The 55,755-nt window shown below is 46.3% G+C and overlaps 1 protein-coding gene, 1 long non-coding RNA gene and 3 pseudogenes across 2 annotated transcripts in view; 1 reads left to right on the top strand and 4 right to left on the bottom strand.

Moving 5' to 3' along the window:
* Positions 1-2,220, bottom strand: part of LOC123148361 (disease resistance protein RGA4) — a 3,365-nt gene extending 1,145 nt beyond the window's left edge. Inside the window, exons 1-2 of the mRNA XM_044567751.1 lie at positions 1,311-2,220; positions 1-1,205 (exon numbers count right to left, since the gene is read on the bottom strand). The exon at positions 1-1,205 is cut by the window's left edge and continues 771 nt beyond it. Coding sequence (XP_044423686.1) covers positions 1-1,205; positions 1,311-2,161 — 2,056 coding nt within the window. The 5' untranslated portion in view covers positions 2,162-2,220. The remainder of the gene's footprint in view (positions 1,206-1,310) is intronic.
* A 9,676-nt stretch (positions 2,221-11,896) lies between these two features.
* LOC123148369 (uncharacterized) lies at positions 11,897-13,152 on the bottom strand. The gene is made up of 2 exons (XR_006473775.1): positions 12,858-13,152; positions 11,897-12,287 (listed from the first exon to the last, which is right to left on the bottom strand). It is a non-coding gene; the product is annotated as an uncharacterized lncRNA (long non-coding RNA).
* A 3,474-nt stretch (positions 13,153-16,626) lies between these two features.
* On the bottom strand, positions 16,627-22,246 carry LOC123150053 (disease resistance protein RGA5-like; annotated as a pseudogene).
* A 948-nt stretch (positions 22,247-23,194) lies between these two features.
* LOC123150051 (disease resistance protein PIK6-NP-like) lies at positions 23,195-30,365 on the top strand (annotated as a pseudogene).
* A 5,708-nt stretch (positions 30,366-36,073) lies between these two features.
* On the bottom strand, positions 36,074-36,212 carry LOC123155165 (uncharacterized; annotated as a pseudogene).
* Positions 36,213-55,755: the final 19,543 nt, after the last annotated feature.

Below are 55,755 nucleotides of genomic sequence, written 5' to 3'. Positions count from 1 at the left end.
TGCTCTTCATTGACAACCAAGTCTGTAGCTTACTCATTCTCCGGCCTCCTACATCTTGTTTCAGCTTGAACTTCCCAAAGAGATGAAGTAAATGTGGCAGCTCCAGGACTTGTGTTGGCAGAATCTCTATCGGTGTATTTCTCACATCCAGTGTATCCAATAATTGAAGCTTGCTGATCTCCTTGGGAAGCACCGTAGCAATAACAGCTTTCCCGAGGCATAGGTACCTCAGTAGCAACAGTTTTCTGCATATGAACTTGAGATGGCCATCCTCCAAGGGTACAACGCACTCTTCCAGATCCAAAACTCGCAGCAGTTCATACTTGGAGAAGTCCAGGACAGATGGGTGCGCCTCGCCCAAGATTGTCAGTGAGCGGACAAGAGTTAAACCTTGCACTTCTCTTGGCCTTGCGTGATGCAGAGCAAGCCGTCGGATGTTACTGGGTAGGCGAGGGGTAGACTGCCCATCATACAACACGGTAACGAAGTTGTCGGACGTGGACTTGTGCAGGATGAACTCCAGCATCATGCCATGGGTATGGCATGTCTTCACCTCTGTGTTACCGGTGGCATCCATTGGCTGGATGATGCTCCGGTCGACAAGTTTTTTGAAATTGCTAATGGGGGCATCAACATCACTACATCTATTGTCTCCTGGGGACAACCCTTCTGCTAACCATCTCCTTAACAAGCTCGATTTCTTGATAGGACGACCACTTGGGTAGGTACTCAAATAGAGCAAGAATGTCCTGGCAACCTGGCTATCAAGGCTGGTGTAGCTCTGGACAAGCACACGCCTCATTCTTGCAAATAGATCATCACTCTTCAGATGTGTACCCAGGTCGGCGCATAATTTTGCCCATATCATGGGTGTTGGATTACCTGCGCTTTGCAAGAACCTGGCGGTGGTAACAAGAGCAAGGGGAAGACCGTCACATTTCTTGAGCGCTGCAGAGCCGAGGTCATCCACATGCTGCAGTGGTTCATCGTCTTGGAAAGCTTCCTTGAAGAACAATATTCTTGAGTCTTGGTCGGTAAGAGTTGCCATTGTGTATACATGATCACTAACAGATGAGCTTCGGCATATATTTGCTATGGGCTGAATGACCGTCGTCACTAGAAATCTGCCAGTTAAACCGACAAAGGCTGCTTTTATGTTGTGCCAATATGCTGTTGTCCGCAGGTCATCAATTACAATAAAGAACCTAGGTACCAAATTAAACATTGCAAACTAATCAGGCAAGGATTACATCGATAGATAAAGCTAGCAGATGGAGAAAAAGAGATGGGAAACTGAATGAATGAGTTACCTCTTGTTGCCAATGCACTCTCTGATGCTCGCATGAAGCAAGGTGAGAGTGAGACTGCCATTGGTTGGCAGGGGAAGGTGGCCAAGCTGCTGGAGTATCTCCTTGAGAACATTCGCTGCTGTCCTCCTCCCCCCTAGAACCCAAGCCCGTACTTCATATTGGCTCTCAATTGCCTTGGAGTTGTACACATGATTGGCAAGGAGAGTCTTGCCCATACCATGGAATCCCACAATGGTAATCACCTTAAGCTGCTGCTCCTGCTGGATCAGATCCATAAGCTCGCCACGGGGACCGTCGATACCCACAGGAACGCCGATGGAAGCTGATGAATGGGTGTCATCGTCATCATCCTGAACCGCCGTCGGCGCGTCTGTCTGCTCAGATGACAACGACCACCTTGGTGAGGAATTGCTGCTGTTGTTGTTGCTGTATTTTTCTCTCAGCTTGGAAGCATCTTCTGATCTATTCTTCAGCGTCCGGATTTCCGCAGCAAACTTGCTGCGGGCCTTCACCGTCTTCACCCGGTGGACAGCCTGGCTGAGCCTCCCTTTTTCCGAGTCAGCCATGGTCACACTGTGCATGAAGCGGTCGATGCAGTCCTCTATGGCGTGCGCCAGGTCACGCACAATATTGATCCACACCGTATGCGCTTCTTCACTGCTGCTGCGGCAGCCACCACGGCTATCATCATCCTTGATGACGGCAGAAATCATAGCAAACTCATGCTTGATGTAGATGATGTCATTCTTCAGGTTCTTCCGAAGCTCATGATTTGCATGTAAGAAATCAAAGAGCTTCGGCACCATCCACTCCACGAATGAGGTGGCCGCGGCCGCGGCCACAGCCTCCATCTCTCTCTCTCTCTCTCTCTCTCTCTGTGTGTTGGGGGGGGGGGGTGGGGGTGGGTTGCAAGATCACATCATGGGGTTTTTACCGACCGGTGAGGAAGACAACAGCCATGGCCGGCTGGATGAAGTAGAGCTCAGCTACCTCGACCCGTTCGGAGGCTAATAATACGAACACGTCACGTGCACGAACCTGCGAACAAAATATCTTGTTCACATGGTTGCTCCAAAGTAGTGTACTACTCACTCCGATACAACTTTGCGTCAATTAATATGGATCGGAGGGAGTACCAAAATACTAAGTTAATCAAAGTAAAAAGAGAAGTGATATGAAATGATCGTACGTGCCATTATTTCTTGATATATTAAATGTGCATGTAGCAAGAAAAAAAATAAAAAATGCTAGAAAATCACACAGAATAGAAAAAAACATCTAACCATGTTAATAAATATAAGATAAATATTACTTTAACTCAACCTCAGAGGAAAGCATCAAAAGCACAGTAGTAAACCGCAGAATGCTAGAAAATCACTGCATAATGCTTTTCCTTCTCCTTGATGCCGGAGTAAACCGCCAGTAGACATCCAATTAGCCATAGCTCAGATGCAACCTTAGGAGGTGAGGAAAATATATATAGTCGAAGGCGTCTTAGAGGTAACTAATCTACTACTAAAGCACTGCAAGCATCCTCAATCTCGATCCAAAGCTGCCGCACATGTTCATAGGTTTTTAAACTTATCTCCCGTTTCTCCACCTCATTGATCCAAGCAGTACCTGTATTAGTTTAACGTAGCAGTTTGGCTTGCTTCGATGGACTGCGTTCCTGCCAATTTGAAATAGAAAATGTTACATTGGATGCACTAATCAACTCTGGACCTTTGACACCTTGTCTCTGGGTTATTAGCCTTATCGATCCAATCGCTGGCCGTGCATTATTGGTTTGCTTCAACTTGGCAGTCTAGCACGCAATGAGGATCAACTTTGGATTTGCATTGACTCGAAACAGGTGATGCTATCGTTCAGTAGACTAATGGACTCATAAGCCTTTGACGCCAGATCTACCAAAATAGTTGCATTTTGAGAAATTTCTACATTTGCAAGATGAAAATCACGCGCCGTCAGATCTAAGAGGCATCCCCGGGGCTTCACTGGGCCATGCCAATGCAGATTTAGAGTGATGCCTCCTCGGGATGATATCGGGGCCGGCAGGAGGAACAAAATGTGAACGATGTGGTGTGAGCAATCTACGTTATCAACTTTGTTTTTAAAAGATGTTTTTTATAATTTTGACAATCTTCAACAGGAAAAAAAATACCGGAACATATGCTCGAAAGTGAAACTCGAGTGATTGTCGATCAACAGATCATGGAGAAAATTATGGGAAGTTAATGTACTCCAACTACAACAATATATAAATATTTGAGTTGGCCGCTATCCCTTGATACACCGAAGTTCCCTCTTAAGTTGCCAAGAATTATTTTACCCAAACTATCATATAACTAACCTACAACTAAGCACTGCAATGTAGACACAAGCCAAAACACGAATGTACACATAAAATGTGTTCCGATTTAGTAGCCACAGTGGCTACCTTGTGGGCCTTTTGGGTGTCAGCAGTTTGTACCTGGTAATTACAGCATGCCTCGATCTTGGTGTGGCATGCCAAGCCTCAGATGCAACCTTGGGAGGGGAGAAATTTATGAAATCCATGCGTGGATCTCACGCTCAGCCAGTGTGCAGAGTACACAAGATAGTGGTTGCCCTTCCCTAGTGGCTAGCTCCAGCATGCATTTGCATCGATACTGGCGACCTTAGAGGACTACGCGTTTGGGGTTTAGTTAAAAAAAATCTTTTAAGCAAGCAGGCATCAGGAAACACACCATCTTGTCGTGCCTGGCAACAAAGCAGGGGCGGTGCATTGTTTTACTACAGCCAGCAGTCAGACACGTGATGCGGGTCGGCTTCCCATTTGATTCGAAACGGGTGGTGTTACCGTTGAATCCAGTTGATGCTCTACCCGATCCAATCGGAAGGAGGTGTTGTGGAGGAGGAGGAGAAACAATGCAGAGCAGAAACACAGAAGAATGAGAAGGAAAAATGAGGGAGTGAGCCTAGCTCAACTGGTTGGGGGAGTGGATGTACAAACCCAACACCTGGGTTCGAATCCTCAAGGAGGCGAATTTAGGTTCCTATGTATTCCCCCATTTATTGAGGATCAAGTTTGGTGTGTGGTGAAACCACTCATCAAAAAATATCTTGATACTCATTTAAAAAAAATTCTCCCCCATTTAAAAAAAAAGCAACCAGCCAGCCACCACGGAGGGCTTACCGATGCTAAACAGACTGAAACAGCGATACCAATAAATTATCAAAACTTAATATACATAAGTTACAACAAAATATCAATATTTGAGTTGCTGAATGTCCCTTCACTCTCGAGTCAGACGTTATCTGTTAAGTTGTCAGGAAATTAATTAACACAACTATCGTACATTTTTACCCCAGGAAAAAGTACATTATATGTAGTGTCTAGAGGGATGCATCAAGATCTTGTGATTAGATGAGTCGATTGATACTTATTTTGAGAAAACTAATATTTGCACAAAATTAGTGACTATGATGAGAAAAGCGGTTTAAGCAACCCATGTCATTAGGAAAAACTTCTCTCGCACTGCATGAGCATTCAACTTCTATAGCGGCGCACAGATATTTGGCTAGTTTCAACTAAATAAATCCTAGAAACTGAGAATGTGTTGGATGTTTCTTCATGCACCTTTTTGAAGAGTTTTTCCTATGTCCAACAGGAGATCTGTTGGTATTCATTGATAGAGGATAAAACACACAGTACAGAGCAGGTTAAGGGGTAGAAAAAGTGGAGGCCAATAATGTGCTTCTGATAAGTTTCTCCTGAATGCACATGAGGTCACCTTCATGATATGCAAGTGATTACAGATATGGAAACTGCTAGAGATAAAAATGTATTTATAGCTAGAAAGGAGAAATGTGACAGTGTGCACACTATATGGGAAGCAAGAAATGTTGTTGCCTTCAATAATATAAGTTTCCTACTACTGCTTTGTTTCTCAATTGCCGTATTGGTTATGGTCTGGACTTGTGTAAAGAAACAAGGACTTCAGAAGAAACACTGCAAGATTGTCGTCGCTGGTGGCCATCGGTGTCGTTCGCCAAAGAAGTTGACATCGGCAGTTTGTGCCTTGGCCAGGTTAATCTTGCTCGGCACAGAGATGAGGTGTACGTGTACCTTCTGTTACTTCGGCAGTTGGTCTGTCTTGTGGAGCCTTTGGACACTGCGCTGTCAGTTTCATGTGGGATTATATATGTGAAGTTAGTCTCCAATCCTTTGTTTGGTTCTATATAATGGGGGATTATACATGTGAATTTGGGATGGTGGTTTCTTTCCCCAAATATGTAGAAAGGATTGTTTCAGATAGAGGTGAAACACAAAGTTACCCCCATCTCATCCCGTTGTCCCCAAATCTCCTCCCGTTAATTTGGTTTGCTCCTCAACACGGCTGCTGCCCAAGTTTTTTGCGCTCCCCTTCATCCACGGTGGCCCAATTAATTTTTGAACGGTGGCCCAATTAATAAAGCGCCAGAAACCCTAACGAGGTACAGAACAAAGCACTTACAAATCAAGCCGCCATGACTCGACCTCTCCCGCCTGAGACAGGATGCCGCCGCCGGGGCGGGCGGGCAACCTCATGCCGCAGCCGGCAGGACCATCCATCCTCCTCTATCGCGTCGTTTTCTGGTCCCTACTCTCTCCTCTATTCATGGAGACAAACTAAGACCAAGACCGAAGCAGAGTATACTAAAATAATATATCTCTGTTTTCCTTTTCTCTTGTAGGAGTATAAACTTGGTCTGTTTTGGAAACTTTGGCTTCAAAGCTCGGATATTTTATTTAGCTGTACTTTTTTCATCAGAGATATTACTCATTTCATTATTCCTTTTTTTGGACAAATGTTTTTTTTACAACTTATATGAAAACATCAATGGGATACAAAACAAAATAAGTACATACCCGACCTCCGTAAGACTAAGCACCCAAACACACACATGAATTACACTTGCAAGTAACAAAGTCATATGAGACCGAAGTAATGCCTAGGTGGCATGAATAACAAAGGGAAAGAAAATAAAAAAGTACCCCGCCACCGAAACGATTTGAAGCCGCAAATACAACCATCACCTTTGGCAACACACCCATAATGTAAAAAGGTTTATCTAAGAACGACACCCACAGGAAGGGAACAGATCATGGGTTTTTTGCCCAGAGATAATTTTGAGCAAACAGATCATGGTTTTTTTGCCCACATCATGGGAACAGATCTGGTTTTTTCGCCCGGATGGCCCGTCGGTAGCTTTTATCCAGAATTTATGGCTTCAACTTCAACTAGTGATAATGCGGATGTTTCATGAATTCTACATTGGGACTCTTGACATGCCCACTTGAACTTTGGCGTCATTACCCTGATCCTCAAACTAGTTGGGGCGACGGATATCACACAATTTAGGCCTATCACGGTGATTAATGTGCTTGAGTGGATCTTTGCGATGGTCTGCGTGATGCATATCACCCCTATCGCGGAGCGCCTCACACGATATCTCCAATTTGTGTTCTTGAAGGGCCGCATCATCCATGATGGGATCGTGGCCCTTCATGAAATTGTAGGCAATGCCATAAGGGTGTTTTCCTTAAGCTAGACTTTGAGAAGGCCTACGATCGCTTCAATTGGCCCTTCTTGCGCTTGGTGCTCGAGCGCAGGGGGTTTGATTATCGGTGGTTTTCTTGGATCATGCAGCTAGTCCGGACCGGGAGCACGACCATTAACATTAATGGGGAGGTCGGCTCCTTCTTCCATTCCTCGAGGAGGGTGGTGCAAGGGGATCCGATCTCTCCCCTCCTCTTCAAGTTCTAGTGGACACCCTTGTGACCATCCTGGATTAAGCTAGGATGGCGGGCCATCTCACGGGGGTGGTAGGTCATCTTATCCGTGGAGTGGGGCACTCACCTGCAGTATACAGATGATACCATGATTATGGTGGAGGGTTTATACCTGGATATTGTCAACCTTAAGTTGATCCTCCTCTGCTTCGAAGCTATGTCAGGACTGAAGATAAACTTCGACAAGATCGAGGTAGTAGTTGTAGGCTATTCTGGAGTTGAGCAACATCGGATTGCGGACAACGTGAATTGCAGGTTGGCTGCCTTCCCCATTGAGTATTTGGGGTTGTCGCTCTCTGACTCGAGGGTTCTGCTGAGCGGGTTCGACCCTCTTATGGGGAGGCGCCGCACGGGCAGAACCGTGGTGTGGGTGGTTTACTTCCAAGGGAATTAAGACGGACCTGATTGACTCCAATCTCTCTAGCTCCCTATGTATATGATGGGGTTGTATATCTTACCAGAGGGAGTATGTATCTCATTCGATAAAGACCTCTCATGTTTCTTTTGGCAAGCGATTAACGGCCGACAGAAATACCACATGGTTAAGTAGGCCAACATTTGCTTGCCGAAGGACCTGGGGAGATGTTGCAGTGGGCTACTTTGTGGGAGGCCCTTCCACCGGTGCTTGCGGACTATCCAGACACCGCTTCTTGGAGCTTCACTCCCTTGGGAGATTTCTTCGTCGCCACGGCCTACCACGTGCTGTGTCATAGGCCGATGATTGCTTGGTTAGCGTCCGCGTGTAAGGCGCCCTTGCCCCTGAAGATCAAGATTTTGTGGGGCAATTGTTTAGGGACCGCCTCTCATCGGGGACAGAGGTTCCCAAGCAGAATGGCCCGTGTAATGGGCTATGTACCCTTTGTGGCGTTCCTGAGATGGGAACCCACGTCCTCTCCTCTTGGACGGCAGCTCGCGCGCTTTGGAGTTTTGTCCAGGAGGCACTCGGGCCCGATTGGGAGGCTCCGGATCTTGCCGGATTCTTTCAGCCCAGAGCAGTACAAACCAGTACAAACCGGGAGGAAGAGACGGCTCTTCAGGCTAGTTTTTGCGGCGCTAGCTTGGATGGTTTGGACGACGTGTAATAAGATGTTGATCGAGCGTGTCTTCCTTAGACAGGCCGCTGACTCCTTCATGTGTTCTTGCTGCACTGGCACCCACTGGCTAGGCAGTGGGACCGCGACCGTCTAGGGAAAATGTTGGATGTGCTTCATATTACCGCTCGGCGCCTCTCTTCGACACGTAGCCCCTCATGGTGTGGCCACTTGGTGGTCCTTTTTCTCCCTTTCTTTTGTGCTTTCTTTGGGCGAGCTGCTGCTGATGCCCCAACGGACTTGGTTATCTCGGTGATCCCGTACTTGATGTATGAATTTGGGGGTTGCTTTATTTATAAAGCGGGGCGAAAGCCTATTTCGTTTTTCATAAGGTCTACATTTCTCTGGAGAAAGCAGATACAAAACATACGTTATTAAGAATTTAACAGTTCACATGATAATGCCGTTCAGCTCTTCATTCTCTCAATTAGCGGTAGACTGAGACCTTGTATGCTCCTTTGCATTAACACAAACACTGAAATATGTTAGTGTATCAAGTCACAACGCACAGTATGTCCTCAAAACAAGCTTCCGCCCCGCTTTATAGATAAAAAAGTACATGGTAAAGCACCGAACAATGCACAGTATGTCTACTGTAATAACATCAAGAAAAAACTTTCTTCTCGAGATACAGTTCTGAATTACAAGAATGCCGATGCTGACGGGTTGACGACAATATGCCTTACAAGAAGATATTTTCCCCACTAGTGATCTTCACAAACTCTATGCATGGTGTAGAATTGTATTGAATAATTGTTGATGCAATATTGTGCCGGTACAAGAAGTATATATAAGAGTCAAGCCGCACCTGACCTAGCCTTATTATAAACCGAGTAGGAGTCTAAATCCTAATACAAGTTGTATTCTAACATCCCCCGCAGTGTCAACGGTAGGCTCGACGACGTTGAGACTGAAACGATTGTCTTGAAACGGACTAGTCGCCAGGCCTTTAGTAAAGATATCGACAAACTGAGCAAAAGTACGCACGTGGAGAACGCGAACTTGACCGAGAGCCACCTTCTCTCGAACAAAATGAATGTCGATCTCAATATGCTTGGTGCGACGGTGTTGAACCGGATTCCCTGACATGTAGACAGCTGAAATATTATCATAGTAAACAATGGTAGCTTGCTCAATAGGACGGTGCAGCTCCGACAGCAACTGGCGCAACCAAACCGTATCAGCAACCGCATGAGCCACAGCACGGTACTCAGCTTCAGCAGACGAGCCGGAGACCGTAACCTGCCTTTTTGAAGGCCAAGAAACCAAATTGTTACCAAGAAAAACACAAAATCCGGATGTGAACCTACGAGTATCTGGACAACCAGCCCAGTCTGCATCAGAGTAAGCTGTCAAGGAGGTGGGAGAGGATTTGTTGATATGAAGACCAAAGTCTATGGTGCCTTTGAGATACCGAAGAATACGTTTGACATGATTGTAGTGTGGAATACGAGGATCATGCATGTATAAACAAGCTTGTTGGACAGCAAAAGAAATTTCAGGACGACTGAGAGTAAGATACTGAAGTGCACCGGTAAGACTATGATATAGAGAAGGATCACCGTCGGCAGAGAGTTTGGAACCTGTATCAACAGGGGTACGGGAAGTTTGACAATCAAGCATACCAGCACGAGAACGAAGATCCAGAGTGTACTGGCATTGAGACAGGAAAAGACCAGAGGAGTCACGGATAACAACAATACCTAAGAAGTGGTGAAGAAGACCTAAATCTGTCATAGAGAATTCGTGGCGAAGAAGAGAGATAATATGATCTAAAAATTGTTGTGAGGAAGCGGTGAGGATGATATCACCAACATATAAAAGAAGGTAAGCAGTGTTGTTGTTGTGATGAAAGGTGAAGAGTGAAGTGTCAGAACGGGAAGGGGTAAAACCGATGGTTTGAGCATAAGTAGAAAAGCATTGGAACCAGGCACGTGGTGCTTGTTTAAGACCATAAAGAGATTTTTGAAGAAGACATACATGATTAGGATAGGAGGAATGTTTGAAGCCAAGAGGTTGTTGACAATAGACAGTTTCTTGAATAGAGCCATGAAGAAAAGCATTTTTGACATCTAGTTGATGAATTGGCTAGGAAGAAGAGACGGCGATGCTAAGGACAGCGCGAATAGTGCTGGGTTTGACAATAGAAGAAAAAGTCTCATCATAATCGATGCCGTGTTGCTGAGAGTAACCACGGCATACCCATCGAGCCTTATAACGTGTAAGACTCCCATCAGAATTAAATTTATGGCGAAAAATCCATTTGCCCGAAACGATATTTGTATTGGAAGGACGAGGAACTAACTGCCATGTGTTATTTTGCAGAAGGGCATCATATTCATCTTTCATAGCTGCGGCCCAATTAGGATCTAGGAGAGCTGATTTGTGAGATTTGGGTAGAGAGGAAGGAGATAGAGATGCATGAAGATTGAGACGATCTTTTGCAGGTAAACGAAACCCGGACTTGGCACGTGTGCGCATGGTATGATCGTTAGTAGGAGCTGGAACGGGAATAGCATGAGCAGGAGGGGTGGGGAGAGATGTGGTGGACGCGTCCGGCGCAGCGGAGGAAGCGGACGCGGGAGACGGCGGTGAAGACTGCGGCGGCAGGAGGTCGGCCGCGACAGAGTGTAATGGGTTTTCCTTTACCGGAACAGAGGTGAGGACAGAAGTGGTCGCGACAGGATCCGCTACTGTGGTCGAGGATTCGGCTGGTTTCGTTGGATAGGTTGGCGGGTGAAAGAAGGGAAGATGATTGCGATGAGAGGGACTAGTGGACGACGTGGGTGAGTTGGGATCTAATTGTGAACTCTCGGAAAAGGGAAAAAATATTTTCAGCGAATGTGACATGACGAGACACGTGAACACGACCACTAACAAGATCTAGACAACGATAACCCTTGTGCTCGTCAGAAAATCCTAGATGGACACACGAGGTAGAGCGCCGGGAAAGTTTGTTAGGAGAAGTGGAGTAGGAATTTGGGAAACAAAGACAACCGAAGACGCGAATGTCGGAGTAATTTGAATGAGAGAGAAATAAAGAGAAGTAAGGAGTAGTTTGTGGGTTAACTTTGGATGGACGAATATTGAGTAAACTAGATGATACCCCGCGCGTTGCTGCGGGAATTTGTTGCATTGCATAGGAGAAGGATTTATTAAGTGAGTAAATAGTAAACCGTGAAAAAATCATTAAAAAAGTTATGACAGGCTTCAAAAATTTCATTGATAAAGAAGGTTAGCTTGTCTGTTTCATAAAGTTTTCATAGTACTGAAGTAGTGAACTTTTTGTCAGATTATCAGCGAAGATTGAACCAATGAATCATAATGCATATGAAAAAATTTAGTTGAACATGCTGGAACAGAGAGACCTATATGAAGATAAAGAAAAAGTCAATTAGCTATTTTCAGTTGAACACGCTGGAAGAGATAGCCTTACATGGAGAACAAAAGGGTTATTTAAGGTGGCTGAGTGAAATTCTGAAGACGTACATTTGACCGAACTGAAAAGAGGTCGCATCGACTAACCTTGTCCATTCTTATCTGACGAATACAATGGTTCTTTTCAGGGGAATACATAATAGTTTCTCGAATTGGGACTACTAAATATTGAATTGGTTTGAACCACCATAACTAAGAAAAACACATGTTAAATATTGCAGATCTTCACAAACTGAGGGAACAAAATTGACTGAAAAATACCAGTTCTTGGATCGTAAACCATATATACTACATCCTAAGATCAATTTAGGCTGACTTAATATTTCCTGGGCATAAAGGCCAATCATGATATAGCAATATGTTGATTCTAAGTACATAATAAGACATCCATCTTTGCGCTAGCCCCATCGGGCATAATCCATTAAAAAATATAGTAGCACATACGTTTTCATTCAACTATGTTTGTTAGTGATTCCTGTCTATAAAGAGTCCAATCTCATCATAAGAATTCATATGGCCGAACAAAGGAAATCAATGATATGCTCCAGCGCCTTATGACATAAGAGCATCAGTAGGAAATCAGGAAAACATGCCAGGTAAATTTATTTGGATCCATCTGTAGCAATGGCCTTCCTGCAAATGACACATGACGAAGAGTAAAATTTCACGAAAATCTAGTTATGTAGATCTACATCCAACCTGACTGAGAAAATCGAGATGGCAGATCAAGATGAGCGACATGACTGGCTCATGCATCATTCATCGTCTAGTTTGAGGAAGATGGACATATGCGTGCGGCAGCCTATAATTTGTTGCAGCAACAAAAAATCAAGTGTTCTTCATTGTTGTATCCAATTGATTGCAGATTGAAAGACACATATCACTTCTTCCAATTAAATCCAAACACCATGAATCGTCAATAAATTGAACGGGTAGGTGCGGTGGTGGCGGCCAGGTCTCCAATTTATCCCATCTAGCACATGTGCTACTGGGCGGAGATGAGCATCGACGAAGGAGGCTTCAACTCGTTTTGACTTCACAGAGAAACAAATTACTATCAAATCTGGATAAGGACTTCGGACACCCAGCTATGGTAGTACTGAACTACTGATGCAAATAGAGAATATTGGGAGGGAGAAGAAAATCCACCAGATTCGTCAAGAAAATAGTATGGAAGACGATGGATGAATTAAACTTGTGTACCGCGGATGGGATTGCTTGCCGCCGCTGTTGGCTTTTGAACACCGCTAGATCAAATTACCCAGAGACGCTCACGCCTACGTGCAAAGCTAGCTTCAAAGCTAGCAAGCAGGCAGCCTGATTGATCTTCAGGAACAGTGCACGTACACACGTCTAGGAACATACGTACACGAACTTGGTTTGACTAGCTATGACAGGATCGATCTCACGTTTCGGCTGAGCGAACGGAAACACTGAACGGCGATGTATTTTTGATTGCCGCAGGGGCGTGTCGCTCCTGGACTTTCTCTTTATTGCTTTTAACTCTCTTCATTGTTACAAGGGCTGGGGGTAGACGCATATATATATGATAAGCATAGCCTATTGCTAATCCTATTCGGTGTAGTACTGCTAATCCTACTCGGTTTGCAATACTAACCAAACTAGGACACACATGCACGTGCCGTGCAATCTTGGATTCGTGCTTAACTCTAATAGCCGCTGCCCGTTTCTTTTGCGGTTTTGCCCCAGATTATTCGTGGCTGTCTGTGCGAGAGGAGGGGCCGTAGCAGGGCACGCCTGCGCACATGCTTCCTCAGTTGTGCAGGATGGCCACATCAGGCGCGTCTGGAGCCTCCGGCGTGAGAGGCCCGGAGCAGAGCATCCGACTGGAATCGGGGCCGTGATGGCGATGGCTGCGTCTCGCGAGATAGGACCGGAACTGAGCTGCGCGTCCGAGGCCGCCGGCGGAAGGAGGGCCCGGAGCAGAACAACGGCGTGTGCACAGACTGATTTGGCTGCACGGGGATGGCGGAATTGATCACTCCATCCATGGAAAGGTTGATGGGGATCCAATGCGAGCGCCATAGCTAAGAGCTCGAACGTGCTTACAATCAGGAAGGGCCTTGGTGCGGGAGGAAGTGCCTTGGTGGAAAGGTATTGGAGGGACGGGGGGATTCGAAAACGGAGGGGTGGATGATTGCTCGCATCCCGCATCCTTTTCATATGCGTTTGTTGTGGGAAGACCGAAAGTGGCAGAAGAATAGGAGAAGATGAGCAGTCCGGGAAATTAATGCCTGGAGACATGTGCAGTTGGCGAGTGGCTGGGAAAAACTGACAGCTGACGTGGCACTGCGGTAGAGGGATAGGCTTCACTTAATGATGATGTGGCATAAAGATGACGTGGATAGTGTGCATGGTGAGAGAATTGGTAGTAGTGGGGAGCAACTTCTTAAGAATGTAAGATATGTAGCCGTGTGGAGGGCCTCAGCCCAGAACGTCGGAGGCATAGAAGATTGAACAAGCAGAGTGCGAATGATGTCATTAAGAGTACGAAGAGAATGCTCGGCTTTGCCGTTTTGAGGGGAGGTATAAGGACAGGAAAAACGCAAGAGAATTCCATATTGTAGAAAGAATTTCGATTTTTAAAGTTGTCAAATTCACGACCATTATCACATTGTATGAATCTTATAGGGAGGAAAAAGTGGACCGAGACATAACGCTGAAAGTTAAGGAATATATTATGAATGTCGGATTTGTTGCGTAAAGGAAAAGTCCGAATGCAATGAGTAAAATCATCAAGAATCATGAGATAATACTTAAAACCAGATACACTTTCTATTGGTGATGTCCAGAGATCATAATAAAGTAATTCAAAAGGAAAAATACTAGAGGACTGAGAGGAACTAAAGGGAAGGCAACATGTTTGCCCAATTGACATGACTGACACATAGAAGAATTATGAAAATCTCAATTACAAGGTATTCAAAATTCACTAAGAAGTGTGGATAACACATTTTTATTGGGATGGCCGAGACGTTGGTGCCACAGATCAACAGAGGCCACCATAGATGTTGGAGGAGCAGCGATCGGAGCACCATGGAGAAAATATAAATCACCGAAGCTATTGAATCGAGCGATCTCGGCCTTGGTCGGGTAGTCCTTCACAGACAAACCAAAGGGATCAAACTCAACGGAAACATGATTATCAGTGGTGATTTGGTGAACAGAAATCAGATTTTTAATAAAAGCAGAAGCTACAAGAACATCTCGAAGAAGCAAAGGCTTGGTTGGGGATTGAATTTGAGCCTGACCGGCACAGTAAATAGGAATAGAAGAGCCATCACCGAGAGTAATAGAGGGAAAAGACGAAGGTGTGCAAGAAGAAAGCAAATTACCCGATGCAGACATATGACGAGAAGTACCAGAATCGAAAATCCAATCCGTACCTAAGTTCCCTCGTGCAACAAAGTTGTTCATGGCTTGTAGAAAAGCAGCTTGGTCCCAGCTGGGAGTCGAAGTAGAGGCCGGTGTAGTCATGGGAGCTTGCAGGTGTGGTGGCGTTGGCAGTAGGGCCGACATCGGCGTAAAGAGAGAGACACCATCATTGTACTGCTGCAGGTAGGGGGACGATGGAGCGCCTTAGGATGCATAAGGACTGGTGTTGTAGATCGATGGCGCGTAGGAGGGAGCAGCGTGGTACGCGGTCGTCAGCTGTCGAGGCGCGAGGACGGGCGCACCGGTGTGAGGGCGGGCACCGGGCTGCCAGCCACCGGTATAGGCAGGCGGGGCACCATATGGCGTAGGGGCGGACCAGGGCATAGGCCATGCCTGGACTAGACCTGTCCATGGATCAGGAGATGAGCGCCATCCGGGCGGTGGTGGTGGTGCAGTTGGTGGAGCCGGGGGCGGAGCAGGAGCGGGCGCCGTGCTGAACTGCGGCGGCCTAGGGTTTTTGCCCCGGTAGTTGGGACTTGGACGCCAGCCGGATGGTTGAGGAGGTGCTGTTGGTGGAGGTGGCGGTGGCGGCGTCGACGCAGGCGGGCGAGGAGAAGCAGTGAAGACCCGAGGACGGGAGTCCTTCGTAGTTAGGGCACGATCGGCCCATTGGAGCATCGAGCGAACCTCGGCGAAGGAGGGACGCAGACGCATCATAGGGATGAAGGACGTTGGTGAGCTGGCGATCGTCGATCGGATCACCAAGTTTGCGGAGTTCATCCGCGGTCGCCTTTAGGCGTTGGCAGTAGACGCCGACTGGTGAATCACCTTGCACCGTATTCCGAAGCTCGGTGTGGAGATTGTTGGCGCGAGCGTCGTTGTTGTCCTGGAAGAGCTGACGAAGGGCCACCCATAAATCGGCGGCGGAGGCACCGTCACAGTGGACGAGATTGAAGATCTCTGTGGAGACTCGCATGTAGATCCATTGAATAATGGCGAGATCATCCTTGACCCATTGCGGATCATGAAGTTGAGGAAGAGAGTCGCCGACAACGTGAGAGCGGAGATTGCATCGCCCAAGGTGAACGTCGAAGAGGTGACGCCAATGGTAATAGTTTTGAGCAGCGAGGTCTAGGGTTACGGGGATGTAGGAGCTAATATCGGAGATAGTGTCGATGAAGGAGATGGAAGGGGGTATTGGTGGGGGTAGATCTAGAGTAGAGGTAGAGGAGGCCGTGGCCGCACGACCTTGGCAGTGACGACGGCGGCGCGCCGCTCGAAGTAGCCGGGCGGCGGCGGCGGTGGCGGGATTGGCGGGTTAGCCATACCCTAGAATCGAAAGGCTGATACCATGTAGAATTGTATTGAATAATTGTTGATGCAATAATATGCCGGTACAAGAAGTATATATAAGAGCCAAGCCACACCTGACCTAGCCTTATTACAAACCGAGTAGGAGTCTAAATCCTAATACAAGTTGTATTCTAACACATGGGTTTTACCATTTCCTCTATGCAAGCGAAAGCTAGGACACCAATTTATTTATAGCAATTAGCGCCTAAATACAAAGACTTAATCAACGACCTTGACTAGTATTCTTAGAACCAGATTTAATTATCTCATCTGGTCTTTCCTCCAGATTATCTGTGCTTGTTATTTCGGTTTCGGTGCTTTCATCGACATAGGAACCAGAATCCGCTAATTGCACATCAATTATAGGATTGGTCGGATGATTACTAACTACACCAATCCTCGAGACATACTCCAGATCAGCAGCTGCACCCCCAAATTTTGTGAAGATCTCTCTAAGGCCTGGCATATAATCGATGCTGATTAATGCCGTACCATGTCCAAATGTTTTCCACTGGGGATGGTTCGAACAGAGAATAAGTTGTTGGTCCATTGGGGGGATGGCATTGAAAACTAGCTTGAGCTTCCAGAGATTAGGCATTGCACCCGCCTCAAATTTTACCCAAGCTATACCCCGCATGAACGTAAACTTGAAGTACTTGAGAACTGAGAACCCGGCCTTATCAAAGATGATATTGTCATCAGGCGGCGTCTCCACATACAGCGACAGAGCAGTCAGGGCAGGCAATCCTCTGAGAATATCGACAGAGTTCATCATCAGTTCCCTCACAGCAATCTTCAAAATGCATAGGTTGCCAAGTTAACCAACCCATGAAGGCACCAGTGAGAATATACAGCTTCAGTGCGGCGATAATTCAAATCTGCAGAGAAGGGGGAGAGGTTCCATGGAATCCCACAAAATGTCTGTTTTTAAAGCCATGGTATTTTTAACTGATGAGGCATGAGCTACTGCTATGGTTTTCAGGTTGCCATGACCCCCGAGTAAATAACCCAGAGATTCCATGTTCTTCGCCACATGCTGGAGAGTAGACAGTGAAGAAATGGTAAGATGAAGCTCCTTCAGGTAACTTAGCTTGCCAAGGCTCATTAGACTGGGGGACCTTGTTCCATCTATCCAACCGAACAGATCTCTCTCGACAGGAAGACTAAAGTGTAAGTGCAGCAAGCGTGGGAAATTGACATCCCATGGAACAGGAGCAAATCTTGCATCCGTAATATCCAGTGTTCCCAAGTACTGTAGAACATGGCTCGGCAGTTTGATGCAGACATCACATGCAATCTTCAAATATCTCAGTTGAAACATTTCTGAAATCCCAGTGAGGTCTGCTATATCATCATCATGGCGGCCATGACCAGATAGTTGAAGATTTAGGACACGAACAAGTTTGAACTCTGTAAAACAAGGCATAGACTCAAGTAATCCAGAAAATCTAACTGACCGAACTTGTGATTTTCTGATGTTTGCTGGTGTCTTGGCATACCTTGCGTCGCCAAAGACGAGCGAGAGTCGACGGGCCTTGTGAGAAAGTGACACATTCTTTTGACAGCTGTAGTCTATTGCCACGATGAAATTCTCTTCTGCAGACTTGTGTGTAATAAGATCATGTACCATGCCATGCACTTGACAGGACACCACCTCATTGTTGTAGTTGACACATATCGGCTGGATGAAGCTTCTGCCAATAAGTTGATAGAGATAGCTTTCTGCAACTTTCTCACTGTCTTGCCCTTCTGTTGTATAGATCAGACCTTCTGCCACCCATTGCTTCACCAAATCATCTTTTAAGAATGTGTAGCCCTCTGGATACATAATAAGGTAGAGCAGGCATGTCTTCAAATAACGAGGAAGATTATTATAGCTCAGATTGAGTGCTTGTCTTGTTCTTTCATAAGTAGGCACCGCAGAGAAACAAGTGATTAACGACTGATGGATGTATGTGAAGAGATCATTTGACATGACAGGCTGGCTTAGTAGAAGACTAGCTATGCTGATTGTGGCTAGCGGCAAACCATCACAAATTTCTGCAATTTCATCACAAACTTGTTTCAATTCTTCAGGACAATCACTTTCAGAGCCAAAGAGTCTGTTAAAAAATAGCTTTTTCGAGTGATCGTCATCCAGAGGTTTCATTTCAAAGACATGCTCTGACTGATAACAACAACATGCTACTGCAACGTCTTCGATCTGTGTAGTTTACTATTCTGCTGCCTTGACTACCCTTGGGAAAAGCTTGATTAATTATATCCCATACTGATGTTTCCCACAAATCGTCAATAATAATCAGATACCTGCAACATGCCAAAATTGAGGGGGCATATTAACTAGGGTTTTATGGCGACATTTTCTAGTAGGAAAAACAGTAGTACCTTTTGTTTCGTAGATATTTCTTGATATTATCAATGGGGTCAGTCTCCTTAAAATCCTGTGGGGGGTCCGGAAGCTGGAGTTGTGAGAGAATGTCACAGAAAATCCTCTTCATATTTCTTGGACACCCGGATGAAAGCACGACAATGATATTGCTTCCCAATCCTGCTGTACAACACTTTGGCAAGTGTAGTTTTACCCAGACATGAAGGTCCAAGAATAGAGACCACCTTGAGCTGCTGCTCCTGCTGCTGTTTATCCTCCCCAACGTCAGCCACCAATGAGTTGATAAACTTATTCATCCAACCATCAATCATGATGTGCGATGCTTCTTCATCATATTGTGTTGGACGTGGAAGCGTAGGGCCAACGGGCACAAGCCTAAGCTTCAATGCGCTACAAGAATGAAGACTGTATCTCTGGTGCCGTTCAATTGCCTCCTGGATATAAATCCTGAATTCTGATAGCGTTTCCGCAATACTAACAACCTCAGTCTTGGGGGTCTTGGCATGACCGAGGAATTTGAGGCAGAGTCTGAATTTGAGGCTGGACCAGGTGGTCTTGATGTTGTTGGGAACAAGGGAGGGATGCTCAGGCCGCACAAATATTAAGCTGTTAATGTAATCCTCCAAGTAGTAGGACAGACTACGCGCCTCATTCATCCAGCAATTGGCCGCCAGGGGAGGGTCCTCCATCTCTGACAGCTGATCAAGGTAGGAGCCCATCTTTTCAACGTCATCTTTGAGCAGGCGTATCGCGTCCTCGACCCTCTTGACCCTCTTGGAGTTGGAGCATCCTTGTAAAAGAGGAGCTTGCAGCAGCATATCCGGCTTACCAACAAGGGGTCTCATGGCCCCCAGTGAAACACTAATTGGTGCCCCAATCTCTCTGCCTCGGATCGACACATCTAAACACACATAAACAAAGGTATAATTAATTAACAAATAATGAATGTTACAGACATCAGCCTTGGCCGAGAGACAGCATTGACCATCCTTAAAGTAAAGGCTCCATACAACAAGGGGGGAGATTAGAAGATGTATCCTCAGATTTCATGAAAATGGTTGCCGAAATCGCGTTAGAAAGGGACACATGGTTTTCAGGGGAAAGTTATATGCAATTTATAATAGTACATCCTTCCTAGCTATAAGCAGTCATTAGGATGTGTGTCATGATGTTGAAAAAAGATGGTGGGAACATGAACTCAAAACTGACAAGACATTGAACCAAATCATTCTCTAACCTTGGTATGATTTTTGGATCGATTACCTTCTGAGAGATTGCATTGAGGAATGCACATAGCTTCACAATAGCTAATCGAACGTTATCCGGTAGAAGCCCCCTCAATGCAACCGGAAGCAGTTGCATCATAATCACGTGGCAGTCATGAGACTTTAGGTTCTGAAACTTTTTCTCTGCCATTCGGAACAGGTTGTCTGCCAGGACCCTTTGCAAAGACTACCTTCAAATCCTTGACCATATCATTTACATCAGCACCAGTACGGTGGCGAGGCTCCGTCCGGTGATCCGCCTCGCCTTTGAAATGCTTGCCTTTCTTTCTTACGGGATGCCTGCTCGAAAGAAATCGACGATGTCCCAGATACACGTTCTTCCTACAATTGTCCAAATATATACTGTCGGTATCATCCAAACAATGCGTGCATACGCGGTATCCTTTGTTTGTCTGTCCTGAAAGGTTACTGAGAGCAGGCCAATCATTGATGGTCACGAACAGCAAGGCCTTTAGGTCAAATTCTTCCCCCATGTGCTCATCCCACGCACGTACACCTGTTCCATTCCACAGCTGTAAGAGTTCTTCAACTAATGGCCTTAGGTACACATCAATGTCGTTGCCGGGTTGCTTAGGGCCTTGGATGAGCACTGACATCATAATGAACTTCCGCTTCATACACAACCAAGGAGGAAGGTTATACAAATATAGAGTCACAGGCCAGGTGCTATGATTGCTGCTCTGCTCCCCAAAGCTATGTAAAGTGTCAGCCCCCATGTGGGCCACGCTGTCATACTGGTCAGAAGGATTGCCGAGAGCCGCTCTCGGCAAAGATATCGTCATTTTTTTCAAAAATATTTAGCAAGTTATTTAAAACTTGTACTGATAAATGTGACCAGTAGGACCACATGTCAGTTAGAAAGAACACACAAAAAAAAATAGGATGTTGCATATGCTTTGCCGAGAGTGACGCTCGGCAAAGTACACAGTAACTGACGGAGCCGTCTGTTGCGGACGGGCATGCCACGTGGCTCCTCTTTGCCGTGAGCGGCTCTCGGCGTCTACAATTTTGCCGTGCGGTGCCACTTTGCCGTGAGGCAGTGACGGCAAAGATGTCAGTTTGCCGGGATGATGGGTTTGCCGAGTGTCCGTGTTTTAGCACTCGGCGAAGAGCATTATACCCGGCGTACATGAAAATTGCAGTAGTGCTAGCTAATGGCGCACAAATCGCAACCACCTACAGGTGAGCTAAAACTTTGCTAAAAAACGCCTATCTGCTAAGTGCTTAAGTAACGAAACTCAACGTGTCCAAGACACCTAACACCAAACAGAAAAACTGAGATAGGGAGGGAGCCGGCCGGGGTTTAGAGACCTTTTATGATGCATGAAATAAATTTGGACCATTTGTTTTTGTGGTTGGTACGGCCCAAATAAGGCAATACTACATCAAATTTCTGGTAGTATATTTGGATAGTTAAGAGCATTTTAGGTAGTTTGTTGTTCTATCAATCTCATACTTCCTAGAGACAGGTGATTGTTCCTATAATGATTGGGACGAGCCGGTGATGTCATCCATGTTCCCACCTGAGAGGCGGATGCACTTGATTCCCACTTCACGCTGGCTCTGGTCGAGAGATGGGGCGCCGCCTGCGTGGTCCCGTTCATCGACTGTCTGAGCTCCGTCAACTCGACAATGCTACCCAATACCCGACTCTGCTATGGTTTCGGGGGGGGGGGGGGGGGGGGGGAGGCTGGTTGGGGGGGATGGGTTCGTCATTGGCCATTGGCCGTTCCCCCACCTCCCCCTTCCCCCGGGCAGCGTCAGGTCGCGGTTCGTCTCGAGGCAGTGCTCGTCGGCGACTCCAGGAGGCGGTTGGGGGCGTGGATTTGGCCAAAGTTGTGTCCTTTGGGAGATCTCGCGGCGGTCTGGTGGCAGGGCGGTGGTCCTGGCGGTGGGAGACGCAGCGGTCGTGGGCGTACTGCGCGGCTCGGATGCGGGCGGGCATCTATGGCTGCTCGGGGGGCATAGCTGCGGGTGGTTGTCGGACCGGGGAGGCGACAGAAGAGTTGAAGCACCGGAGTACATCACTTGCCTAGTCCGTGCACTGGCCGGCGGTGATGGCGTCCGCGGACATCGTGTTCCTCCCTGTAGGCTTCGTCGTGGTGCTCCATCTCCTTCCTTCTAGCTCCGAGTGAAAGCTTGATCTTCGGATCGGACGATGGCGACATTCCGTGGTCGTACCCTTCTTGGAGGCATCGTCTTGGAGTCCTCGGTCCGGTGTGGTCTGTCACACTTCTTCCGGGTTGATCGGGCATCATGTGGGTGCGTGGTAGTCGTTGAGGTTGTGTGTCGGTGCCCGGCATCCTTGTATTTCGTCTTGGGTGTGTGTGGTGGGCGTTTGTATCGATGGCTTGGTTGTGGATGTTGGTTGGTTTATAATCTAAGGCGGGGGGGAAACCCTTTTTCTTGATAGCAGCCGCTGCTGATGTTGCTGGTCTCTCCAAAGTGTATACTCAAGAAGTCGAAGGTAAACATACACAAAAAATCAAAGGATACTCTTCTGAATTTCCAAGGCAAAAGACTAAATTATGTAGTAACCATCGGTGTCCGCTCGTGATCATGTGGACACCGTGTGCAACCTCATCTTCAGCACCATCATTGAGACCGTTCGTGTCGCTTTAGGTGAGTAAGTAGGGTAGTCATCTGTACTGAAAATTGAACGTTGACGTTCAATTCTCGGTCTGCATTTGCTGTCTGTTACAGAACTTTTAGATGTTCTCCGAGCGAGTATTCTTCGAAAGTGGTAAATACAGGTCTTCCAGTGAATCTCACATACTAATTCTGCCTCTAAATCCCACTTGGCTGCACATCGTATGGCAGAGTTAGATGTTCCAGGAAAAATGCAGGCAATTTTCTATGCAAAAATGCAGGAAATTACTATTAGCCAAAGAGGCCCTTAAATAGCATGCACACAAACCTTCCCTGGATGAATAGAAACTTTGTGTTGAACGAGTCTTGGAATGTCGACAGTTAGACGGTGTCCACACAAATTCGAGTAGTTATCCATCCGCAATCTCTACTATCCTATCTAAGCCTATAGCTAGCCACTCATTCCCTCATCACAAAAGGAAAGGAAGCATTATTGCACCCGAAAACCCAGCTGCTCAGAGCGAGCAATGGACCACGCAACAGGTGCCATGGGCAGCCTGCTCCTCAAGCTCGGCGAGCTCCTCAAGGAGGAGTACGACCTGCAGAAGGGCATCAAGGAAGACGTCCAGTATCTTCAATGAGAGCTGAGGAGCATGCACGCTGCCCTCCGCAAGGTCGGGGACGTGCCACGGGACCAGCTCGACGAGCAAGTCAAGCTCTGGGCAAATGAGGTCAGAGATCTTTCATACAGAATGGAGGATACCATCGACAAGTTCCTGGTAGGTGTCGAGGGCCCTGAGCTTGACGACAAGCCGTACAAGCTCAAACAACTCATCAAGAAGATGGGCGACTTGTTCACCAAGGGGAAGACACGCCATGTCATCGCAAAAGAGATCAAACGCATCAAGGCCCGCGTCCAGGGGGCTGCTGACCGGCGTGATAGGTACAGGGTCCACGAGGTGGTTGCTAATCCAGTTGGCGGAACCACGGTGGAGCCTCGCCTGTTGGCTCTATACAAGGATAGGAAAGAGCTTGTTGGCATTGATGATTCATTGAATGAGCTGACCAAGAAGCTGAGTGTCGGGGATGGTGATGTGTCCAAACAACTCAAGATACTCTCTGTTTTCGGATTTGGAGGCCTTGGCAAGACAACTCTTGCCAATGCAGTGTATCATAAGCTCAAAGTGCAGTTTGATTGCAGCGCTTTTGTTCCAGTAGGACGGAACCCTAGCATGAAGAAACTTCTCAATGACATTCTCTTTGGAATTGACAAGAAAATGTACCTTGAGTTGGATGAAAGGCAGCTGATCGACAAACTCCGTGTATTTCTCGAGGACAAGAGGTACTCACCCTATTTATGTAGTTTCATCTACTTCAAGTAGTAATTGGGAAAATTTAGTGGGTTGGATGAACGGCAGCTGATCAATGAACTCCGAAAAAAATTGGTAAACACCTTATTATGTAGCTTCATACACGTCAAGTACTAGTGTAGTACATATGAAAAAATAACGTCAAACCCGAGAAGAAATGAGTGGAAAATTCTGTTTGAGTCATCTTATTGAAAAAGTCTTTCGTCCCGCTTTATATATAAAAGAATGACCGACCACAACTCAGATACAAACGCACGCCACCAGAACACACGCACACACCCAAGGCTGGATACATAGGCGCTGAGCGCAGCAACACTACTCCTAGTACTACAAGAGCAATCGGAGTCCTCAACCATGCACACGCCAACGTGAAGAGAAGAAGCCACATATGACGAACCGTGTGCTTCAGGAACGTTACGACACCAGAGCGCCATCACCGCCCGACCCGAGGATCAGAGTTTTCCCTAGAGCAACACGATGGGCAATGAGAGCCGCGACGACACCTTCAAGAAGGGAGCGAGCTTCGCCGCCGCCAGTCCGTCCGAAGATAGATCAGGTTTTCACCCCCGCCAACACTCACCACCACCGGACGCCACATCCCATTGACCACGCCGCCCACACGGCCATGACCACCGGGCAGCACCTAACCACGGGCTCTGCCTAAGAGCACCACCAGGGCCGCCGCCCCGGCATCCAAGACCTGAAACCACCTCACTGCAGACCCACCGCTACCCCAACCAAAGATACGAGCGGAAAGGAACCGCCTTTCGCACCCTGGGCTGCCCCCAACGCCAAAACCCAAAGGTCAGCCAAAATTGTCCTCCATCGACCCGTCCTGCTGCTGGGCGCGAGAGGAGCACGGTCCTACTGTCAGGCATGAGACGAGCATGATCCTGCTGCCGGGCGCGAGACGAGGTCGGTCCTGCTGCCGGGCGCGAGACAAGGTCAGTCCTGCTGCCGGGCGCGAGACGAGCTCGGTCCTGCTGCCGAGCGCGAGACGAGCGATGGACCGTAGTTGGGGGAGGGCTGAACCTTCGATGAAGGTAGCAACTAGACGACAAGGAGAGGGCCGAAGGTCGAAACGGGCCGCCTACAGACAAGCGGACGCCGGAAAGCCAGCCGCCGCCCCAGTCGATGTAGGAGATATGCCCTAGAGGCAATAATAAATGATATCATTTATCTTCATGTTCATAATTATGTTTATGTTCCATGCTATAACTGCAATGATTCTCAAGTCTGCAATATCCACGAGGCTCGGAGGGAGACTCATATGCACGTGTGGAATAATAAACGGTAAGAAGTATTCCTAGTCTGGCCTCTAAGACTAGCTCAAGTGTCACATGATGGTTCTGTTTTCTTGATCATGGATTGTGTTTTCCTGATCAACTTTGAGGGCACAATGTTAAAAGAACATTTGTGTTGAATCGACCCGGATTGATGTTATGCTATGAGATTCATTCGTCACAATTTAATGGTACATAACACAGAGATGGTTAACGTTTGCATGATTCCTTAGACCATGAGAGTATCGAGTTTCTTCATGCTTGCTTCATGAACTATGGGGTTTGTTAAACGTCATCCGTAAATGGGTGGCTATTACGGCGGCTTACGGGTTCATGGAAAAGTATGTCAAGTAACTTGATAGCTCAAGATTGGGATTTGCTCCTCCGACGATGGAGAGATATTCTCGGGCCCTCTCGGTGTTACGGTATCCATAATCGTCTGGCCAGACACCTTGTGATTCGATCACTGGGATGCCGGAACACGGAAACGAGAAAAGAGAACAAAACCGGTAACGAGGTAACTTGCATGGTGGACAAATTGTTCGTCCACGGGGATGCAATAAATCTCACCTCGGGTGTTTGTAACATATCATGAAGCAACAGGAATAGCACACGACAACTGGAGGTTCACTCGAATATTCATTCGTGTGGGTATAGGGGTCAATATGGATGTCCACGGCTCCGATGTTGATCATTGATCGGAAGGGGTTCCGGGTCATGTCTATACTTCACCGAACCTATAGGGTCACACGCTTAAGGGTCATCTATCTGTTGAATACTAGACAGGGAGTCTGAGAGAAAATCACCGAAAAAGTTTCGGACGGCGGAAAAGTTTCGCAGAGAGAGAGGTCATCGGATGAGTTTCGGTGAAATCGAAAAGTTATTTCGGGATATACTATTAAGTCAAATTGGTTTCGACACATGCCTGATAATTCTTGGAGGGTGCCAGAGTCATTCTGGAAACTTTCTGGAATTTTCTGGGATAAAAGCTGTAATTGCTCCGGAGCTGCCGGAACCACTTCAGATACTTTTCGCAGATAAAAATCACTAATACGGAATTGTTTCGTAACGCGTTGAAAATTATTTGAGTGGGTACTGGAAATGTTCTAAGCCCACATAAATATTTTCGATTCGAACGGACGCTGAAAAATGTCGTCGTGAATAGTGAAAGTGCTTTCTGGGATATTTATGGAAAGCCACCTTTTGGGGCTTTTCCCAAAAGGCTTCTAGAAGGACTTGGGGATCAAGGAACCCCCTTTGGGGCCCCATGAAGATGGGATGTTGGAGGGTGCAGCTCCTCCATGGGGCTCCACTTGTCATCCCTTTATGCCCTTTATGCCCTTTATGTGTGACATAAAGTGTGAGCATTTTTGGGTTTTTCATGTGTCCCCTACCCCTTGGGTTTTCCTATAAATATAGGTGGAGAGGCACTCTCCACACTCGACTCTTTCTCACATACAAGTGCCATGCATGATCTGACTTCTCTCTCCCTCCCAGCGAAATAGTTTCGTAGAGCCGTAAGGCTGTCTAGGTTCCGGCAGGAACTAGTTCTAGACGGCGAAGCCTTGCCGGATAGATGACACCGTATGTGTGCAACTCTGTAGAGAGATCGTACTTTCGGTCTTAGTTCGTGAGTGCCTCCCGAAGGGCTGTCCGTGTGACCGTCCGAGTTTCGAAGGTCCTCCCAAAGGGTTGTCCGAGTGACCATTCGAGTTTCGAAGGTCCTCCCGAAAGGCTGTCCGCGACACCGTCTGGGGGGCTGTTTGACCGCCTCTCGGAGGGCTGTCTGAGGAGCAGATGAGGGTATACATCCTCGCGGTTGAGAGGTTGTAAATCCTAGCTGCGGGGATCTGCGCTGCCGATCATCATCGACTCTACTTCCCGCCGCGCTACGAGTAGGTAGCGAAAAAGATCAAACCATGTATGCAGTCTCCATAGTGGTCCTGGGCTGGTGCATAGGTCAGAAAATTTTTGTTTTCTGTCGCATTACCCTATAGTCGACCCGCCGAGCTGCCGTGGAGCCGGCACGACGAAGCCACCTCACCGCCGCCGCCCACAGCCGGGACCGCAGCCACGCTGGGCCGGGGCCCCAAACCCGCGCCGCCGGCCGGAAAAAGGCGAAATCCGGCCGGCAAGCATCACCACCACCGCTACCATGCCGACGACGACAAGCGCATCAGCTCCCGCGCGCCGCCGGCAGGCCCTTGCTGCCTCAGCCCGCGCCGCCTGCTGGACACTGGCTGGAGCAACCGCTCGATCCAGATCTGGCGAGGAGCTCGCCGCCGCCACCCACGCAGGCACGCCCCAGCACACCCCTGATGCGCAGCCGCCCGCGCCGCCAACCATGACCGCCACCTCCGTGCCGCCCCGGCCGTCGCCACGCTGCACCGCCCTGCAGAACCGCGCGCCTCCGCGCCGTGAAGCCGTCCCGCGCCGGTCCACCGCGAGGAAGGGGAAGATGCCCCGCCGCCACCGACGCTAGCCGGGCTTTGCCTAGCGGCGCGAACCGGCGGCGGCGAGGGAGGGGGAGGGAGGGGAAGGGACCGGCGGAGATGAGCTAGGGGTCGCCTCGCCGCTCGCGGGAGCGGACGAGACGAGCGGCTCCTTACAAGTGCTCTTCTTGAGTCATCTTACATAGACGGCCTGGGTAGCCTTTGGTCATACTTGCATATTTTGCAAAAGAGTGTTTTCTTTGCATGGAATATTGTATAATATCTTGTTTTTGTACATTTTTCTATAATTTGGGTTGGACTTACCGTCGAATGTTTGCCCACGCCACATATTCTATAACAACTTCTTTACAATATATGTAAATTCAAAAATATATCTAATGGATGAAAGTATCTAGATTGGGAAATTTTGTTAAGAAAAAGTAGAGTTGTGGACGATGAAATGGAATCAAATTTAGCCGGTGGTGCATGCATGTCTCTCTCGTGTACACCCCCCCCCCCCCCCCTCCAAACACCTTATTCAATAAAGTCAACTCTAGAATCCTTAAGGAGCCTGAAATTCATGCATCATCTTTTTAATGATATTTTACATACTTAGGGGGGGGGGGCTTATAATTTCTTTCCTGCTTATTTGCAATAATATATCTTGAGTAATGGCCGGGCGATAACAGGTACTTGATTGTCATTGATGACATATGGGATAAAAAAACATGGGAGCTAGTCAAGACAGCTTTGGTGTGTAATAATTGTGGAAGTAGGATAATCACAACTACTCGTATACTCGAAGTCGCCACAAGGGCCGGTGAAGTATACAGGCTACAACCACTTTCTCGTTATTTATCTGAGGATTTATTTGATAGAATATTATTTGGTGGTACAATAAAACGTCCTAATCATCTCCCAGCAGAGGTATATGATAAAATTTTACATAAATGTGGGGGTGTGCCATTGGCTATAATCACAATAGCTAGTTTGCTCGTCAATAAACCAGTGGAGCTTTGGTCGAAGGTATACACATCAATCGGTTTTGGGCATGAAGAAAACGAAGAAGTGGAGAACACGAGGAAAATACTTTTATTCAGCTATTATGATCTACCTTATCACCTGAAGACTTGTTTATTGTATTTGAGCATATACCCCGAAGATCATCTGATTGAAAAAGATAGTCTGATATGGAAGTGGTTTGGTGAAGGTTTTATCCATGAAGAACCAGGTGTAGGACTATTCGAGATTGGTGAGAGGTACTTCAACGGGTTGGTAAACAGAAGCATGATAATACCAGTAGAGACCCTGGATTTTGGCATGGAAATGCATGATGGCATCATAACTGGATGTCGCGTCCATGACATAATGCTTGATATGATATGTCTATTATCAAAGGAAGAAAACTTTGTTACTGTATTGGACAGTAACGAGCAATATACAACTTTACATTGCAATGCTCATAGGCTAGGTGTTCATCGCAGGGTCCAACCTCTGGCTAGCACATCCACGTTCCATGCAAGATCACTTGATGCCATGTGCAATGTTGAGTTATCGCCATCACATTCATGCTTTGAAGTTTTGCGTGTCCTAGCTTTGGAAGGCAACAATTTTTCAAACAAATGTAACCATCTTGACCATGTTGGAAAGTTAGTTCACTTGAGGCACCTCAGAGTAGCGAGCATGGGTATATGTGAGCTCCCAAAGGAAATAGGACATCTAAATTTCTTGCTGGTATTGGATTTGGGTGGAAATAGAATAAGAAAACTTCCAGAGAGTATTGGTCGACTAAGTCAACTCAAGTGCTTGAACATCTGCAAAACAAATGTTGAAGTGCCATACTGGATCGGAAATTTGACATCTCTCGAAGAGCTATGCCTACAAAAAATTAATATGGACTCGAACTTTGTGACAGAGTTGGGCAAGCTAACAGAGTTGAGGAAGCTCCGCATTTCTGAAGGTTTAGTTATTTATGATGATACTGCACTGAATAGTTGGGCAAAGTCTGTAGCCAAAGTGAGCAAGATCCAAGTCATAGACATTGGTTTTGTACTCGTGTATAGACGTTCCAGTCATGCCGACAACCCCTGGGAACAGAATGTCCTTCCTCCACAACTTTGTGTTCTACACATGGCCTACGAAGAACCTGGGCTAGTGGCAATGATCAATCCACGGGTTCTTCCGAACCTGTCCCGTTTAAAACTGTATCTATTTAGTCCAGAACTGGAGGTCTTCGGATGTTTCCGAGAGCTCGTTACCCTCGAGCTGAAAATGGTGTCAGCTCTCCACCATGACACTATGGGTGGTGCAGATGCTTTCCCCAAGCTGAGAGTCTTCAAGACACAAGCAACGCTTGGCTCGTTTCAAGAGGGAGATATGCCGGTCCTTGAATTTCTCCGGTTCAGCGCCGTAGCACAGTCCAATGATGATGACGTTAGCTTTGACTTTGACTTTGGTAGCCTAGGGAACCTTCCTCTGCTCCAGGAGGTCACGGTAGATTTATTCGTTAGTGCTGATCACAAGAAGGCCGAGGAAACGGCGAAGAATGCAATTGATATGCTTCCCAACCGTATCACACATTATATCATACCAAAGTCCCAAGCGAGCAATTGATATACCGTATTGAAGGACTGGAGTCCGAGGTAACTAAGTGTTCATTTATTTATTCGTTAATGCTGATCTGCATTTCATTTTTAACAAGACACAAATGCAGCTAAGCCGGCGCCGTCAGGCCCACCGCCCACCATGCCCGCCTGTAGACACCCTCCAGATCTGGCAGCCCACGGACGAGGCCCGCGATCTGGGCCGCTGCCACAGGTGCTCCTCGGCCGCGGGGAGAACTCGCCTGCGCTATCGTTGCTGACACACTCGCCGCCGGGCTCTCGCTGCTCCTTGCCGCCGGTGCACCACCGATCCATGGGCCGCCGCCGCCGACATGAGATCGCCACCACCGCGCGAGGGGGAGGGCCCCGCCGCCGCCGTCACTGGCCAGGCAACGACGGCATGGCCTCGGACGGCGGCAGGAGGAGGGAGAGAGGAGCAGAGGCTAGGGCCGGCGCGGTAGATCGCCCCCGTGTCGCCAGGGGCTGGCGACGCGGGGTAGGGACGCGAGGACTGGGAGGTGCAGATCGCTCATTCGCGCTACATATATCTTTATCTTCATTTCAAATAGTAACCATTGATACTCCAGGTATACATTTTCTGAGAGTTACTCCATATATGTAGGCTGGCAGTATTAACAAATCACCAAGGCGGAAGAAAAGATAGCAAGAAGCTTCCGTTTGTTTGGCCTATTTATTGTCTTTCATAGCAAAGGGAAAAATTCACAAAAAAAAAACATATATACTTATTTCACTGCCTTTTGTGGAAAATGGAAAATGATGCCTCTACCTGCTGCTGGGAAGGATGCCTCCGTATTATTTCTTTCCTCATCATTTAGCCGTACTAGTGAAAGGTGGTATCTTTGGAAGGTTTCCGGCACCACCGTGATGGCATGGGAAGCTGAAGGTGAATAGCCTAAGTTGGGCCTTTACAGGAGTACAATATCAGGCCAATTCCTGGAGTTAGAGGGAGAGTTTAATATGCCGAGGCCTGTATCTCTAGAAAAAAGAAAAGTACACTTGTATCGTCATTTGGAAAATTTATTACTTGTTTGCACCAGTAATTGCTTCATTTCTTCACAACACCAGAGCATGCTGCTGGTTTTTGGACAGGACAACGAGAGTGCATGGTTAGTCCCGGGGAAATAACTGAAGCACTATTACTATTTGTAAGGAAGTGAAGTGGAGTATCTGTATTTGTTTCTTCTCTGTCCCACAGGTTGCCTCTCCTCTTTGAGTTTCATTTCCATTTAATGTTATTTTTTCCAAGGGTGAGCTCCTAACTTTGTTGCACAAAGTAACGTATTTAAAAAGCTATGGAGACACTGTTGGCCTTGTTAATTTGTGTAAGCGTCTCTACCCTCATACAGAGGGCCGTGTGATGTTTATATTGATTGGGAGAGACCCATCTCTCATAGGTTACAACCCAAGAGATATTACAGGAGGTTTTACAAGAGGGATAAGAGAGAATAACAATAAAAGGATCCTACTCCTATAACAACCACCTTGGCGCACAAGGCAGCCAACACGTGACAGAGTTACATGTTTGACACACTCCCTTAATCATAACTTAACTAAGTTAAGATTACGCTTGAACTCTTCAAACTGTCTTGTAGACAGAGCTTTTGTGAACCCATCTGCAACTTGATCCTTGGAGTGAACAAAGAGAATTTCCAATTCTTTGCTTGCAACTCTTTCTCGAACAAAATGATAGTCAATTTCAATATGCTTTGTTCTTGCATGGAAAACACGATGAGCAGATAAATATGTAGCACCAAGATTATCACACCAGAGACAAGAGGGTTGTGCATGACCTATTCCAAGTTCTCTGAGCATGGATTTGACCCAAATGATTTCTGATGTTGCATTTGCTAAAGCCTTGTATTCTGCCTCAGACCCTCAGTACTTGACCGTGAGACTGTGGTCTGTTTTCTTGCACACCATGAGATGAGGTTAGGTCCAAAGTAAACAGCAAACCCACCTGTTGAGCGTCTGTCATCTAGGCACCCTGCCCAATTAGAACCAGAGAAAGCACTAACAAGAGTAGATGGTGACTTGCTGAATGTCAGACCAATACTCAAAGTATCCTTCACATATCTTAATATGCGTTTTGCAGCAGTCCAATGTGCAGTGGTAGGCGCATGAAGGAATTGACAAACTTTGTTGACAACAAAAGAAATTTCAGGCCGTGTAAGGGTTAAGTACTGAAGTGCTCCTACCATGCTTCTGTACCTTGTGCTGTCATCTTGGCTCAAGGGTTCACCTTCTTCAAGAGATAACTTTTCTGTACTAGACAATGGTGTGGGTGAAGATTTGCACCCTTGCATGCCAACCTTGCTCAGGAGATCAGCTGCATACTTCTCCTGAGAGAGATGAAGACCACCTTCCCTATTTCTCTTGACTTCAATGCCAAGAAAGAAGTGCAAGTCTCCCAAATCCTTGAGAGCAAAGTCTACATTCAAGTATTTTAACAAGGCTGTTACTGCTGCACTGATGAACTTGTAACAATAATATCATCAACATAAATAAGCACAAATATGGATATATGTGACTTATTATAGATAAACAAAGATGTATCAGACTTTGAAGGCACAAAACCAAGTGAGTGAAGCTTTGTACTGAGCCGTGAGTACCAAGCTCGAGGGGCTTGTTTCAATCCATAAAGAGACCTGTCAAGCTTGCACACATATGAGGGTTTGTTCTTGTCTTCAAAACCAGGAGGTTGACGCATGTACGCTTCCTCTTTCAGAACACCATGAAGGAACGCGTTCTGTACATCTAGCTGTCTGAGGCTCCATCCTCTGGACACAGCGATGGACAAGACAAGACGGATAGTTGCAGCTTTAACGACAGGACTAAATGTATCCTCATAATCAATACCGTACCTCTTCTTGAACCCTTTTGCAACAAGTCTAGCTTTATAACGATCTATTGTGCCATCTAATTTCGTATTTATTCTGAATACCCACTTGCAATCAATCAAATTTTTACCTCGGTGTGCAGGAACTAGATGCCATGTTTTGTTTTTTTGCAAGGCTTGAAATTCTTCTTCCATTGCCTTTTTCCAACGTGAATCTTTGCATGCTTCTTTAGATGCCATGTTTTATTTTTCTGCAAGGCTTGAAATTTTTCTTCCATTGCCTTTTTCCAACGTGAATCTTTGCATGCTTCTTGGAACGTACGAGGTTCACCTGTAGAACATGTCAAACCAAACTTAACTTTGTAATTTGTGTGTTGAATTACCCCTGATCGAAGGCGTGTGCGTGGTGCATCAGGAACGGATGCAGCTGCTGTTGGCACAAAGGACCCTGTGATCTGCTGCAGCAAATCCGAAGCAGATTGCCCCGCTGGATCTTCTGTGGCGGGCGCTGGTGAAGACACGGGCGAGGATGGCACAGAGAATCCAGGCGGGGCCGCCACCGGATCAAGATTGGATCCCGCGCCCGCCTCTGGTTGGTGCAGGCGTCTGGTGTAGACCCGCGGTTCCACACCGAACCGCTCGGTCGGGTGAGCAGAAGCCGATGCGCGCGTGAGGGAGAGCGGGCCCGTAGCCCGTCGCGTGTCATCCCCAGGTTGGCGAGGCGCGCGTGGCGTGGGCGACTGTCCCGCATGCGCGGAGCCCGGGGAGGCGCTGCCACCCGGAACCTAACGCGACGACACATCTGGCGTGAGGGATCCCGAGGCGGATGCTATCGAGGGTGATCCCGAGGGGGATTCGGCGATAGGGTTGTTGCACCACGGGGGACACATGAAATATTGCTCGTTTGACTTGTTTGCTTCACGATTTTGCACCAATTTTTTTTTTCTGTTGCTTCAGCATCCGACCCTGCACTACCAGAAGACTCAAGTTCAAGGTTAGGAGAGTTTTTCAGGTGATCACAATTATCGTCCCCATGATACAAAGAGGTCAAATGAGAAGGAAGAAGTAGGATTTCTTTGCGAAGTAGGGCACCGGCATTAGGATGAAGAGTGGCGAAGGGAAAGACCGTCTCGTCAAAAACGACATCCCTAGAGATATAGACACGCCCCGTGGGTACGTCAAGACACTTGACACCCTTGTGCTGGGCACTATAGCCAAGAAACACACATTGTGTGGAAAACGAAACATAAGTTTTCGATTATTGTAGGGACGGAGATTGGGCCAATAGGCACACCCAAAAACACGAAGAGACTTGTAATCGGGTCTAACTTGGAGAAGTCGTTGCATAGGAGTATCATTATTGATGACACGACTAGGAAGCATATTAATGAGATGAATAGCGGTGAGGAACGCTTCATCCCAAAACTTTAAGGGCATAGATGCACCTGCAAGAAGAGCAAGGCCTACGTCCACAATATGCCTATGCTTGCATTCAACGGAGCCATTCTGTTGGTGCGCATGGGGGCAAGAAATATGATGTGAAATGCCAAGTGTCTGAAAAAACGAATTTAGTTTCTCGTACTCACCACCCCAGTCGGACTGGACGGCAATTATTTTGCGATCAAACTTGCATTCAACAAGTTCTTGAAAATTCTTAAATACTTAGAAAACATCGGAACGACGTTTGAGAAGGTAAATCCAAGTAAATTTGCTGAAATCATCAATGAAGCTAATGTAGTACGTATGTCTACCAACCGAGGAGGGGGCAGGACCCCATACATCAGGAAAAATAAGCTGGAGCAGCTTGGTAGAAATACTAGTAGAAATATGATATGGCAATTGATGAGATTTTGCCTTTTGACAGGAATCACAAACAGTTTCAATGCTACGCTCACCAACACATGGGAGCTTATTATTTCTAAGCACTTGTTGCACGACATAAAAAGATGGATGTCCTAGTCTAGCATGCCACTTGTCCGGGGAGATTTTGATGACACCAAAGACTTGTTTATTGAAGCTCCTGAACTCGGGAAAAAGAGGGTAGAGCCCATGCACGCATCTACCGTGATAGAGAATTCTCTGTGTGACCTGATCCTTGATCAAAAAGAACTAGGGATGAAATTCAAGGAAAACTTTGTTGTCAAGAGCAACGCGATGTACTTTAAGAAGATTTTTGACAGTTTGGGGAACATGCAAGATATTTTTAAGATGAATGTCACGATGAGGGGTTGCAATAATTGAATGACCAACATGAGCTATCTCCATACCTTCTCCATTGGCATTATGAACCTGATCTTGCCCGGGGTACTTGTCGTGCATGGTCAGCTTGTCCAGCTCGTGAGTGATGTGGTTGGAGGCGCCGGAGTCAGCGTACCAGTTTGTGTCCACACCGTAGGAGGCGTCCGCGGCAGCTGCAACCTTCTTGCTTTGGGAGGTGTTCTCGGCATAACGGTAGTCACAATCCTTTGCAATATGATTATCTTTCTTGCAAATTTGGCACTTGTTAAGGCATTCATCATAACCTTGGAAGGGACGACGATTGTTGTTGTTGTTGTTGTTGTTGTTGCGGCACTGGAAGTTGTTGTTGCCGCGCTGGTTGTAGTGGCCGCCGCCACCACCGCTGCCGTGCTGGAAGTGGCCACCACCACCACCACCAGCATGCGGATAGGGAGCACCGCCACCGCCGCCACCTTTCTGGAAGTGGTAGCCGCCGCTGCCGCCTGGACCACCATGATAGCCCCCACCGCCACCACCCTTGGGAGGGTTCTGGGAGGGCTTGGGAGGCCCGCGACCGCGATAGGCGGCATTAGCAGAGGACATGAAGGCGCCGGGACCAGTTCCTTGGAACAGCTAGACGCGCTGATCGAAGTTGGAGATCATGCCAAAGAGCTCATCGGTGGAGACAGAATCGACGCGCACATCAAGAGCAGAGGTGATGGGCTGATGTTCCATGTCGATACTGGCCATGATGAAGGAGATGAGTTCATCTTCGCCGATGGGTTTTCCTGCGGCCGCGGGTTCATCAGACAGCGCCCGCATCTGCCCAAAGTAGGCGGCGACGCCGAGGGAACCCTTCTGGGCATTGGAGAGGGCTATACGGCAGTTGTTGACGCGAGACTTGGATTGAGCAGAAAACATGTTTGCTAGGGCAGACCAGATGGCATGAGAAGTCTCGAGGGAAGCAACTTGCACCAGGACTTCTTTGGAAAGGTTGCGGAGCAAGTAGGCTACGATTTGTTGATCTTGGATGAGCCATGGGGTATGGGCGGGGTTCGGACCAATCTGATCTTTCCCGTCTGAGGATTTTGTGGTGATGGTTCTAGGTGGCTCGGGTAGGGTTTTATCAAGGTACCCATATAGCCTTTTTTTTTTGAGGGGCAGGTACCCATATAGCCCGACTCCCATGATCTGGGAGCGAGCTTGGGCTCGCCAGAGAATGTAATTGGTACGTGTGAGAGGCTCGGAGATGGTGTTGTTCAGGCCGGTGGAGATGAGTTGGCTGGAGGAGGTGGACATGGCGCCGGAGATGGGAAGGATGGGGGCGGAAAAAATTGTGTGTGGGCGATTGGATGGAGGTGGTGATCGCTAGATGAGGAAGAGGGAGGCTCTGATTACCATGTTAATTTGTGTAAGCGTCTCTACCCTCATACAGAGGGCCGCGTGATGTTTATATAGATTGGGAGAGACCCATCTCTCATAGGTTACAACCGAAGAGATATTACAGGAGGTTTTACAGGAGGGATAAGAGAGAATAACAATAAAAGGATCCTACTCCTATAACAACCACCTTGGCACACAAGGCAGCCAACACGTGACAGAGTTACATGTTTAACAGGCCTGTTGGGTTAGCTCTTGCATGCCATATGAAATTCTCAAAAGCTAGCCAATGGGAGATGTGGAACAGAGGACATGCCAAGGTAGAAAATGTTCATGGATTCTAAGCACAAATAGATGTTCGGCAGAGTTGGAGTAGTAACCAGTGCAAACAACACGCAAAAGCTGGACAACATGCCAAAAGCGGTTCAAAACTCTCTCTTTTATGTTGGATAACTTTAAAAGCAGATGCATCTACAATGATGCACATTGTTATATAACTTACCATGATGCCACAGATTGGGTAATACCACCATAATGTAGAAATTCAAGTGCCTTATGCGATGTGAAGAACAGTTAAGGCTGACTATATATTCCCACAGTTGCCTGCAGAATAGTTGGAGTTACATGGTATTAGGCTACTTACAAAGAGGTTCAGGATCGAGTAGTAAGCATGTCTCATCTTGTTGCTTACCTTCTCTGGTTCATACACAAACACATGGCTGTAGTTATCAATTACAGCATCAATGCCCCTGCTTAACGCCAGCTGTGCATTGACTGAAGGTTTCTGAATCTTTTTGCGGGGAGCATATATATGCGCCTAGTGATGCTCTCTTCCCAATCAACATATCTGCATTGGAGAAAGAAAATTAGCCTTCATATTTACTCAAGAAAGGAAATAACCGATTGAGATTCTCCTAGTAATAACCAAACAAAACAGCCTACACACTGAAGAATATATACTTGTACTGAAGAGATTCTCCTCAAGTGGATTCGTATTCTGAACCAAACCGCAGTGGACTTGCATCGCGTTTCGAGGAATTGCTTGTTAGGTGGGCCTCCACATTCGTCATCTCCAGCCGCCGCCGGTGCTCCCCTGCTTACGGCTAGAGAAAAACGCGGTCGCTGAAGCCCCGCGCGAGAAGGGAAACGGGGAAGAGCGGGGATGCGTGAAGGGAGAAGAATGGGTAGATCGGTGTCTGAGGCTCGTCGCCGGCGGTGTGGCTGTGGGTTTGTCATTTTCCCCTTTCTTCGACAGAGCGTGGTGTCACCTGTAGCTGCGCTCAGGTGGGCCGACGGCCCATGGTTCTGGCTAAGCCAGCCATTTTTCTCATCGGCTTCCCGCGTTCTGGGGCCCATTTCGCTTGTGGACGTGTTTTTTTTCGCGGACAGGAGTACGTGTACGTGTGTGTGTGAGAGTGAGAGAGAGAGAGAGAGAGAGATTCTGTGATGCAGGACGCTGTGAGCGTGGTATCTAAGATCTAGGAGCGTTGCGCAGGGTGATGAAATCTGCAGATTGAGGTTCATTCCTACAGCCATGAATATCCTAGCCTGGAACTGTCGAGGATTGGGGTTGGACTCGACAGTTGGCGAATTGCGAGACCTGATAAGGTCCTACAACCCAGCGGTGGTTTTTCTTTGTGAAACGAAGAAGAAGGCTAGGGCGATGGAGAGGCTTAAGTGGAGTTTGGGTTTCAGAAACGGTGTGGCGGTGGATTCTGTTGGTCAAAGTGGAGGTTTAGCAATTTGGTGGAGAGATCATGTCCAAGTCACAGTTCGTCCGTGGTGCCAGTATTTTCTTGATACAGAAGTGGTATTGGAAGGAATGTCTTGTAGGATCACTGGATTCTACGGGGAACCAAGAACGGAGCTGCGCAAAAAATCATGGGATGCCCTTCGATACCTGAGGGCTCAAGATAATCTGCCATGGATTTGTGTTGGAGATTATAACGAGGCACTGTTTGAAACGGACCAACGTGGTGGGAACCCGAGGAGTTTTTCACAGATGGAGGAGTTCCGGGATTGTCTAGCAGATTGTGGTCTTGTGGACTTGGGTTTTTCGAGGTACCCATACACCTGGGACAACAAACGGGATGGTGATGCGAACATACAAGTGCGCCTGGACAGGGCAACATGTAATGATGGTTTTTTGGAGATGTATCCAGCAACAAGCGTTGAACATATACTCACTGAGGAGTCGGATCACCAAGCTTTGCTTATTAGGGCGTTGGAGACGGCTCCACGTACTGACAAGCGAGGTGCATATCAATTCCGATTCGAAGAGGCGTGGACAAGGCATGAGCAGTACGAAGAGATGCTAGCGGAAGTCTGGGAAGCGGCTGCTACGGGAGATCAGGGATTGGCAGCAACATGGCAGCGGCTGGGGCGGGTGAGTGGCTCGATCCAACGCTGGGCACGAGAAGTGTTCGGTTCTGTTCGTAAGCAGATAGCCAAGCTGAAGGCGCAGCTCCTTGACGCAAAAACCAGGGCGCTGGCCACGGGATGCGTCTCGAAGGTCCGGGAATTAGAGAAAGAGTTGAGGGAGATATATGCAAGGGAAGAGATTATGTATAGGCAGCGATCGAGAGTTGATTGGCTACGAGCAGGTGATCAAAATACGAAATATTTTCAGAACAGAGCCTCACATCGGAAGAGGAAAAATACTGTCAAGGCCCTAAGACGTGAAGATGGTACTAAGTGCATGGTAGACGAGGAAATGTGTGAGATGGCTGCGAGCTTTTATGAAAAACTCTTCACGTCCGAGGGTTCGAGAGATGCTAATGTCTTATTGCAGAATATTGATAGTGTGGTTACTGAAGATATGAACACGGCACTAATTTCACCGATATCAGATGAGGAGATCGAAGCGGCATTGTTCCAAATGGGTCCGACGAAGGCCCCAGGTCCGGATGGGTTACCGGCTCTTTTTTATCAGCGACACTGGTCGTTGGTAAGGGAGGATGTATGCAGGGCTGTGAGAGACTTTTTGAGCGGGGAATCTGCACCAGATACGTTCAATGCGACTGTGGTTGTCATGATCCCCAAGATAAACTCGCCGGAGCTGCTCTCCCAATTCAGACCAATTAGCCTATGCAATGTGCTATATAAGATTGCCACGAAAGTGTTGGCAAATAGGCTGAAGCGCATCCTCCCCATTCTAATATCCGAGGAGCAAAGTGCCTTTGTGCCGGGGCGTCTTATTACCGACAATGTGCTGGTTGCCTACGAGTGCGTGCATGCGATCAGAACAAGAAAGAGAAAGAAGGTATTATGTGCAGTGAAACTAGATATGATGAAAGCCTATGATAGAGTAGAGTGGATTTTCCTGGAGCAGATATTGGGACGCTTCGGCTTTGCACCAGCATGGATAGCTATGATCATGAGATGTGTTTCAACAGCAAGCTTCCGTGTCAAACTTAATGGAAGTTTTTCAAGGTGCTTTTTTCCATCTAGGGGCTTGCGACAGGGTGATCCGCTGTCCCCCTATTTATTTCTTTTCTGCGTTGAGGGTTTCTCTGCTCTGCTAAAGAGGGCACAGGGTGAAAACGGAATTAGAGGGGTGAAATTTGGGAGCACTGGCCCTCATATTACACACCTACTCTTCGCTGACGATAGCATTGTTTTTCTAGAGGGGTCCACAGGGAATATGGAGGCTCTCAAGGATATTCTGGCGCAGTATGAGGTGGCGTCAGGGCAGCGTGTGAACTTACAAAAATCTTCTATCTTCTTCGGTAAGGGATGCCAGGAGGACTAGAAGGTAGAGTTGAAAAATGCTCTGGGTGTCCAAAGCGAAGCGCCGAGTGAGCGATATTTGGGTCTTCCAACACTGGTTGGGAGATCCAAAGATGGTACCTTCAAGTATGTTACGGAAAGCTCTAAAGGAAAGGTCTGTGGATGGAAGGGACAGGGCTTGTCTAAGGCTGCTAGAGAATTGCTGGTCAAATCAGGTCTTCAAGCGGTACCTACTTTCACCATGAGCTGTTTTCGCCTTACAAAGAAAATGTGCGGAAACCTGACTTCGATTTCTTCAAAATTCTGGTGGGGCGCGGCTGATGGGGAAAAGAAAGTACACTGGATCTCATGGCAAAAAATGTGTGCAGCAAAAAGAAATGGAGGTCTTGGCTTTCGAGACTATGAAGCTTTCAATCAAGCCTTACTAGCGAAGCAGGCCTGGCGGATTCTGCAGAACCCATCGTCCTTGTGCGCTAGGGTACTTAAGGCCCAGTATTTCAATGAGGACATGATACTTACAGCAACTTGTTCAAGCACGGCGTCTTACACTTTCCGGAGTATTCTGCATGGGAGAGATCTTCTCCGTGAGGGACTCATTTGGCGCATTGGTGATGGCTCACAGGTGCGGATACATCATGCAAACTGGATCCCACGCAGTAGCAGCATGAAGCCTTTGGGACAAGTGTATATGCCGGGTGTAACGAGGGTCGCCCACCTACTGAACCAAGATGGTCGAAGCTGGAACATGGGCCGACTTCAGGCCATGTTTACTCAGGATGACATCCAGGATATTCAGCAGATAGCGGTGGGTGGACCGGGTCGTCAGGACTATCTTGCGTGGAACTTCATGAAGAATGGATGCTTTACGGTGAAATCTGCATATCATCTGAGAATGGCTATGATAAGGGCGAGGTCCGGACAGCCGGAGGTCTCTAGCTCAGTGACTAAACACCGGGGATTCATGGCGTTGTGGGAAACACAAGTGCCGGCCAAGTCCAAAATACATATGTGGCGAATTATCAAAAATGGCTTGGCGGTCGGAGCCGAACTTCATCGGCGCCGGATTAAAGCTGGAGTTTTTTGTGCTGCTTGCGGAAGGGAAGAAACGCTCTATCACAGATTTTGAGCATGTCAGCATTCGGTACAATTCTGGCAGCTTCTACACTCGGAGATGGGAGTCTCGGTGGCGATCCCACCGTGTCAAGTTGGCTCCCAGAGTGCTCTAGCGAGCTAGCTTTTGAGCTGGTTCTCCGCTGCGACCGGCGAGGAAAGAGAGGCAATGATTCAGGGCACATATGGTCTGTGGCTCGCCCGGAATGAGGCGAGGGATGGGAAACGCATAGCTGCTCCACATGAAATTATAGCTACGGTGGTAGCTCACATGCATGAGTGGAAGGAGGTACATGCGGTAAAGAAGCAACCATCAGGCCCACAACACAAACAGAAATGGCAGGCACCGGATGAGGGATGGCTCAAAATCAATTCTGACGGATCAGTATCACGTAATGGAGATAAAGGAGGAGGAGGGGCTGTGTTAAGGGATCATGATGGAGCCTTTAGAGCTGGTATGTGCCACCTTTTCCCAAATATTGTAGGCCCAGAAGCGGTGGAAATTCTGGCGTGCAGGAGGGCGCTGGAGCTGGCTAGGGAGGTGAATGCGAGACGGATACACGTTGAGCTTGATAGCTTGAGCGTTGTACAGATGCTTAACCGGCCAATGAAGAGTTTGGGAGTAGCTGGACCATGGGTAGAGGAAGTGAAGGAGTTGCTACGCTCTTTCGAAGGCTTCAAGGTTTCTTGGATTCGGCGTTCTGCCAATCTTGCCGCGCATAAATTTGCTAGAGTAGGGGTAGGAGACGAACTCTGTAAGGTTTGGTTGGGGGCTCCCCCGGATTTCGTTCTTGATGTAATTTCGGATGAAATTCCGAACTTCGTGGTTTAAATAAAGCGGCATGATTTACCCTAAAAAAAAAGAGGTTCATTCCTACAGCGAACCGTTGATAGTATAGTAGCCGCTACTCATTTTGCTTGATATCGCCAAGCTGTATACAGTATACTCAAAAGTTTTGAAGGGAAAGAAAACACTTCTCAATGTCCAAAGCATACTTTTTCTGAATCTCCCACCTTGAGGCAAAGGACTGAAATGAGTAAGTTATACAACAGTCATCACTGCCCGCTTGTGGTCTTTTCGAAATGCTGGCAATTTTGTAAACAAATTTAATTTTTTATGAGGCTTATCTCAATGAATTTTTATTTTGAATTGCATGCAAGGTACTCCTTTTAGTCGTTTGCCCCAAGAAAAACAACTAGCTTGAACTTTCTACCCTGAATGAATATACTTAAAAAATACATACAAGTCTTCTGGTGAATTTAAGCGCAAATTATAGTAAAGACCGGGAGACATAGATATTTTGATGTGCACATAGAAACTTTCTTTGAACAAGTCTTGAAATGCCGACACTTAGCTGGTGTCCACACAAATTCCAGAGCTGTCTTGTCCATCATAGACTGTACTATCTCGCTATAAAGACTCAAGGTAGCCCGTAGGCACTCATCCCCTCCTCACAAAGGAAAGGAAGCATTGTTATTTACACCCAATTATCAACCCACAACCCAGCTGCTAAGAGTGAGCTAACATATTTTATTGACCTAAACCACAGCTAGCTGTTTCACATTGTGTCACCGTCTTGCTTGTTTGAGGATGGTTTGTCTATTGCAGCCTTGGTTTTATTCAACGGTTTATATTTCACATGAATATTGCTAAAAAAAATAAAAACTGAACTGTGCTTAACCTATATTTCATATGCTCCAAAAAAAATTATGGTTGTTTCTGCATGTATCATGTTTGTCCAAGTAGCACATGGATGGGCCAAGTGAATCGGTGGAATCCATTGAAAACAGGACAATAGAACTAATAACAATTAAATCTTGAACCATAGATCAGTAAACGGCTCCACATGGTAACGTTTGCCAATAACGAAACCTGTCGATATAGGCGGCACATCAACTAATTAGAAGATCTTTGTCCGGTCCATGAAGAAAAGTATATAGAGGGACAATCGGTAGACCTGTGGGATTCTAGACCATACGTGTCGCAATAACCTTGTCCAGCTCAAACAGCGATGACCTGTGAAAAGTAGTGGTTAGTGGAAAGTTTGACGAACTCCAGGAGTACAGGTGGAGGTTAAGCTAAAGAAGATAAGGCTTGAGAATTTGAGATGAGATGGATGCAGTGTGTGGATGTCAGGCTGCTGTAAATGTGCTTTTAAACCATGGGGAACTGGCAGAGCCGTCTGAGCACCGTCCAACTCAATCAGCCTTCACAGCTCACCCGGCGAAAGCAAAACTAAGGAGAGATACACGGGAGAGGTGCTGTAAATTCTCTATCTTTTAGTCTGTGTTCGTTTTGCTCTAAATTCTCTCTCCTTATCAGCTCTATACATTTTATCTGCAAAAAGAAGACTTCTATACATTTTGTAAAGCTGCTCTGTATAGACACGGAATGAGCCTAATGTACATCCGCTACAATGCACGCAGTTCATAGCATGCCATGGCACAAAGTTTATGGTTTACATTTTGCAGGTGACAGGTGTTGCCTCATGCGTTCTTGCAAGCAACCGGCCATGCTATTGCTGTTGGCACTGCTGCTGCTCTGTAACGACAGAGTTGGCAACGTTAAAGGCTCGATGATCCACGGGAGTAGCATCGTTGATCTGCATGCGCCGCTCGATTTCAAGCAGGGCATCACCGACGATCCACGAGGAGCCTTGAGCAGCTGGAGCAACACCACCCACTTCTGTCGATGGCGTGGTCACGTCCATTTCGCGTCTCGCGGCTTGTCCTCACCAGCCTGGATTTAGCAGGACAAATCACCTCCTCTCGTGGAAACATGACTTTCCTTCAATCGCTCGACCTTTCATCTAAGAACTTGGTTGGCCCCATACCTATCCTTGGCCATCTCCAACAACTGGAGACACTTTACGTGTACGACAACCATCTGCATGGGACAATTCCCGATTCAGTCACCAACTGTTCCAGCTTGGCCAACTTAGATCTCTCTGTAAATTCGCTAGTGGGTGTAATTCCACCGAAACTAGACTTCATTTCACATCTTTTCTACCTAAACCTCTCTGAAAACTCCATAGCGGGGCCAATCCCTCCGGACGAGAGCGGTTTTTTCTAGCTGGGGCTACACGGTACCCATTATCACAGCCATCCACTGGTTCCCATGTTTCATGTGGATGTGTGCACACTGCTGCTGGCGTCAGCCGCTTAAGCTTAATTATCTGCCGCGAAGCCTACCAGATTTGGCTACTGTGCGTGACATGATGTGACATGCATGTGTCCTGACTCCTGACTTGGTGAAGGATTTTGTCCACAATCTCTCTCACATGTTCTCTCTCTGACAAAACACGTTATTTTCTCTCCCTCTCATTCTCGTCTCTCTCACAGCCTCTCTCGGTCTCTCTCCTCCCAAGATTTCCCCCGTTTGTTATCGCTCATGATACACAGTAGCTGTTTTTTCTCCAATGGAAGACAATAGTTATTTTCTCTCTCTTATCTCCCAACCTCTTTCACAAATGAGAATAATCTTCTCTCTCGTCCTCAAATTTCTTTTCTTCTCTCCGTGCCTTTTCTCTTCTCTCTTCTTACACATGCTCACAAAAAGAAATACTCTATCTCTCTCCTCACCTTTCCCTTCTCTCACCCACATGCGTGAAGAAACAAGAGAGCAGACAGTGTGCGGTCCATGTCACATGGCTACAGTGACAGAACCAGCAAACAATGACAGGATCGACAGGTGCAGGACCTACAAGGGAATCTTGTTACTGTTCATGTAGATCTCCACGGCATGCCCTAATCACTGTGGCTACATGGAATACTGCTGATGATGCTAGTTGTAGCACAGATCTCCACGGCATGCCCAACGATGCAGATAATGGGTACCATGTAGGCCGAGCTAGGAAGGAACTTTGCGCTCCGGGACTAGGTTTCCTTTCAAATCTGTCCTACTTGGATCTCTCTGGAAACTTGCTAGTGGGTCATATCCCTTCGAAACTGGGCCTCCTTTCAAATCTGATCCTCTTGGGTCTCTCCAGAAACTTGGTAGTGGGTCAAATTCCTCCGAGCTTAGGTTTTCTTCCAAATCAACTTTACTGGCGGAATACGATGAGATTGGTATCCACGTGCTGTCATTTACAAGCACAAGGGTGTATTCATTTAGAAATATGCAACAGATGCAATTGTAGAGATGCACAGATGGTCCTACTTCGCATTTATAGTTTGAATAAATATGTTTTTGTAGTGATTCACACAAGTGTGACTTGTATGTGAAACTTTTTTATAGAAAACTTAGCACCGGTGAACTTACCTACAAATTCAGATCCCAGAGAGAGATCATGATTTGGATGTGCAGTAACAAAAACCTGACAACCAATGAGTCTAGTTCGACTAAGAAAACATTTTCATTCTGGACTTGATTCCGTTATATGGACTAGATTAGGTTATGAGGCTGTTGGGCCGAATAACCCATGTATCACGTTGGAGTAGTTAGGTCTTGTATCTCCTTCTATCTCCTGTTTATAAATATCTCTTGTTGGTTAGATAAGACTCTGCCAACTCTTATAACCCAAGTCATCAATCAATATATACGGATGCGGCTCCCCTGTTGGGAGCAAGGTTTTGGTTACCGAATGAGGCAATTTTACCGAGGGGGACTGGTAAATGTGGTTACCACGGTTACCGAGAAATACCAAGATATACCGAGAATATTTTGAGCAAATTTTGTAGTTGAATTTTGAATTCAAATAAGTGAATGAACGAATATTCGAACCAGAGACCTCTCAAAACAGGAACTAGGTTGCTACCAACACGCCAAAACCAACTCTCATGGCATTAATTAGATCCTATGTACTTTACAGTAAATTGAGTGTTTAAATTCAAAAATTTCAAAAAAATGGTATTTTTTGCTCGGTATGGCGATTTATCGAGGGTCACGGAAATACGCGGTAACCATGGGAAATCTTGAAATTGCGACCGGTAACCAAAACAGTGGTTGGGAGTAGGAACGCTTACCCAAATCTTTTCAGCACATACCACGTTTTTTTTTGTAGTGGAGCTATTTTTTGTTTTGAAAGAAAAAAGAAAGTGTATAGGAGACTAATGCAGATGTCAAAGGAAATTACCTGATGTGAAGTTTGATGTCACCACTTTCAGTTTGTCAGAACTAAACAGCCTACATGCTAAAGAATAGTTTACTCGAAGAGATTCTGATTCACTGGAAGGTCAGACCACATCAAACATAGAGAAATGGAAGATAGATTCTGCCCCAGAAGCTGAATTGGATTCACATCATGGAACCACAGTTCAACCCTGGGACTTGCAAACTGCAAACGACAGCTGAAGTACGAAATCTTATAGTCTAACACCTTAAGGTTCTTCATTTCTTTGGATTGTACCCTAGTACTCCGGTTGGGAGGATAGGAGTACCGGTAACCGGTTGAATCAAACCGTCTATTTACAGGGGTAGTTTAGACTTTTTGATAGTCCTTCTTAGATAGTGCTCCCTCCGTCCTTTAAAAAGTGTACTTTCAACTTTGTTGGAGAGTCAAACTATCACAAAGTTTGACCGAGTTTGTGAAAAAAAAATATCAATGTTTGTGAAACTAAATAGGTATATGATGAAAATATATTTTATCATGAATCTAATGCTACTAATTTGATGGCATAAATGTTTGTCTATTATGGTATAAATACGGTCAAACATAAAATTATTTGACTTTCCAACAAAGTTGGAAGTACACTCTTTAAAGGACGGAGGGAGTAAAACGTTTCTCTCTGTCACCTGCCTGATGATTATCTCAGCACGTTAAATTTCTAGGAATGTACAGCTACGAGGGTGTCGGCCTGCGTCCTCCCCTCGGGAGAAGGAGGGGACGGTTAGGGAGACGTGAGCCTTGCCAACTACGGTTGCCCGGGGCGCCGCATCATTGGCCACGTGGTTGAGGGAGAGGCCAGCGCCCAAGACGGAGGAGATCTGCGCCTCGCCAACGACGGCCGCCGTGGACCCCGCCTCCGCATGTCCTGCTCCTCTCTGTTGGCTGTGTGGTGGAGAGAGAGGTCGGCGCCCGAGTGGAGGAGGCGGCGCCGCCTCTGGTCGTCGTCGCGCCGTTGGTCGCGTGCGTGAGAGAGAGGCCGGCACCAGAGGCACGAGCGTCGTACGAATCGTTTAGGTTCGGTCAAGGCAAGTTGACTCATTTTCATCCGGGATTAAATATAAAAATGAAAGACCTAAATACCCTTGAGCTTTTGGGTTAGTATACTGAAACTTGTCAAAGAAGGTCAATGGAACGTAATTTTATTAAATTCCATGTCCTTTTTGAATGACTTGTTGTTTATGGAGCGTGCAAGCTGCCCTTATGTGGCATCATAGACGGCAGCTCAAGTAAGAAATCTTATTGTTCTGAAACCTCATATAATTGCAAGCAATGCATATTTATAACCTGGAATGCCGTATTATACCAGAGTCAATTGTAAGAAACCACCACATTTGTGGCTAGGTTTGCAGAAAACTACCAAGTCGTTAATCTGTTGCAAAAAACACCGTAAAATTTCTTAACCCGTTGCAAAAAGCACTGAACAGCCGTTTAGCCTCGTTTGATCTCTTTTCCGACAGGTGGGCCCCGAAAACGCTGACGTGGCTCGACGGACAGGCAAACGGCGCCGTTAGGAAGAAAATGGTCAAGACGCCGCGCCGGTCGGTCCTTGTCAGACAGTCCCCCCTCCCCCCGCACCCCTGTCCTCTCTCTCGCCCCGCTCCCCTCTCCACTCTCGCCCTTGCTCGCCGCCGGTGATGGCCACCTCGCGTGGCGGTGATGATGGCGGTGGCGGTGGTGCTGGCGATGCATCTGGTGGCAGTGGTGCTCCTGCAGATCCAACAGAGGTTTGCGGCAGTTCAAACCCATCTCAGGCTCCGCCTCTTCCACAGCCGCCGTCGCCGTCTTACTATGTTGAGTACGCGGCGGCGAGGGCGTTCGCCAAGGCCGTGAAGGAAGATCCAGAGGGGAGCCATCACTACGCATCCTCCTTCGGCGGTGTCTCGTAAGTTTTCTCTTTCTGTACCCGGATTTGGTTTCTAGGGTTAGGGTTCTAAGTGTTTGTGATTCTAGTGTTATAGGATTATTGTTGTAGGTTGTTTATGTGGTCAGACATGTAAGTGAAGTGTTTATGTAGTTCTAGGGTTCTAAGTGTATGTAGTAGGCACCTAAACATTAACTGAAATTACTGAATGTTAAACTGAATTTGAACCTACTCAATTACATGAAATTACTGAATGTTAAACTCAATTTCAACCTACTCAATCACTGAATTTACAACTGAATATTTAAATGAAAATGTTACTGAATTTATAACTGAATCTTGTACTTAAACTGTATTTTTAACTGAAACTTTAGTTAAATCTTTAAGTGAAAGATTAACTGAATTGTTTGTACTAACTGAATATTTAACTTTTAACTGAATTTTTAACTGAAACTGTAATTTTAACTTAAACTGTATTTTTAACTGAAACTTTAGTTAAATCTTTAAGTGAAACATTAACTGAATTGTTTGTACTAAGTGAATATATAACTGAATCTTTAACTTTTAACTGAATTTTTAACTGAAACTGTAATTTTAACTTAAACTGTATTTTTAACTGAATTGTTTACTTGAACTGAATTGCTTTACTTGAACTGTAGATTGAATGATGAAGTGTGGGAAGTCAGATTCCATTTCCATGACAGAGATAATCTTGAAAGAAGCCTAAATGTGGATGATATCACATTTTACAATCTGATTGCACTAATAGAGCTTGAAGGTTATGGGATGACAGACTTTATGTATTATGTCAGAGATCCACGTGTTGGGGTTTCAGGTATGGAAGAACTGACAGATGATGATAAGGTGGAGGAAATGTTGGATGACCTAGTTATCAAAGGTCAGAAGGTGGTGAACATAACAGTCATCAGAAGTGATGCTCCAAGACCTAGTGATTTGAACATTGGACCAGTTTGTGAGGAGCAGGTTCCATTATCTGAAATAGGTGTGCCAGTGGTGTATGAGATAGATACAGCAGGAGTACTATTTCCTAGCCCAACAAAGCCACAACCAGTGCCAGTGCAGGTCATTAACACACAGGAGAGTTCATTTTTGAAGCAGAAGCGTGCACCAGTACCAGAATTTGCAATGGAGATTGGTGAAGAGAGGCATGAGTATTTCATGGAGCAAGACCAAGATCAAGAGCAAATTGAGCAACTGATGGAGCAGAAGAGGAATGAAGAGATTGAGAAGTTCAGGAAAAAGGGGAAATAAAAAGAGAAATACAAGGCAGCTAAAAGAAAACTTCCAGAGCTAATGGCTGAAGATTTCACTGATAGTGACAGTGACACAGATTTACTAGCAGATGAGGATATAATTGCTAGGCTTGAGGCAATGAAGAAGCATAGAGATGATCCACTTCATCATATTGAAGGGGACACTGATGTGGATGAGCCATATGAAGCAGATGAGGAGGAGGAGGAGGAGGAGGAGGAGGAGAAGGCACTAGAGGAGGAGGAGGAGGAAGGGAGCAACATAGGAGGAAGTAGCAGAGGAAGTAAAAGAAAGGGGCCAACTACAAGATCTCATGCTAGTTTGGATGAGATTATTGAGGAAGATTGGTTTCCTTCATCTCATGAGGAGAGCAACCCTGGTCACCTAAGTCAGGAGGATAATGATGGGGCTCAAATACCATGTGTGAAGCTTCCAGCTGATAGGAAGAGCAGGGCTAAAAAGAAGAAGCCCAGAGTTTGGTATGATGAGCAAAGGGAGAACCCAGAAGAGCAATTTATGAAGAAGCTTTGTTTCCTAGATGTGACCCAGTTCAGGAGGGCACTTCTTAATTTTCACATCTCACAAAATAGGAACCATGCCTTCCACAGGAACTGTCCAGACATGATTATAGCTGTCTGCAAATTTGAGAATTGTCCATTTTTCATTGCAGCTTCTCAGATAGCACATGAGAAGACATTCTGTATAAAGAAACTGAACTTGCACCACAGCTGCCCAGTAGTAGGAGAGAGCACAAAAGTTACTGCTAAGTGGTTGGCACATGAATGTGAGCAACAGTTGAGGACAGACCCCAACACACCTGTCCAGACTATAATTTCAAACTTGAAGCAAAAGCATGGAATAGAGGTATCTATACATATGGCCTATAGGGCAAGAAAGCTAGCCAAAAATGTAGTCCTAGGAGATCAGAAGGCACAATATCATAGGATAAGGGATTACCTAGAAGCTGTGCTAGAAACCAATCCAGGAAGTAGATGCATTGTCACAACAAAGCATCTGAAACTACATCCAAGCAAAAACCCAAGATTCCATGGCTTGTTCATCTGCCTCAATGCTTGCAAAGAGGGTTTCCTTAATGGTTGCAGACCATTCATAGGTATCTGCACACCTACTAATTAACTAGTGACTCTATATTTATATGTGCACACCCAATCAATTGCTTATTAATTGTCTTTGTTTATTAATTTCATACATGGCATTGTTGTAGTATTCTCAAACTATAGTTCATTCAAACAGGGCCTTCTTACAGCCATAAACATTGTATTCCCCAATTGCAAACAAAGATTCTGCCTTAGACATATTTATCAGAACTTTCAAACAGCTGGTTTTAGAGGGGAAGAGTTGAAGAAATACATGTATCAGGCAAGTTATTCCTATACTGAGCATGGTTATGTAACAGCAATGGAAGGCATGAAAAAGGAGTGTGAGCCAGCTTGGAAATGGCTATCTAGGATACCAAAACATACATGGGCTAGGCATGCCATGGACAACAATTGCAAAACTGACTTGGTAGTTAACAATATAAGTGAAGTTTTTAACAAGATGATACTTGATGTCAGAGCCAAACCCATTAGAACCATGGTAGATGGGATCAGGACAAAGTTGTTAGTGAAGTTCAATGCAAATAGGACAAAGACTGAGACTGCTAAGTGGCAGATATGCCCAACATATGCTGAGAAGCTAGAGGAAGCAAAACATCATTCTAGGTTTTGTCAGTCTATCAAAGCTGGACCTGATCTCTTCCAGGTGACAAGTGGAGAAAGCACATATGCAGTTAACTTGTTGCATCATACATGTGGTTGCAGGAAGTGGGACATGTGTGGAGTACCTTGCAATCATGCTGTTTCTGCAATCAACAAGGAAAAACTTGTGCCAAAAGATTTTGTTCATGATTTCTTCAAGAAACCAATGTATAAGGCAGCTTATAGTCCAATAGTTTTCCCTATGCCTGGGCCTGATTTGTGGCCAAAGACTAGAACCCCTGACATTGAACCACCAGTGTTCAAAGAAAAGCCAAGAAACAAAGAGACAAAGAGGAGAAAGAGCAAGTTTGAAAAGCCAGCTCCAAAGGATACATCTAGGATGGCAACTATCACTTGTAGCAATTGCAATAGGACTGGGCATAGATACACTAGTTGCAAGCAGGCTCTGAAACCAGCCCTAGCTATGAGAATGAACCAGCACCAGGTAACTATTGTAGTAGGTTTTTGTACAATTTCACATACCAGTTTCTAACATTTGTATGCTGTAATTTCAGGAAAACAGGAGAGATGATACACCCAGAACTGTATCTGCTCCTTCTGCTCCTACTGCTGCTCAAACTGCAGCTCCAGCACCACCAGCTCCAATGGCTCCAAGGGTAGCAAGGAGAGCTCCTTCTGCTCCTGCTTCAGCTCCCAGTGCACCACGGAGAGCTCCTTCTGCTCCTGCTGCAGCTGCTGCTCCTCCTGCTACAAGGGCAACAAAGAAAGCTAAAACTACAAGAACTGCAACTTCTACTGCTGGTGCTGGTCCAAGTTCTTCTACTACTGTTGTTGGTCCAAGTTCCTCTACTGCTGCTGGGCCAAGAGGAAGAAACAAGTTCATCCCCCCAAGAGTTGCAAGTAGTGGAAGAGTGAGGAAGCCATCCTTTAAGAAGTCTGAGTGGTTCAACTGTTCTCAAGGGAGCAGGTGAAGTTGTGTTGAGCTGATGATGTTCAAAACATCTGCATTTTGGTTGTGATGTTCTAAACTTGTCATGAGTACTTTATTCTGGCTGTGATGAAAACTTGTGTTGCTTCTGGTTAGCTGTTGATGTTCAAAACATCTTTATTCTGGTTGTCATGAGTACTTTCATGTAAGGTACCTGGTGGAATTGTTGGGCTGTGATGAAAACTTGTGTTGCTTCTGGTTAGCTGTTGATGTTCCAAACTTGGTGTTGCTTCTGGTTAGTTGTGGCTCCTAATTTTATTATTGTTTGCTAATAAGTGTGATGAATGTGGCTACTACTGTGATCCAAGATAACCTAATTTGATCATCTAGGGTGCCTCGACGTCGACGGCATCCAAGATAACCTAATTTGATCATCTAGGGTGCCTCGACGTCGACGACATCCAAGATAATCCTAACCTAATTTGATCATCTAGGGTGCCTCGACGTCGACGGCATCCAAGATAACCTAATTTGATCATCTAGGGTGCCTCGACGTCGACGGCATCCAAGATAACCTAATTTGATCATCTAGGGTGCCTCGACGTCGACGGCATCCAAGATAACCTAATTTGATCATCTAGGGTGCCTCGACGTCGACGGCATCCAAGATAACCTAATTTGATCATCTACGGTGCCTCGACGTCGACGGCATCCAAGATAACCTAATTTGACCATCTACGGTGCCTCGACGTCGACGGCATCCAAGATAACCTAATTTGATCATCTACGGGGCCTCGACGTCAACGGCATCCAAGATAACCTAATTTGATCATCTACGGTGCCTCGATGTCGACGGCATCCAAGATAACCTAATTTGATCATCTACGGTGCCTCGACGTCGACGGCATCCAAGATAACCTAATTTGATCATCTACGGTGCCTCGACGTCGACGGCATCCAAGATAACTTAATTTGATCATCTACGGTGCCTCCACGTCGACGGCATCCAAGATAACCTAATTTGATCATCTACGGTGCCTCGACGTCGACGATATCCAAGATATCCTCATTCCATCATCTAGGGTGCCATAGTTAACATCAATGACATATTTAACATCATACTTAACAACTCTAGTCACTAACATAGTTAAGATCATACTTAACAACTCTAGTCACTAACATAGTTAACATCATACTTAACAACTCTAGTCAACAACATAGTTAACATCATGACACCATAGTTCAAAGCATACAAGACATAGTTCAAGGCTACACCATACTTCAAATACTGCAAACTGCCACTAGTTCACACATTACAAGCCATAGTTCAATGCTTGAAACTTAAGATAATGACCCACATGGTCAGATTACAAATCACTCTTCATCACAAATACCCTTGATGTCCTTCAGCTTTCTCTTGTTCTTGTCACTAGCTTTGACAAGATCAGCAATGTGAAACTCCAAATTCCTCCTCTCAGTGCTCAACTTTTCCTTCTCCTTCAAATGAGCAAACTTCAGATTCCTAATCACATTACCTTGGGCAACCTGAATGCTCCTCAACTGGTCAACCTTTTGCTTCAGTTCTTTGTTCTCAGCATCCATTGCACCCAGCTGTTCCTTCAAAGATGAAGTATTGTTGTCCAAAGGAGGAGTGATCTCCTCATGTTCACCTTGTAGGACTTCATTTTCATTGGGAATATTGTCTTGGGTATCCTGGGTATCAAGTAGGTTGTTCACATCCTCAACAAGCTTCTCATAAGTCTCCTGTAGCTTGTTCTTCTGTGATGTGAGATTGTGGACAAGTGATGCATGTTCCAGACATGCCATCCTATTAGCACGCTGGCAATCCTCATACAAAAGCCATAGTTTGTGAAGAGCATTCTGCAGATGCTCTGGCCACTCCTCATCTACCCACTGAACAACACCACAGCTGCTTGCTTCCTGCAAAACAACAAGTACAAATGCATTTACTTCCTTTTTCACTTCACTTCTATTCAGTCCAATTCAAAACAAATATTGTATACTGCACATGCACAATTCTGAATTTCTATCTGAATTTTTAACAGCATACTACACTGAATTTACTTCATTTATACCTTAATTCATTTAACAGCACAATACAATTCACTTCAATTCATTTATACCTTAATTCATTTACTTCATTTATATCTATGAACAATGCATTGTGATACTTTTTAACAACACAATTTACTTCACTCAGTCACTATGGATACCTTAATTTTATATCTATGTACTTATTTTTGAACAGCACAATTTAATTCATTTACTTCATTTATATCACTGTGGTGTTGTTCATTTATATGTATGAACAATTCATTTATTTCACTCACTCACTATGGTATGGTACATGACAGTACCTTTAACTAAACTACTAGGTGAACAGTGAACATGAACAATGAACAGTGCTTATGAACAATTTGTAGTTTCTTAACAAAATAAGCAAACTATAGATTTTTGCTAGCACTCACATCAAGTCCACAGGCAAGGAACCTCCTCCCAGTGCTAATGCCTGAGAAGCAAACATGCCTCTTTGCTGGCTGGCCATGCTCACACATCACCATCGCCTCATCGTCAACACCAGAGTAGTTCGGGTCCTCGATTGTAGCCGGGATCTACATCAACAAAAGAAACGCACAAAATCCATCTCACGGGTTCAAAATGAGCAGCAAAAACAAAATCCCCAAACCGAAACCCTAGCTCAGAGATCCCTAGCTACAAGTACAGATCACTGACCTTGATAGGGGAGCCGCCTGAAGAGTACTGGTAGCCCGATTCCTCGCTGTCGTCGCTCCACGAAACCATGGCGGACGGCGGCGAGCTGGCTTCTCACCAACGGCGACCAGAGCCAGAGAGAGGAGACAGAGGAGAGGGGCGAGAGAGAGAGGGGGCGCGGGGGATCTGTCTGGCGAGCACCGACAGGACCGACCGGCGCGGCGTCGTGTTCTTCCTAACGGCGCCGTTTGCCTGTCCGTCGAGCCACGTCTGCGTTTTCGGGGCCCACCTGTCGGAAAAGAGATCAAACGAGGCTAAACAGCTGTTCAGTGCTTTTTGCAACGGGTTAAGAGATTTTACAGTGTTTTTTGCAACAGATTAACGACTTGGTAGTTTCCTGCAAACCTAGCCACAAATGTGGTGGTTTCTTGCAATTGACTCTATTATACCATGTAATCTCCGTGTTCAAGTTTTATGAGCTTAG

The sequence above is a fragment of the Triticum aestivum genome, chromosome 7A (genome assembly GCF_018294505.1).
Source record: "Triticum aestivum cultivar Chinese Spring chromosome 7A, IWGSC CS RefSeq v2.1, whole genome shotgun sequence".
Taxonomy (NCBI): Eukaryota; Viridiplantae; Streptophyta; class Magnoliopsida; order Poales; family Poaceae; genus Triticum; species Triticum aestivum.
This window is presented reverse-complemented; position numbering and strand designations above follow the sequence as displayed.